At 37.8% G+C, this 63,341-nt stretch overlaps 1 protein-coding gene across 1 annotated transcript; it reads left to right on the top strand.

Annotated features, from left to right (window-relative positions):
* Positions 1 to 2,698: 2,698 nt before the first annotated feature.
* Positions 2,699 to 46,016, top strand: LOC114391601 (pyruvate kinase 1, cytosolic-like). The gene is made up of 16 exons (XM_028352590.1): positions 2,699 to 2,972; positions 4,159 to 4,255; positions 4,617 to 4,714; positions 5,858 to 6,013; positions 19,252 to 19,329; positions 19,805 to 19,936; positions 27,853 to 27,933; positions 28,570 to 28,641; positions 28,762 to 28,851; positions 30,849 to 30,993; positions 43,304 to 43,392; positions 43,512 to 43,607; positions 43,748 to 43,815; positions 44,028 to 44,127; positions 45,072 to 45,131; positions 45,639 to 46,016. Exons 1-16 carry the CDS (start codon positions 2,904 to 2,906, stop codon positions 45,789 to 45,791), a joined length of 1,584 nt encoding a protein of 527 aa, XP_028208391.1. The 5' UTR covers positions 2,699 to 2,903; the 3' UTR covers positions 45,792 to 46,016.
* The last annotated feature ends 17,325 nt before the right edge of the window (positions 46,017 to 63,341 follow it).

Raw genomic sequence — 63,341 nt, 5'->3', positions numbered from 1 at the left:
AACCAAACAACATCTACCTCCATCCCCCATTCATATGGATAGGTTCAAAAGATATGTGAAACATAAGGTACCCTTAACGAGTGCTCAGAGGTTTCCTTTGGCACTCATTAAAGGTAGCCCTCAATCTTCATCTCCTTTTTTTGAAGATGTTCAAGGAGAACCTATTTCTGGAGAGTCTATTTTAGTACAAGCACCAGAATGGACGAGGCATGACTATATGCATACACCATTTGAAGCCTTCACAACTCTTTCATCATATGCCATAGTTCATTTAGAGCCTCCTCACTTATGTTTCTACTTACTAGTCAAAATTTTAGGGTGTCACAAATGGTAGAGAACGACTGTTTGCATAATTTTTACCCTGTTAGAAACATGTTTTTGTTAACTTTAAACTGTAAAAAGTAGCACTCAAATGAGTTTTGGGAAGAAGGAGAAATTTACACATTTTTGAACTATGCCAAAACTAGCAAACACTCTGTTTTGTTGCCTAGTGAGATTTGTAGGATTTTTTTTGTAGATTTTTGCTAATGGATTAGGATGCCTTGTTAGAAAATTGTGAAAACTATCTTCAAGTGTATGTAAAAAAAATTTGTGTGTAAAATTGTTTGCTAAATTTCACAAAGCCTTGAACTTGCCCTATTTTTTAGGATTAGGGTTTTTATGCTTGTTACATTGTTGTGTTAAATTGCCTATTTTTTTTACTAACTATTGGATTGCTAGAATTAATTGTTGTTATGAGTAATTATGATATGTTTGAAATTGTTTGGAAGACTTAGGAAATATGAGTCCTAGACCATTATTATTCTCATGTACTCTATTTTAATTGAAGACCAAGAGGTGTGACCTCGAGCATTACAATGCATGTGGTAATTATGTGTGACACAATTGATTTACCACCATAGTCTATAATTCTATGTGATGGATATTGTTGTGTGGTAGTTACAGGGGCGCGAGCACGAGTCCAGGTGTTGACTAGAACCACATTTTAGTAGGTATTGTATGTCTTGAAAGACATGCCATTTGTGTGATAGTTCACAAGGACTCACACATAAGTACCAGTGTGACAAGAAATTATATTATAGTACAAAAAGTGTGCATGAGAGACGTGTAAGAAGATGTGAATACAGGGTGGAATATGAAAAGTTCAACAAAAAGATAGTCGCATGGGGCGTCATGCTAGGAAGTTTTTTTAATGATCATAAGATGGTGGTCAATTGGCAATTTTTTGCACTGTGGGGTTTAGGAGGATGGTGTCCTCAGTTGTTTATGTGACTTGTTGAAGCCGAGAATAGATCTCTAGCTCATGCGCCAATTGATGTTGTTTAGTACCATGTGCCACAAAACCCTACAATGATGAAGAACATCAAATCCTAGTGAGATATAAATATGTTGAGATAGTAAAAAGTAACATTTTAGGGTATGTGTGAGATTCGGTAGAGAACCACATCATTGTGGTTGTTAGTTTGAGTGTGTGACTTGTTTAAGCCTTTCTATGTTTGGTTGACGAAGCAGGAAGACTCACCCATTACATTTTTGTCTAGGACTACATGGCAGGTGTCATACCCTAATTTTGTCTAGGGACTATCGTTCATTGATCTTTTGATCCTTGCTAGTCGACTTACGATGTTGAACGCTAGTTATAGTGCGAAACAGATGATCATTTAGTGTTTTGATCAAGAATGTGGAAAATACCAAAAAAGAGGTCACTGTCATGTTTGTTTGGTTTTTGGGTGTGCATTTTGTAGTTGGAGTTGGTTGTGTTTCTATAGGTGAAGAAAAGGGAAAGGGCGTGATTTGCGACGTTGGCAAGAAGGTCGTGGGCATTGCTAGTGACCCCAATGTTAGTGGCGAGTGGATAGTGCGGAGGGTGTCGTCAACAAGTGGATCGTTGTCCTCTTCTTTCTCCAATGAATCCAACACCCAGAAGCCCTTCTTTCCTCTTCCTCTTTGCTACATCTTCGACACCTATCACCCACCAGTGTTAGCGCTAGCGAGAGGGTTTAAGAAGAAGAGTATCAAATCTATCTCACTCCTTCACCGAATAAAGTTTTCTTGAGGATTCAAGGATCCAGAGGGGGTTGTCCTAGATCACGGCGTGGCGGAGGGTGGCCGGGTTTGGGGTTTACTAGGTGGTCGTCGTTAGGGTCTGATACCACGTAGTAGCGCCCGTCGCGGCCACCGATGGCATTGCGGCCTAAGCCGATGCTGTAGTTGGCTAGGCGCTTGTGGCGGGTGTACCACCGCTTGTCGCACTGCCATCAGTCGTCGATTGGGTTCCCGATCCCGCATGAGAAGAAGTTCAGGTTCCTTCGAGCTGTGTCCAAGGTTGTTGAGGATTCAAGTTAGCTTCTTTCGTGGTCCAAGATTCAGTTTTGAAGGTGTCTCTCAAACGTTGACATGTGTTAGTCAACATCACTTGTTAACGATCAACGTTCAATTATGGTCTGAGCGACCAACTTTGCTTGATTTTAATAAATACGAGGACAAAATTTGTGAATTAATTTACAGGAAGACAAAATTTAAAATTGGAAATAAAATGAGAGACTGAATTTGTAATTTTGCTTTTTTTTTTAAAACGAAACCAAATCAAGCAGTTTTTTACTTTATTTTTGCTGAGCCTTTTGTTCTATTGAAAAAAAGAAAGTCTTAGTCTCATTTTCTGTAAAAATAGAAAAACAAGGGATAGGTCCCACACAAGCACGTACAGGATCTGCTGGCCTTAGTTTCATGGCTGGTCTCTTTCCTTTTCTAATCCGTCATATCATCTTGATATGATACATTCCCTCTGTCTCTCTCTCTTTCACTCACTCAAACTCACTATATAAGATTCCCTTCTCGGCCCATTCTTCTTCTTCTGCTACACCATTCATTCGAGCATTCGGTTTTGAATCTTTTGAGCGAAAATGCAGTCGAGTCCTTTGCTTCTGGAGGAACCCATAAGGATGGCCTCCATCCTCGAGCCATCCAAGCCTGTCAGAATTTCTCTCTTCTCTCTCTCAATTTTTATGGTTTGGTGTTCTTTTCTGTGATGAAAGAAAAAAAACTAATTACCGTTTGTTTTTTTGTTGATGCTGCGTTTGCTTGCTAGTAGTGATTGATTTAGCAGATCGGAAACCAGTTCTTCCGTTTTTTTCCGGTGTATAAACCGAAACTGGTTTTCTTAGTCTTTTTGAATTTAAAAAGTCTTTGGTAAGACAATTCTAAACTGATGAACAATCGATTTCTAGTTTAAAATTTGTTTTGAAATAGTGTTTTGTAAACTAGAAATGAAGATGCACGCATAAAATCATTTACAGAGTGTTTCTGTTATGTGCATCTTCATTAATCCGGCTTTAAAATTTGGCAGATCGGAAAAGAGTTTTTTATGATAGGAGTGAACTGTGATTTGGAGCTCTTGCGACGGTGTCGTTTGGGGAGTTCACTTATAACCCCTTTTTAATTGGCAACCTTGTATGGTGCTAGGATAGCTCTTGAATATTTCGGGAAGGTGTGTAAAATTTCACAAAATTGAAAAATAGAATAAAATTCAGTGTATGTCTTGTGCTTCTTCCATTGAAGTCATTGACACTTGATATACTTGATTTTTTTTTTTCATATTTTGATTTTCTTTTGGAATAAAAATAAGAAAAAAATTAAGAGTAGTAGCCGTAGGTAGAAGCGGCAGGTACTAAGGAAGCATGTAATAATAGGGGGGAATTGTAATAATAGAAATAAAGGAATTAAAAGAATAAATAAGATTAAGTCTGTTAGTTGTTATTTTTGTTCTGTTAGTTGTTATTGATGTTTAGAAAGAAGTTGTTTGGATTTTGATATTATAAATAGGAACGATTGTATAGAAATTGGGGGATGAATAATACAATCGGATTATCGTGTATCCTTTATAATTCTCTTGTGAGGTTGAGAGTGAGTGTGTTGGAGGTGTGAGTTCCACCTTTGACAAAGCACTAAGAATTTAAGATTTTGAATTATTTTCGCTTTCTTTTTGCACTCCAGGTTTGAGGTTTGAAGAGGGTGTTTTTTTTTTCGTTTTTTTAGATATGTTTATTTTGTTTTCGTGTTAAACTGTGGAACTAAAACACATTTTAGTCTATTCTTGAGAATTTGTACTACTTGACAATTTGGATTTTGACTGAAGTGGTTGTTGAAATGCTCTTGCAGAGTTTCTTTCCAGCGATGACAAAGATTGTTGGCACACTTGGCCCAAAGTCACGATCGGTTGACGTGATTTCCCAATGTCTTGAGGCAGGAATGTCTGGTATTTTTCCATTGCAACCTTTGATTGTTTGTGATCTTTGTTTAACAAACGACTGTAAACGTTAGTTTGTGTGATAGATAGGGGACTATATATTTCGTTATTTTGTTTTTCTAATTATTGTTAGAAAACATGAAACTAGTGTAGCTCTGTCTAATAAAATCAACTATTTTAGAATTAGTAGGCCTTGTATTTTCAAATACTTATAACTATGCCATGGGAAAGAAACACCTTCATCTAGTAGTATTCTTTTTGTTTCTTTATAGTTTGCAGCTTTCCTTTTCGTTCTACTGTGACTGTTGATAAGCTTGAGTTTTCAATTGGTAACAACTCATCTTATTCTTCTTTTCTTACGATGTGCCAGTGGCAAGGTTTGATTTTTCATGGGGTGATCCTGAATACCACCAAGAGACGTTGGAAAATTTAAGGGCTGCTATCAAAAGTACCAAGAAACTTTGTGCGGTAAAATAGTCATATTTTTTGTGTTTGTATATTTGATTTTTTTTTAAACACTCAGGCTCTAATGGCCTATCTTCCTGTTCCTGCCTATCTTCTAATGTGAGGTCTGCTAACACACTTAAATACAAAAGAGAACACTACAACACCTGAAAATAATTAATCCAAGCCCAATAAGCCCAAAAGCTAATAAAAAGTTGTCAAAAATATTCTTAGATGCCCCTAAGTGTAGAACTGTGAAATTAAGCTAAATTAACAACTTACTAACATTACTATAACCTAAATTATAGGATTAGTCGATGAGAAAGGTTATTATATTATACAATGGTCACAAATAAAAAACAAACCAAAGCACTGATGTTTGTTCTTTAACTCTTTAAGCTTAAGTTTTCTTGTTGCTTGTGCGTCTAGTGTCACATTCTCATTGCCATAAGGTGTCTTGTTGAAAATAAGCTAAGAGTGTTAAGTAGACATTATGTGTCTTGTGCATACACAAATATCTTATTCATAGTAAGAGTGCATTGTGTACAAAAGATAATCAAAGACTATAATTATTAGCTGAGTAATAACTATAATTGACCAATCTTCTAACAAGTGCCAAATATGCTAATGAATCTAGTATAGCATTCTAACATGTACCGTTATGATACTTAGTGTGTTTGATGCACAGTCCGGGACAATTCATCTTCAAGATGAACTGTACAGATAACTAGTATTTGTATTTTGCTCCTCTGACGTATTCCTCAATATTACTATCCTTATATAGCCTTGAATAATAATATGAAATAGATTAGTTCTATTTGGGTATGTGTTAGTGTTTGTATAAGCTACCTTGCATTACACCTACTTTTAATTGTTGTCAACTTGTATGGAATAAAGTTGACTTATGCCATATAGAGTCTGAAGCCTTGTAAATATTCATTCTGTTTATTTATAGGTATCTAATGTAAAAGTTTGGACAAGGAAACTAAGATTTACAGTGATCCTTACTCCTTGCACATGACATACATGTGATGAGTCATGGCATATCATAAAAAATAACTGATATTAATTCATTGAGTTTTATGCTTCAATATGTGCTCAAAATATGAAAATACTATCTGAAGGCCAATTTATGTACAGTAAATATGCATTTTTGTCAAACTCTAGGTTATGCTAGATACCGTGGGTCCAGAACTACAAGTTGTCAACAAAACTGAGCACCCAATTTCCCTTCAGGCTGACACATTGGTTGTCTTAACTCCTGATCAGAACAAAGAAGCTACTTCAAATCTTTTACCTGTAAATTTTAGTGGACTTTCAAAGGTCAGTAATGGTATACCTTTCCCTTTTAGTACATTTTCTTTTGGGGTGGGGGGGGTGGGGGGATATGTTTATGTTGAATAATGAATATATCTTTACATATGTGCATAGTAAATTAGTAATAGTAGTCACATGCAAGTTGTCTAGCTGCACATTTGGATTTATTTTTCATCTGTTTACTTGTGTATCTTGGTGTTTCATCCATATTATATCACGTGAGGGGAAACTTGGTTACTTGGAGAAGCAAGAAGCAGATTGTGGTAGCTAGAAGCATTGCTGAAGCAGAATTTAGGGCTTTGGCCAATGGTATATATGAAGGATTTTGTTGCAATGGATGCTCAAGGAACTAGGAATTTCTTCTAATGTACTAAGAAAGTCTTGTATGACAATAAAGTTTCTGTTATCATTGCTATGCAATGAATCTAATTCATCATGACAACCAAAGCTTTAGAGATTGATGACCACTTTAGAAAAGAAAAAGTTGATGATGGGGAATTATCTGCAGTCCCATTACTATTGCTGGATTCAACCTTCTTGTCAAGAGGTTTTATTCTGTCGACACCTTGGACTCATTTTCATGCAATTTTCAGTTTCCTCACTTCATCTCAGCAATGAATTTTTCCTTTTGGACAAGTCTATTTGGAAATCGATTGCCCCCTCAAGGTCAAATTCTTTGTACGGACTGCTTAATATTAATGATTTACTTCAAATACCTACCTTTAACAGCTTTATCTCTAGATTGTGTAATGTACAGTGTAGAAAGTAATAGGGAAGACTTTCTTATTTTATTCAAGCAGTAAAAGCACTGCTTATATAGAAATATTACAATAAAGTCTGTTCCTTGATTCTAGGAATAATAAAGAAAACAAATAATAGCTAATAATGATAAAGATCTTATTTTAAAACAAAGTAAATCAAATCTCTGATTCATCTAATATAGGAAACTGGAATATATTCTATTAATTCCTACAGCCCCCGTTGGTGCATAGATATCTATCATGCCCAACTTGCTTGTTAAACGCTCAAAAATGGGTCTTGTTAGGCTCTTGGTCAAGATGTCAGCTGTTTGCTGATTGGAAGGCACAAATGGCATGCAAATAATTCCAACATCCAATTTCTCCTTCATAAAGTGGCGATCAATCTCAATGTGCTTCGTTCTATCATGCTGAACAGGATTGTGAGCTATGCTTATTGCAGCCTTGCCGTCACAGTACAACTTCAACGGGAGTTCTATTGTCATCTTGAGTTCTTCTAAGACTCTATAAATCCACAATCCTTCACAAATCCTTGGGTCATTGCTCTAAATTCAGCTTCTGCACTGCTTCTGGCAACAACTCCTTTTTTATTTGCTTCTCCAAGTCCCTAGATTTCCCCACACATAGGTGCAATATCTTGAAGTAGATTTTCTGTCTGTAACAGACCCTGCCCAATCTGCATAAGTGAAAACAGCTACATTCCTTTCACTATTTTTCTTAAAAAACAGACCTTTTTCAAGATTGCTCTTTAAGTACCTCAAAATTCAGTAGATTGCCTCAAGGTGTTCTTCATAAGGAGAGTGCATAAACTGACTTATAACACTCACTGAAAAGCAATGTCAGGTCGGGTATGAGACAAGTAAATCAATTTGCCAACTAACCTTTGGTATCTTCCAACATCAACCGAAACACTTCCTTTTCCCCAAAGTTTCCCATTGGGATCCATGGGGGTATCTGCTGGTCTACAACCGCTCATTCCCGTTTCTTCCAAGAGGTCTAGAATATACTTCTGTTGGAAAACAACAATTCCCCTTTTTGAGTGAGGGACCTCCATGCCAAGAAAGTACCTCAAGGATCCCATGTCCTTGATCTCAAATTCTGCTACCAAGTTCTTTTTTAACCTAGCCAATTCCACTTAATCATCTCTAGTGAGGATGATGTCGTCAACATAGACTATTAGTGCAACAATTTTCCCTTAAGAAGAAAATTTTGTAAATAAAGTATGATCTACTTGGCCTTGAGAATATCCTTGTTTTTTAACTGATTGGGTAAATTTTTTGAACCATGCCCTTGGAGATTGCTTGAGTCTATAAAGAGACTTTTTTTAGTTTACAAACCTTTGTCCCAAATCTGTGTTCGAAGCTAGGAGGACTATCCATGTATACCTCTTCCCAAGTCGCCATTGAGGAATGCATTTTTAACATCTAATTGGTGCAAAGGCCAATCCAAGTTTGGAGCAAGTGATAGGAGAATTCTAACCGTGTTTAACTTTGCGACCTGGGCAAAGGTCTTTGAGTAGTCTATACCATAGGTCTGAGTGAATCCCTTAGCCACCAATTATGCCTTGTATCTTTCCATTGAACCATCATTGATAAGATTACTTGCTAACCTAACGGGCAATGTGCTAAATGAAGTAAATCTTTCATTTGTCGGTAGAGAGAGAATGAGTAGAGAGAGAAACACTGGGTGGGAGAGAGTTAGGACTAGAGGAAAGGCTAAAACGAGTGACAGAGTGAGATTGAGAGAGGATCCCTGTCGGTCCTATGTCGGGAACAGGAATGGACAACAACAGAGTTATAATCGAGCAAATTGGAGGGACCAGAAAGACATAGCATCTTTCTACTTCATCCGATTCCCTGAGGACGCAATCGAGAAGGACTTGTGGTACCACTTCAAAAAGTTGGGCGACGTAAGGGAGATTTTCATCTCCAAACAACGGAACAAGAATGGAAGGAGGTATGGTTTTGCTAGACTCAAAGGGGTGGAGGACGTGCGTAGCTTAGAAAGGAAACTAGACAACATCGTCCTTGGTGGTCTAAAGTTGTATGTCAACATTCCAAAATTTGGGAGAGACACAGTGGAAAAGATAATACTAGAAGCCAAACGAATGGAACACGACGAGCAAAATGAAAATGAGGCACCATGACGAAGACACCCATACCCGAGAATGAATCCAGGCTCCTATGCGGAGGCGGTGGTGAGGAATAATCGGAGCTTAGGCCAAAGGAGAACATCACACAACGAAAACCATACTCGTGAAAGGATCACTGTCATCGGCATATCTTGATGTTCCACTGACTGGGAACAAGTGGCTCAACGATGCTTGGGTGGGGCGACTAAAAAATTTGGCGATGTTCGACAGAGTTGAAGACGACCTACTATGGGACATCGGAGCTGACATATCGCTGAAGTATATGGGGGACGATATGGTTCTGCTACTCGGCCTCACTGACGCCAGAGCACAACAAATGATCTAGGAAGAAAATGAGGGAGGAGCTTCTCTGTTCCACTCCCTGGAGAAATGGAACCTGAGGTTGCGCACAGGGTACATGTTGACTTGGGTCCAATGCTGCGGGTGCGTCGAGGAAGTTCGGAGGGTGGACAGGGCACGGGTGCTCATCAAAACACCGTGGAGGCCCGTAATCCAGCACACTGTTAACGTACACATACAAGGGGAGGTATATCGTGTACATGTAGTGGAGGAATGCAGAAACAGCTCTGATACATGCCAGTGCCGACGCAGGAGCGCTTTCGGGTCATTGGAGGAACTAGAGTCTGACGAAAGCGATGTCGGAACTCCGTTGAACGAAAGGATATGCGGGTTGGAGAAGGAAGATGACTCGCAGTATATGGAGGTGCCGGGAAACCTCGACGCGCCGACAAGAACCACCCCAACCTCAACACTGAGAGTGAAGCTTCACGAGCTCGCGACTTTACCCAGTGGATCAAAAGGAAATGCAAATCCAAATAGTAAAGACAATACCTGTTGGGTACAAGTACCCAAGCAGACACAGGGCAGACCTGATTACACATCGGATACCCATGAGGATCAGACTGCGCGTCATCGCTCGGTGTCAGCTGATCGAGAAGACCATACACAATCTCGGCAGAGAGGAATAAGCTATTGCACGAAAATGGAAACTGTGGAGGTGGAAGGAGTTGTGGTATGTCGGGGAGACAAATTTTGAAATTAAAAGAGGCACGTGACCCGAATGTGACTGAGGGAGATTTTAAAATTGGATTGGGCTTTGCTACCCACACCCCCACTGAAGCAATAGAACAACATTTCTTTAGCCCACAAACCAACAAAGCTGATCCAACTAGTGCCTGGCAAGTATACTCGCGAAAAAGGATTACAAAAAGCAACTTGACATGGACTGTGCAGATGGCGTAAATTCAGACACAGCTACAGCTCTAAGTATAACGAGCCCACAACAGTAGCACAAGGTGTACAAAGATAAACATGGGACTGACCACGGTGAAACTACTGCCCACCTGGAAGGTACATCAGCACAAGATGCAGTTGAGGATGCAAACTCAGACAATAATCAGATGCAAGAGGTAGCAACTCTATGGAACATGGCAAAATAGTTGGGGGTTACTTTCGGGTCAGTGCAGGGGAAATTTATTGAGAAAATAAAGGAAATGGAGGAAAGAGATAAGAAAGAGGCAGAGCAATTGGGAAATAGGAGAAGTACAACATGAACATCATCACATACAATGTCAGAGGGCTAAGGAGGGGGATCAAATGGTCATCAATCAGAAGAATGGTCAAGAAAGAGCACATAGACATGATCTGTATTCAGGAGACAAAGAAGGAGGTAATTGAGAAATCCATGTGTCAGGCATTGTGGGGGGATTCTGAAATTAGTTGGGAAGCGCATCCTGCATCTAACTCAGCATGTGGGATTCTATGTATATGGAGTGAAAAAACATTCAAACTAGAAAGGAAAGTCATTGACAATGGTTTCATAATGTTGGTAGGGCAGTGGCTTAAGGAGGCACAACAAGTTCATGTTATCAGCATCTACTCACCATGTGATATTCAGAATAAGAGAGCCTTATGGGATAGTGTTAAGCAACTGAAAAACCTAAACCCTGGGGGATTATGGTGCATATTGGGTGATTTCAATAACATCAGAATTCCATTAGAAAGAATGGGCGCTTGTCAGAGAGGGGTGGGGGAAAGTAACATCAGGGAGTTCAACGAATGGATTGAAGAGTTGGAGGTAGAGGAAGTGCCATGGGGGAAGAAAATTCACATGGTTTAGACTGAACGGAGCTGCTAGGAGCAAGTTGGACAGATTCTTGGTATCTCTAGAGTGGCTTGTCAAATGGCCTGGAAGTACTCAGCATACATTGGATAGGAACTTCTCTGATCATTGTCCAATTCTGCTAAGATCTAAGTTTATAGACTGGGGTCCTAAACCTTTCAGGATCCTTGACTGTTGTCTCCTGGACAACTCATTCAAGACAATTGTTCAGGAATGCTGGACCTCTAACCAGCAACGGGGTTGAGGAGGTTATGTGCTTAAAAAAAAATAAAAAGACTGAAAGAAAGGTTAAAGATATGGAATAGAGAACACTTTGGTGATACTTTAAAGAAATACAAGAAGATTGAGGATGAGTTAAACAAGCTGGAAGAGGATACAATTGATAGACAATTATCTCCTTAAGAAGTGTTGATCAGGAAGCAGCTTCAGGAAGAATTGTGGGTAACGGCTCAATCACATGAGTCTCTACTAAGGCAGAAGGTGAGATCTAGATGGATTAAAGAAGGCGATTGCACTTCACGATACTTCCATCTGATGATGAATGCGAGCCGCAGAAATAATTCTTTGAAAGGAGTGACGATTGATAGATCCTGGATTGAAGAACTGACAAGAGTAAAAGAGGAAGTCAGATTATTCTTCTTGCAAAGATTTCAAGAATCTGATCAAGATAGACCCCGGTTGGATGGAATCTGCTTTCTGACCATTGGCCAACAACAAAATGATATGCTATTGGGGCGCTTTCAGGAGGATGAGGTAAAAAATGCTGTATGGGACTGTGGGAGTGAGAAAAGTCCAGGCTCAGATGGACTTAACTTAAAATTCATCAAAATTTTTTGGCATATAATCAAACCTGATGTCCTTTGGTATTTGGACGAGTTCTATGTCAACGGAACTTTTCCAAGGGGCTGTAATGCATTTTTTATAGCCTTAATTCCTAAGGTGGCGGATCCACAACTTCTGAATGATTACAGACCTATCTCACTAATAGGTTGTATATACAAGATAGTGGCCAAGCTGCTTTCTAACAGACTGAAGAAGGTCATGCCACTCATAATAGATGAAAGGCAATCTGCATTCATAGGGGGCAGACATTTGTTACACAGTGTGTTGATAGCAAATGAGGTGGTCGAGGAAGCCAAAAGAAGTCAAAAGTCATGCATTGTTTTCAAAGTAGACTACGAGAAGGCATATGATTCTGTCTCCTGGGAATTCTTGATCTACATGTTAAGAAGGATGGGCCTTTGCTCCAAATGGATCCAATGGATAGAGGGATGTTTAAAATCTGCATCTATTTTGGTACTGGTGAATGGTAGCCCCTCGTTTGAGTTCATCCCACAAAGAGGACTTAGGCAAGGGGATCCATTAGCACCCCTTCTCTTTGACATTGTTGCTGAAGCTCTAAATGGGCTGGTGAGAGAAGCCGTGGAGAAAATCCTATTTAGGGGATTCCCAGTGGGCTCAAACAACGTGGAAATCAGTATCCTCCAATATGCGGATGACACAATATTTTTTGGTGAGACATCAATGGAGAATGTCAATACAATCAAAGTAATTCTGAGGACCTTTGAACTTGTATCAGACCTCAAAATTAACTTTGTAAAAAGTTGTTTTGGAGCATTTGGAATGTCGGACCAGTGGAAACTTGATGCAGCAAATTACCTAAATTGTAGCTTGCTATCCATTCCTTTTGTCTACCTAGGCATATCTATCGGGACAAATCCAAGGCGATGTCAGTTGTGGGATCCTATCCTCAACAAGTGTGAGAGAAAATTAGCAAAGTGGAAGCAAAGATACCTTTCTTTCGGGGGGAGAGTGACTCTTATACAGTCGGTCTTAACATCCATTCCTATTTATTTCTTTTCATTTTTCAGGGTCCCTAAAAGGGTGGTGGACAAGTTGGTGAGCTTACAACGAAGATTTCTATGGGGTGGTGGATCTGACCAAAACAAGATAGCCTGGATTAAATGGGACATAGTGTGCCTCCCAAAAGAAAAAGGGGGATTGGGAATCAAGGATATAAACACTTTCAATCTTGCACTGCTTGGCAAATGGAAGTGGAATTTATTTCAGCATCAAGGACAATTGTGGGCTAGGTTACTGGAGTCTAAATATGGTGGTTGGAGGAGCTTGAATGAAGCATCACGAGACAACAACAAATCCATAAGGTGGAGGGACTTAAAGATGGCTTCTCAACATTTGCAACAGGGTGATGCATTTCAAAATAGAACATTGTGGAGGGTCGGGTGTGGTGATAGGATTAAGTTCCGGGAGGACAACTGGATTGGCGGAGAGGGAACATTATTAGCAAAATACCCTAGGTTGTACCTTATCTCTTGTCAGCAAAATCAAGTTATTCAGTAGATGGGAGTCCACAAGGACACATGGTGGGAGTGAGATTTCATATGGAGGAGACCACTGTTTGACAGTGAGATAGCCATGGCTGTTAGATTCCTAAAAGATGTTGAAGGCGAGCCAATCCAGCCACATAGAAGAGATGATTGGGTGTGGACGGCAGATCCAAGCGGCCAATACTCGGCACAAAGTGCTTATAATATGTTGAGGGGGAAAACAATAGAGGGGACTTAGGATGGAGCTTTTGAGAAACTGTGGAAACTAAAGGTCCCAAGCAAAATTTCAGTATTTGCATGGAGATTACTCAGAGATAGACTGCCAACAAAAATAAACCTGCAAAGGCGACAAGTTGAGATCAATGATAGGCACTGTCCATTCTGCAGCAGCATGGAAGAGGATGCAGGCCACTTATTTTTCCATTGTAGCAAAATCCTTCCCATTTGGTGGGAATCTTTGTCTTGAGTTAATATCTTAGGTGCTTTCCCGTAAAACCCAAGACAACATTTCCTCCAACATATATCCGGATTGGCTGATGGAATAAGGGTCAACAAGTGGAAGTGTTGGTGGCTGGCTTTGACATGGTTCATATGGCAGCAGAGGGACAAGATAATCTTTTCCAATGACACCTTCAATGGCAACAAAGTGATGGATGACACAGCTTTCTTACTCTGGACATGACTTAGAAGTTTGGAGAAGGATTTTGCAACTTATTTTAATCAATGGTCTAGTAATCTTAGAGCAGGGTTTGTTTATTAGCTGAGGCTAGCAACATAGACTAACAGTAGAAATTACACTCATGTATGTAGCCAAATATTGGTTCCTATCGAGACTACATTAAGTCTGATAATTGGAACCAAATGTATGGTCTTTCCTAACTTTGTAACCTTTGTACCTCTGGTACTCAAATTTTTATATATATATATATATATATATATATATATATATATTTATCTCTGCTGATAAAAAAAAAATCAGAGTTATACTTGACGGTGAACACCCACTTGCAACCCACTGTATTCTTTCCAGTTGGCAAAGGCATAACACTCCAAGTATGGTTCTTCTCAAGAGCTCTCATCCTTAAGAACAACTTCCTTCCACTTCGGTATTCTTTCCAGTTGGCAAAGGCATATTTTTTTGGAACTTCTACTCAAGACAACCGGGAGGTAAACGCAGCAAAAGATGAAGATAAATTTGAATATGACATAAATTTGGATAGAGGATGCTTAGTACAAGATCTAACTCCTTTTCGAAGAACCATGGCTATATTCATTTTGGAAGGGTTATCTTGATCATTGGAGTTAGAAGAAGAAGGTTTACCTTTACCACTAATTAAATTCTTCCTCGGTTCAGACTCATGGTTATGCTGGAGAGTTTGTGCATCTTCAACTTCCTTGTTTCTCCTCATGTAACCCTTTCCTTTCCAAATTCGGTCACAATCAATGAGCCTGTTTGCTATTTCCTTACAAGGATTATCCTGTTGTGGCATTAAGGTTAATTCTTCTTTATTTCCAGTATCCAAAGATTGTTTGTTACAATTTTGCTTTGAAGATGTAGCCCTGGATTCAGCAAGGACCTCACTCATTATGAGAGTGGGTTCAACTAATGAATCTTGGCCTTTTTGTTTCGGTGCAGCAATGCAAGTTTCAGAATCTTATGAAATAAGGACATCATTTGAAAGAATTATATTTTCAAAATAATCTTCCTTTGATCTCTCCCCTGAAGATGAATGTCATTATAAAAAGGTTGGCTCTCAAAGAAAGTAACATCCATACTTACAATTTTTTATTTTATTTTGGATCAAACATTTATATCCTTTTTGGGTTGGAGAGTAACCAATGAAAACACACTTTATAGCACATGGGTCAAGTTTTTCGATCTGCTTATGTTCATGAACGAAAGCAGTACAACCAAATATTTTTAATGGTAAATCAGCTGAAACGCGTGCCATAGGGAAATACTCTTTAAAAACATGCAAAAGAGTTTGAAATTGTAAAGGTTTGGAAGGCATACAGTTAATTAAATATGCATCAGTCAAAACAGCCTCACCCCATAGATATTTGGGAACTTTAGTAGAAAAGAGTAAAGCCCTAGCCACCTCTAAGAGGTGTTTATTTTTTCTCTTTGCAATCCCATTTTGTTGGGGTGTATTAGCACAAGAACTATGATGGACAATCCCATTTTCAAGAAAAAAATTTCCTAGGATCGTGTTAAAATATTCCCTCCCATTATCACTTCTGAAGACTTGTATGTTAGTTTGAAATTGATTTTGCACCATTTTAAAGAAATTTCTGACAGCTTGTTCAGCTTCAAATTTTTCTTTTAATAAATACACCCAACAAAGTTTAGTGTGGTCATCTATAAAAGTGATGAACCATTTTTTGTTGGAAAGTGTCCATATTTTATTTGGACCCCAAACATCACTGTGAATAATAGCAAATGGTTTTGATGGATTATAAGACTGCACAGGAAAAGAAGAACAATGATGCCTTACAAATTCACAGATTTCACAATGAAGCATTGAAGGGTCTTTATCAAACAACTTGGGAAATAGGTGTTTTAAATATCTAAAACTTGGATGGCCTAACCAAAAATGCCATAACATGATATCCTTATTATTATTTGAAACAAAAACAGATTCAAAACAGGAACTCATTGATTGTGATTGTTGTCTTGAAAGTAATAGGGAATACTTTCTTATTTTATTCAAGCAGTAAAAGTACTGCTTATATAGAAATATTACAATAAAGTCTGTTCCTTGATTCAAGGAATAATAAATGAAACAAATAATAGCTAATAATGATAAAGATCTTATTTTAAAACAAAGTAAATCGAATCTCTGATTCATCTAATATAGGAAACTGCAATATCTTCTATTAATTCCTACATACAGATTCACAGATGTGCTCTTATAGGGGAGACCGGGAGAGGGAGAGAGGGGGAAGGTAGAGAGGATTTGGACTGAGTTTAGGGAGGGTATAGGGTCTCTTGAATACCCTGAGTTGTTTGTGTTCCTTCTTTTCCATCACCTGTTCACACTGAACAGAGGAGAATATACTTAGTTATACACATTCTTTTTGATATCAATTTTTTTCTTGTTCTTGTTACTAGTTTGTACCTAACACTCCCCTTGACATGCCCACACACAACATACATTTTAGCTAAAACACTTCCAAGGCCTAATTATGAAAACCCAAATTGGTAAGATCCAAGCTAAGCATGATTGACGCCTACCATCCAGCTTGGAGGGGGAGTTTTGGATATTGGTTCCAGACTAATAGGAATTACAATTCATAATTCAGAGGAGTAGCTAGGATTTTTAGACCCTTCACTTCATTGTTTGTTTGATTCAACTTATTTTGGAGAAATAATTGCATATTTTTGTGTCAGTTTTCAAAGAGAACTTTTGAAAAATAAGCGATTATTTTCCTAAAATTAATCCCCACCAAATATGCATTAAGTCCTACTAGCCGTAGCTTTATTTGTCTGTTCTTTAAGCAATTTCTTTTATACCATATTACTTCTATTTATTTAGAGGTTTTTTCTCTCCTTTTTTAGGCTCCTAGGTTAGTGTACAATATTTCCTATTTATTCTGTAACTTTGTTATTGTTTCAGTTGAAATAAATGCTTGAGTGTTTTACCACTCAGCTGAACCCTTTTCATTAATATATACGTGAAACAAAGTCAAAAACAAGTACAAGGGCAAAGCAGAGGTGCAGACTGAAGCACCCTGCAATTCGGCTACAGCAGGAAAAGTAAAGAAAATGCAACTTGCTAATAAGACAAAAATATAAAATATATATGCTAATTCAACACTTATAAAAAAAATATAATACAGTTTTCCTCCGAAATCTACATCTATACCTTTATGCATGATGTCTCCAAAATCCATAGTTTCTTGATGGTTGATACATGTTGGGTCCTTGATGGCCACGGGAAAATATTATGATCTAGGTTCAGATATGCTTTAGATTAAATTTGTTGAAAGATTACAAAAAAGGCTGGGCATATGGATATCAAGATTCAGTATGATATTGCTACTGTAGGAAAAGGAAAAGGAAACTCCATTTTAATGGTTGACGTTTCCTCTATAATGTTATATTTTATAAAATTTGTAAGGATTTTTGAAATGAGTCGGAAATTTGCATATTGATTTAAAAAGACTATATAAATTGAAGGAAGTTTTGTGAAACTGTTATTCTCCTGAGATATATCAGATAAAAAACTAATCTATAACTTGAGGGAACTTCTACTGTGGACACAAGTACTGAAATCAAAATATGGAAGCTGGAGGAACCTGGATGAGACAAGAAGAAACCATAAAGAATCAATTTGGTGGTGGGACTTATGCATTGTTTGCAACTCAACGGAGGAGGGAAGCTGGTTCAAAAATCAAGTAACATGGAAAATTGGAAGCGGCAGCAGGGTGAAATTTTGGGAAGATGGATGGAAGGAAGATGGGTCCCATTGCTGGAAAAATATCCTAGATTTTACCGTATTTCAAAGCAGCAACAGCACTATATTCATCAGATGGGATCAGTGTCAAGAGGGGGTGTGGGAATGGCATCTTGAGTGGAGGAGAATGTTAATGGAGGGAGAGATGGATTTGGCAGCAAATTTCTTGGAGGATATTGAGGGGATGGTAGTACAAGTCCAGCATCAAGATTGGTCGTGGGAAGGGGATCCGGGAGGGGAGTACACAGTGGGGACTGCATATCGGGCACTTAATCAGAATATAATTGGAGAAGATGATGATAGGGCATTCTCTATCCTTTTGAAACTAAAAATTCCCAGCAAGGTGTCACATTTTGCTTGGAGATTGATTCGGGATAGATTGCCAACAAGGATGAATCTTAGAAGCTGAAACGTTGTGATGGATGAAGTCTGCTGTCCAATCTGCCTAAACTACGACAATGATGCTGGTCATTTGTTTTTTGGATGCACCAAAATTATGCCGTTGTGGTGGGAGACCTTGTCATGGATAAATACGCTCACTGTTTTTCCAGAAAGGCCAAAAGAACACTTTCTTCAACATTCTCAATGCAATCTGAATGGACTTATTCAACATATATGGAACCATAGGAATAAGATTGTTTTCTCAGGTGACAGCTTTGATGGTAAAAAATTGATGGATGATGCACTATCCTTCTGTTGGACATGGCTCAAAAATCTGGAAAAAGGATTTGACATTCCTTTTCATTTATGGTCCAGCAACATCAGAGCTGAATTTTTCTTACAGGGGGGATTGGACTTTAGAATTTTTTGTAGAAGGGTATCCAAGCATAGAATAGACCTGTTTAGTTGCCTAATATCTGCTTTCAAATGCTAATATTAGGTTACCATAACTCAATGTAGGGTAAACCTGGGATGTACATATCACTGTACCTCTTGTACTGAATTATATATATACTCTTATTTTTGCCGATCAAAAAAGAAAAAATAACTGGAGGGAACTTCTGAACTGATGCCAGCACTTCTTTTGTCTCTTTCTTCATTCCCAGACAGGTTGTTTATGTTTGCCTAAAGATCCCAATAAGAGTGAGGCTGCAAGGTAGATTTGAAATTTAGTGAGATAGGCTGTAAGTCTGTAAATAATGGTTTGTTTTGTGTTACTTTAGGTGTTCAGAAGAGACATGCTGTGTAATATAATATGCTAACCATAATTTTGTATAAGTTAGTAATTAAGGAATTATCACACTTGTATTACCTCTAACCTTGTTCGTTTAAAATGGTTAGATAAATTTTTCTATAATAAAAAATTGTGGCTTTACGTTTTACAAATTTAGCTTCTTATTTCTTTTATTGTACGTCAACTGTCTATTCTGTGTAGGGTTTGCTTAACAGGAATCTATAGTTTTGCAGGCTGTGAAGAATGGTGATACTATTTTTATTGGTCAATACCTGTTTACTGGAAGTGAAACAACCTCAGTGTGGCTAGAGGTAATACAATCTTGGATGGACCAGTTCTATCTTCATGCTTGTGTGAAAAGTTTATGCTGACTACTATTTTTGAAATTATAGGGTTTAGATAGGGAAGGTTGAACGAGAGAAAAGAAGTTTTAAGTAACGTGATCTTGGATGGATTAGTTCTATCATCATGCTTGATTCTAATCTGTTTCCAATTCCCTCCTCTTTGTTAACAAGGGAATCTTCCTTAACTTATTTCCTATTACATTTAGGGGGAGTTTGGTACAAGAGAAACTTTTAGTTTCTCAAGAATCTGAAGTTGGGAAACTTTGTTTCCCATGTTTGGTCTGTTTCTTCTCAGATAAGAGTAGCCATATGCTCACTTATTTGCATGTAGCTTTTGTGAGGAAGCATTTTAAGATTTAGAATGAAGAAAGTAGAATACTGCATATACTCAAAGTCATTAGTTCATCATCATCACTCGATTAATTTTGATTTCATAATGCAGGTCAGCGAAGTGAATGGTGATGATGTCACTTGTGTCATAAAAAATTCTGCTACTCTTGCTGGGTCACTGTATACTTTACATGTCTCTCAAATTCATATCGACCTTCCCACTCTTGACAATAAGGATAAGGAGGTAATTATAAGAAATTTGTGTGCATAAAGTAATGAGATGTGCATTAGATGTTCTTTTTTTCCCACTTTTGTGCTTGCAAATGAATGTTTCAATTTTTTTTATTTATATCCATGAGGAAATTTTAGGGGTGGAATTGGAATTATATTTCTTTGTTGAAATTATAGTTTGATTTTTGCAATGCCTGATACTCAATTTTTTGTCCTATATTAGAGTATTGTACAGATAGCTGCAGTATTCAATTGCACTCTCTGCTAAGTGAGTTAGTTAGTAGGTTAGTTATTGACAGCTATTCACAGATGCCATAACTAACTATCTAAGCCTATGTATACCAAGTTGTAACACAAAGATCAGTGACCAATAATATTTTTCACTTTTCATTTCTAAAGTTTTTCTATCTCAAAATATCTTCTACTAGATTATATTATGATATCTAGAGCTCAGTAAGATCATCAATGGCGGCACAAAACAACGCGTTTCTCACTTCTTCTTTCCCTAATTTGATTGCACATAAGCTTGATGATTTGACCTTTCTGCTATGGCTTCAACAAGTTAAGCCAGTTATCAAATCTCATCGTCTTCAACATTTTCATGGTTACCTCAAGGATATTAGATCTCAGAGATGGAAAATGTGGTGGATATCCTTAACTTGGTGCATTTGGTTTCATAGAAACAAAATAGTTTTCTCAAATGAAACTTTCAATGGTCAAAAGATGATGGACGATGCAATCTTTTTCTATTGGGTTTGGCTCAAAAATCTGGAAAAAGGATTTGATATTTCTTTTCAATCCTGGGCAAGCAAGATTAGGATTGGATTTTGTAATAGGGGGGGGGGGGGTTCTATTTAGGTCAATTTTGTGGAGGGACATTTGGGGTAAAAATCAACTTCACAAAGAGCTGTTTCGGAGTATTTGGGGTAATAGATCAATGGAAGCAATCTGCAGCCAAATACCTGAATTTTAGTTTGCTGGCTTTTCCTTTTGTTTACCTTGACATATCCATAGGGGCCAACCCGAGGCGATGTCAGATGTGGGATTCCATTATCCACAAATGTGAGAGAAAATTAGTAAAGTGGAAACAAAGACACATATCCTTTGGGGGGAGAGTGACACTAATATAGTCAGTGCTAACATCAATTCTTATTTATTTCTTTTCCTTTTTCAGGGTACCTAAATTAGTGGTGGATGAGCTAGTGAAATTACAACGTAGATTTCTGTGGGGAGGTGGACTTGACCAAAACAAAATTGCATGGATTAGGTGGGAGACAGTGTGCTTACCAAAAGAAAAGGGGGGGTCTGGGTCTTAAGGACATTAATAATTTTAATCTTGCACTCCTCGGCAAATGGAAGTGGGATCTTCTGCAGCACCAAAGGGAATTATGGGCTAGAGTATTGGAGTTTGAATATGGTGGATGGAGGAGTCTGGATGAAGCAGGTAGGGTAGGCCCTGAATCAATATGGTGGAGGGACTTAAAAATGGCTCTCCATCATTCACACCAGGGTAGGGTATTCCAAAATGGATTGAAATGGAAGGTAGGAGGTGGGGATAGGATCAAATTTTGGGAGGATAGGTGGATCTGTCAGGAGGAAACATTAGCAGAAAAATATCCTAGATTATACCTGATTTCATCACAGCAGAACCAGCTTATCCGACAACTGGGAACTCACAAGAACACTGGTTGGGAGTGGAATTTTATTTGGAGAAGGCCGCTGTTTGATAATGAAATTGACTCGACTGTTAGTTTCCTAAGAGAGGTTGAAGGGAAGTCCATACAACAACAGGGATCTGATGTTTGGGAGTGGCTAGGGGACCCATTAGGTACATATTCTACACACAGTGCTTATAACATGTTATGGGAGGAGATAGCAGCAGGAAGACAGGAGGACTGTTTTGAGGAGTTATGGAGAATAAAGATTCCAAGCAAAATTGCGGTCTTTGTGTGGAGATTATTTAGGGACAGATTGCCAACAAGAAAAAACTTGCAAAGGAGACAAGTGCAGATCACGGATATGTCATGCCCTTTTTGCAGAAGTGTGGAGGAGGAGACATCCCACTTATTCATTCATTGCATCAAAATCCAACCTATTTGGTGGGAAACCATGTCCTGGATGAATATTAAATGTGCTTTCCCGTTAAATCCAAAACATCATTTTCCTTCAACACACCTATGTTCAGGCTGAAGGCATAAGGGTCAAGAGGTGGCAGTATTGGTGGTTGGCTGTAACATGGTCTACTTGGCAACTCCGAAACAGGATACTGTTCTCCAATGCAACTTTCAATGGTAACAAACTGTTTGAGGATGTAACTTTCCTACTTTGGACTTGGCTTAGAAGCTTGGAGAAAGATTTCACAATTCACTTTAATCAATGGTCAAGTAACCTTCAACAGGGCTTTTTGTACCAGTAGAGGGTAGCATAAATAGGATAATAGCAAATGTACATTTCAAATGTAGCCATAATCTGGTTCCTATTCAGATTGTGTTTGTCTGACTGAGGAACCATTTGTATGGCTTCCCCACCTATGTTATTCAATACCTCTGGTACTTCAAATTATATATATATATATATATATATATATTTTTTTTTTTGCTGATAAAAAAATAATTTTGTGGAGGGATGTCTATACTAGGCCACACCTATGGAAACTTATTCTTGCATTTCAGCTTGTATTGGGATTCCATAGGTTGTAAATCACTTTTGAAACATTGTAATTATATTAGTACCTCTTGTACTTATCTTTTATATTAATATAATTTATCTTTGCTGATAAAAAAAATCTCATCGTCTTCAACATTTTGTTGTAAATCCTCTGATTACCCTACATTTTCTTTTTGAAGAAGATCGTGAAGCACCAATTGAGAATCCTGCGTATGAAGCTTGGTAACTGCAAGATCAGGTGCAGCTTACATGGCTTCAATTGACTCTTTCAATGTCGATCTTGTCTCGAGTGTTAGGATGCACTCATTCCTATGAAGTTTGGGAGCGAATTCCCGATTATTTTCACAAACAAACACAAGCTACAACTCGTTAGTTGCGTATGCAGTTTCAAGCTACGACGCTTGGGGGAAAATCAATGCAAGATTTCTTGTCGCAGATCAAAGCACTTTCAGATGCTCTTGCTTCAGTTAGAAGTCCAATTATGTTTCACGAACACATTGACTCCATTCTTGAAGGCCTTCTGTCGGATTATCACTCCATTAATGCGATCATTGAGAGCAAGTTTGAACCTATCCCAATCGAGCAAGTCGAAGCTCTTCTTCTTGCTCATGAAGCGTGTTTGAACAAATTCACCAAACAGAAACTATCTGATTCACCTTTGATCAACTATCGCAAGCTCTTCTTCTTTCTTCCTCTTATTTGTTCTCTCTCATCTTGATTTATTTCTACTCTCTCTTTTCCTTTTTATTTTCTTTCCATAACTTGAGAGAACTCAACTCATCTAAGATTCTAGATAGAGAGTCCTTATGACTAGTACCCTCACCATTAACACTAGATGAATGATGACTCATGTTGGTTCTTAAGTTGTGGTTCTTTCTTGTTGGGGTTTGTAAAAGGTAAAAACTAGGATTCAAAAGAACTTAAGATAAGCGTGATAAACAAGAATAAAGTATTATGTAATTACAAGATAAACTAGGCGTGACTAGTAAAGAAAATAAGATATGAAAATATGCAAGAAATGTAAACTAGGCGAATCCTAAGAGTGTTTGGATGACCACATTTAAGGTTTCCAACAAAACACTCACTCTCCTAAGGAAAAATTGCCTAAAATTATTACACACAAATGGAAGTTTGGTAACCTATTGGAGACTCCCAACACACTTCCAATGAAAGATCTTTTTGTTACAAAATTTGAAAGCAATGAAGGTAAGTAAATTGTCAATTACAAAATTACAAAACAGTCCTCAATTTTGGTGGTTGTGCTCTCTTTGGTGATTCAGTCAATTTGGAGTGCTTCTTAGTCTAATAACTCGTGCTTCTTAGATCTAAAGGTTCAACACAAGAAGATTATGACTAAAAAATGGTAGAACCTAAAATCAACACAAAAACATGATTTAAGAGTAGATCTATAAAATTTGAACCATAGAAGTGCAAGAACAAGTATAGATCTAAGATTTAATCGGTTTATTTTTTTGAATCTACTCTAAACAACACCAAACTACAAGACAATGGAGGATATACATGGAAAATAAGATGAAGAACAAGGAATTAAAGTGAATTGACGGAACGAAAAGATAGAGGAAGCAAAAGAACATCACCTAGATGAGATGCTCTTGATACCACATGATGTAGCTCCATGTGGAGCTTGTAGGCCTTGGATCTTCTTCATAAATGGAGTCCTTTGTTTCTTGAAGATTAATGACAATGAAATAGAGAAGGAAGAAAGATGATTGGAGACACTACTTTAAGGAGAAGATTAGTCAAGGACAAGCTCACTACCATAGGAAGTCATGAATTTTTTTTGATCAACAAAGATAATATTATATTTATGTAAAATGAAGTACCAGGGATATTGATATTACATAGATAAGGTATACCATACTATTGGTTCCACAATCAAACAAACATAGTCTAAAGGAGAACCAAAGTAAGGTTATAATTGAAATTTACATGTGTTACTTTCCAAACTGTTCTATCCTCTACTGATACAAAAAACCTTGTCTAATACTACTTGACCATTGATTAAAATGGATTGTGAGTGTCAGCAGAGGGGCTGCACAGTCCAAGAATAGCTCATCCTTTGGAAAACTCAACCAGTAGAAGATGCAACTTCGGAGACCCTCCGCACCAAATTTCCTTCCTTTGGCTTTGAGGTCAAGGCCAATTTTGCAGCGGGCGAAATTGATAGGGACCGGGCTACTATGTGGGATAAACCCTTCAGGGTGTATCAGTGCAGGCCCAAAACCAATAAGTGAATAGCTTGTATTCTCACTAGTGATAGGAAGGGTAGAAAGGGAATTAGCTTGGCTGTTAGTTGTGGAATGCGTGAGTCTATTCTGTTATAAGAAAGAGCTGTACTGATTGTGGGGGGAGGGAAGGGGATCATAGTGGAATATTGGGGCAGAGAGAGTTTCTCTCTCTTGCTTGGGAGAGTGTTGACTCTCAGTATCAATTCTCTTCTTCTTCCTCTCTCTATTTCTATTTCTGCTTCTCACCTCTGTTTTGTAGGCACCATTGATACGAATTGTATCACTGTCATACCCTCTCCTTCTGAATCATCAAACACTAATACCACAGAATCTTCATCTTCAAACACTCCTCCTTCTACACCTAGAGCACCCAATCATCACCCTATGCAAACCAGGTCCAAATCTGGTATTCACCTACCAAGAATTAATCCTTCACTTCTTCTAACTCATTGTGCACAATCCAAATTGGCTTTCAGCCATGCAACTAGATTATGAGGCTTTGATGAAGAATCACACTTGGTATTTAGTGCATCTTCAATCAAACAGAAAAGCTATTGGTTGTAAATGGGATTTTAGGGTTAAGGAAAATGCAGATGGCTCTATCAATAAGTTTAAGGCTAGACTGGTTGCCAAAGGTTTTACTCAAGTTCAAGGTTTTGATTTTTCAGAAACCTTTTCTCCAGTAGTGAAACCTGTCACTATTCGGATTATTTTAACTCTAGCAATCACAAATCAGTGGATTCTTGCTCAACTAGATGTGAATAATGGCTTGCTTAATGAGACTGTCTACATGTCTCAATCCCTTGTTTTCCAAAAATCAAATCCCTCTATGGTCTGCAAACTGAATAAAGCCTTGTATGGGCTCAAACACGCCCCAAGGCAGTGGTTTGAGAGGCTGCAATCTACTCTAATTCAGTTTGGTTTTGTTGCTAGTAAGTGTGATCCCTCTCTTTTTGTTTACAAGACTGCATCTCACACTGTGTATCTTTTATTTTATGTCGATGATATCATCCTTATTGGCAGTTCCACTCAGCTGATTCAGCACCTAACATCTCAGCTTGATTCTAAATTTTCTCTCAAACAACTTGGTTTGCTAGACTACTTTCTGGGAATTGAAGTTAAGATTCTTCCTGACAAGTCATTACTCCTCACTCAGAATAAATATATCAGAGATTTGTTGCAGAAAACAAATATGGCTGAGGCTCAACCTACTTTATACAGGTCTGTAGTGGTTGCTTTACAATATTTGACTATCACTAGGCCTGAGATAAGCTGCTCATGAAAAAAGTTTGCCAATTTATGGCCAACCCTTTAGATTCTCACTGGATTGCAGTGAAAAGAATCCTAAGATACTTGAAAGGTACAGTGCTGCATGGTCTTCATCTTGAACCTGCTGTTTTGGGCAACCATACACTCTTGGTGCCCTCTGCGATGCAGATTGGGCTTCTGATATTGAAGACAGAATATCTACTTCTGGTGCAGCTATCTACTTTGGTCCTAATCTCATATCATGGTGGTCCTGAAAGCAGCAAGTTGTTGCAAGATCCAGTTCAGAGGCAAAATATTGAAGTTTAGCCTAGACTGCTGTAGAAATATCTTGGATTCAGACCCTTTTGACTGAATTGAAAGTTCCCTTTCAGCACACCCATTGTGTTATGTGATAATCAGAGTGCAGTTGCTATAGCTCATAATCTGTCCTTCATGCACAAACCAAGCATATGGAAAATGATGTCTTCTTTGTTAGGGAAAAAGTTCTGACCAAGCAGCTAGTTGTTCATCATATTCCTGCTCTTGATCAGTGGGCAGATGCACTCACCAAGCCACTCTCTCCCAGCAGATTCATGTTTCTAAGAGCCAAACTCAATGTGCTTGAGACTTCCTCAAAGTCTCACCCACCTTGAGTTTGAGGGGGGGGGGAGGGGGAGATTAGAGTATTATACAGAGAGAGTTGCAGTAATTATTAGTGTATCAAGGTAAGTTTTACTTTGTGATTCAGTTAGGGAAGCTGTTAGAACAGTTATGATTCAGTTAGGACAGCTGTGGTTTTGTTATTTCTATTATTTTGTTAAAAGCTGTTATTTCTGTTAGAGCGGTAACTAACATTGGTTAGTTAACTGCCTTAGTTAGGTTATGTGTAATCATATCTGTTCTCTCTATAAATAGAGAAACAGAATCAGTTTGTAACCAACCTTTCATTCTGAATCAATAATAATATCTTTCAGCTTTCTTCTTCTTTTTCTCTCTCAAACTCTATGAGTAATCAACTGCACTCTCAGCTAAGTGAGTTAGTTAGTAGGTTAGTTATTGACAGCTGTCATAACTAACTATCTAAGCCTATATATACCAAGTTGTAACACAAAGATCTGTGGTGCCACTAATATTTTTCACTTCTTATTTCTAAAGTTTTTTCTCTCAAAATATCTTCTACTAGAATTCTATTATCCTAAAAAAGATGCGTTTCTGAATATGGAAATAGTTTTACTTATTTTGGAAATTCAAAAGAATTAGGGTTAGTTTTGTTTAGGTTTTGGTAGAATTGATCTTGAAATAATTATTTTTTGAAAAATTTGATTCTAAAAGAAATGATTTGCATTTGGGAATGATATTCTAATAGTGAGTTTAAAAGAATTGATTTTGCTTGGATGGTAAAGTAGAATCACCTTAGAAGTGATAATATAGGTATGCTTTTTAAAAATTGTCAGTTCCTTGCCTTGAATCAATCATCTTCAATTTGGAAGTTAAAAAAATTCACATTTTTGAAAATCAATTCTATATTCCACAGAATTGATTTTCTTCACCTTGTAAAGGAACCAAATAGCTTTATACTGTTGAATCAATTTTTTATATGTAAAACAAACAGACTTTTAATGTGTAAACTTGTGATGAATTATTTTGTTTGCACCAACCACAAGACTATCTTGATTTAGTTTACTACATTTATGAATGTAGAAATACATTATTGTTAGTTTCTTATAGTTGTGTTATTCTGTTGTCATTTCACTCAATAACTCAGGTAATAAGCACTTGGGGTGCTCAAAACAATATAGACTTCCTTTCATTATCATACACCAGGCACGCTGAAGATGTTCGCCATGTAAGGGTTATTGCTGATGTGTTTAATCTTATTGCTTATGTATTTTGAGTTTCCCTGCTTATATTTTGTGTTTATTACAAGGAGTTCCCTTCTATTATGAAAGCATGTGCAAATCTTGTATTAATGGACAATGTTGCAACTATATCAGTAACTCCAAAAGCATCTGACAAATTCTAGTGGTGCTTATGATGTGTTCTTATCAATTGTTATTCCTAGCTTTCTCTAGACTCAGAAAGCTGAATTGAATGTTCATTTTAATTTCCAAACAATTGAATTGAAGATTCAACTACACAAAATATACTCTTCCCCTTTCTCAACATATGTAAAGGCTAAAGTAATTGATCTGAATGACATTTAACTGCTGAATATTATATAACCAGCCATTTTTTAACAAATTTGTCAGCATAGTAACAGATTAGATTTTAGTTATGGACTTATTGTGTTTTTTTTTTCATAAAGGGTTTTTTGGCTGTTTTCAAAAGAATAGGGGTCTGTATATTGTATAGTAAACGTAAAGTACAGAGGAAGGGAGAGTAATTTACTAATTTGTACAATATTGCTGATTAAGTAAATTGTTTTCTTTATTTTAGTTTTCCTCGAAGCATTTTAAAAAAGTCAGTATTTGTTATCTGGCAGGCTCGTGAGTTTCTCTCTAAACTAGGTAACCTCAAACAGACCCAGATATTTGCAAAGATTGAAAACATAGAGGTGAGAAACTTCAAAATCCTTTTGAACAATATTACAGATAAAAGCTGTAGTTCAAGACTGTTTGGTGTGTATGCTTTATAGTGATTTTGAAATGCATCTTTTTTCTCTAAATTCTCATAGGGGTTGACACATTTTGATGAGATATTGCGAGAAGCGGATGGTATCATCCTCTCACGTGGAAATTTGGGGATAGATCTTCCACCCGAGAAGGTTTTTTGCTTTTAATTCTGGACAGAAGAATCCAATGATATATGATTCATTTACAAGGAGATAATAGTTATTATGGCATTTTTCTGTTTGGCTGTTGTTTTCAGTATGTGTCTGCATATGGCATTTACATCATCCTTTTTTTCTTTTTCCAACATAATATCGAATTTGTTGACTACTCTCCCTGATGGGATCACACATTCTAATTTATTAACAATGGTGGGTGACCCTTTGGATTAATCTTGAATAAGCTTTGATACCATCTTAGAATCTTAGAATGCGAGTTTAGGCCTAACTCAACCCCAAAAGCTAGCTCAAGGGGTGAGGGTTGCCCCTCACTTATATAACAAGTTTACTGTTATCAGTGGGCATGCTTTATTAGCTATGATTTTCTCTCCAAATATTGTCTGTAAACTTTTTCTTTCTAACATGCCAAGAGTAAGTGAAAATTACTTTATGATTAGTGTATAGTTCCAAATAATATGATGTTTTTAATAGTAATGAAAGTATACATAAATTTCCTCTGGTTGATAGGTTAATGAATATAGTTTGTTTTCTTTCTATGTGGTTGATGTACACATGAGGTTATAATAGCAATGTCATGGTATTTGTCATTATAAATTTGTATTTGGGTTAGCTAACTAAGCATTTTTTTTAATGTTTATTTGTGAAGAATCTCCGTATATTGATAGGCTTGCACCAAAGGACAACCTTGAATCCTTAATTCCTTATATTTTTTCCTTGGTTTTGGATGTCCATGCAGTTGACAACATATCTAGGGGCCAATGCCCTGATGCATTCTTTCTGTAGATGATTTATTACTAAAAGGGAATAAATGTTAAATTATAGAGTGGCATTGTGAAGTTTTGTAATGGTATGGTTTTCATTTGGGTGGAAGTAAAATCTAGAATATAGAATGCAAGTTTAACATGACGTGCAGTAGCACTAGATGAATGGTGAAAATTGTGGATCATCATATCTTACCAAAAGTCACCCAGTTTACATATCATGGATCTATCATTCAAAGTGATTGAGAAATAGAGGAAGATTTAAGCCAGAATTCCAGTTTGGTGAATGAAATGGGCGAATGCTTGTGTATGAAAGGTGCCTTCTAAGATAAAAGTAAAACTTTACTGCATGACCATGAGACCTATGATGGTTTTTAGTACTGAATTTTAGGTGGTAAAGTGCTAACAAGAGCATAACTTGGTGTTGCAAATAAGAGAATATTGTGTTGGACAAGTAGTTATACAAGAAAATATTTGGAAAGAATGTATTTGAGATAAGTAGGAGTGGCACAAGTTGAGGAAAAGGCTTAGGAATAGTGCCTAATATTAAGATGGTCTATCTATGTGAGAAGAAAACTATAGAAGCCCAGTAAGAGTGAACCAAATGGATGAGAACCTAATAATTAGAGGAAGAAGACTAAAATACTTTGTGAATTCATTAAAAAAGACTTAGATCTTGTTCTAGTTTCAGAGAACTTTGCAGTAAGGGAAAGACCAGAGTTATCAAGAAAGTTTAGAGAGCGAGAAAGAGAGGAGAGAATTTGAATTTTTTTTTATTGATCAATAATAATCCATAGAAGAGTTTGAGTCTATTTATAGACTCTGAGAAAATCAGAATCAGTTGCATAGCTAGCTGTGTTCTAACTACCTAATGGATTCTAACTGAATCTGTTAAGTAATGCACACAACTCTACATAACTAACTAGAAGTAAACACCTAGAGAGCTGACACATCAAGAGCCACTCGAGTTGAGAAGAATATACACTGACAGATCTAAATTGTTTTTTAGAAGAGTTGGTAATTGATTGAAAAAAAGACGTTTGATTTTACTCAGTGGGAAAATGGATTTGGTGGTTCTTACACTATATCAGGCTTTCATACCATTTCATGGATTAGCTCAAGCTTAAGATCCCAAATGGTGTTAAATCTAATAGTCTTTATTCAATACAATAATTCACTTGAATCATGCATATATCTATATGGATTTGGCAGGTGTTTTTATTTCAAAAAGCAGCTATTTACAAATGTAACATGGCTGGGAAACCTGCTGTTGTCACACGTGTTGTGGATACTATGACCGATAACCTAAGACCTACTCGTGCTGAAGCAACTGATGTTGCCAATGCAGTGTTGGATGGTATGTTTTATTTTCCAGATATATTTTCTTTTTATTATATTGGGTGAGTCTTGTTTTGATTTTGATGGATATTAGAGTAGATGAGTAGAATTACTCCATATTCTGTTGTAATTACAGTTAGCTATGCTAGTTGTGTAAGTTAACTTCAACTAACGTTAGGTTACTTGACTGTTACTATTGTTAGCTGTTATAACTGTTTAGCTCTAGTATAAATACTAGAGATGTAACTGTTTTCAGTTGAGTTGGTTGATATGAAAACTCCATTTTCTGAAATCCGAGATGTTCTCTCTTTCATTTTCTGAAATTCTTTTATGGTATCATAGAGCTTCTGGTTCAATCCTGAGTTTTAATGGCTTCCATAAACAATTCTCAACCTCCTCCTCCCCCTCCACCACCAGATTCCTTAGCTCCAGTGACAAAATCTTCTATTCCGATGCTTGTTCGGACGGTGTCAGTGATTCCGCAGTCGACTTCTTCAATTCAGATGCCAATTCTGACGGTGTTTCCTTCTTCTACTCCAATATTGTTTCCTTCTTCTACTCTGACGGTGATGTCAGTTCCACCAGTTCCACTGTTCACAGCTCCGTTCACAGTGGAATTCATGTCGACGGCCGTTCCTTCGTTGTCTTCGATGGCAGATCCACCGATCTCTTTGATGATGACTCCAGTGGTTGCGACACCACTTCTGTCGTTCCCTGCTTCAACTGCGATTCCGGAAGCTGTGTCATCTTCAGCTTTGCAGCCTTCCTCCTTCGTTGTCTTCGATGGCAGATCCACCGATCTCTTTGATGATGACTCCAGTGGTTGCGACACCACTTCAGTCGTTCCCTGCTTCAACTGCGATTCCGGAAGCTGTGTCATCTTCTGCTTTGAAGCCTTCCTCCTTCTCGCATGCAATCTTTGCGAAACTTGTGAACTTGAACTACTTGCTGTGGTGTCAGCAAGTTGAACCTGTGCTAAACGGTCACCGTCTTTATCATTTTTAGGTGAATCCTGTAATTCCTCCGCAATTCAGAACCCTTGCGGATCAAGATCTTGGAATTTTCTTTCCAGAGTACCTTGCTTGGGAGTCACAGGATCAGCTCTTTTCCTGTCTTCAATCAACGATTTCTCCAGAGGTACTTCCTAGGCTTCTCGGATGTCGCACCTCGTGGCATCTTTGGGATAGACTTCATTCTCATTTCTGTTCCTTGATTCATGCAAAAACTTGTCAATTAAGAACAGAGCTTTGAAGCATGCAATTGCAAAATAAGTCAGTGTCTGAATACTTGCTTCGAATTCAGACCATTGTTGATGCTCTCGGTTCAATTGGAGTCACCATTTTATTTGATGAGCAACTTGATGTTATTATTGAGGGGTTACCAAGGGATTATGACTCTGTTATGTCACTGATTTGCAGTAAGTTTGAACCTCTTTCCATTGATGAGGTTGAAACTTTACGGTTAGTCCATGAAGCTATGCTTGATCGGTTTCAGAAACGTGATTCTCAAATCAGTGTTAATTTGACTCAAGGAGCATCTACTAGCTCTACTGTTAATTTCTCTCAAGGAGCTTCCACTTCCAACAGCAATGCCTATGTTCAAGCAGTTCAAGTACTGCAAAATGTGCCAAGTTCCTCCTGTAGCAGTTCCAGCACTCAGTCTTTTGATGCACAAGCTCACCTCACTCAAGGGAATTATAATCTTAGATTTTTAGAATGTGAGTTTAGGCCTAACTCAACCTCAAAAGCTAGCTCAAGGGGTGAGGGTTGCCCCTCACTTATATACTCTTACTTGGTTAACTTGGGTTTTTCCTAATACACCACCTCACGTCCAACACTTCTTGGGTTTGGTGCGTGGATAACAATGGTGGGTGACCCTTTTGTATAATATTGGATATGCTCTGATACCTTCTTAGATCTTAGAATGTGAGTTTATGCCTAACTCAACCCCAAAAACTAGCTCAAGGGATGAGGGTTGTCCCTCACTTATATACTCTAACTTGGCTTTATTTTTAGCCGATGTGTAACTTGGGTTTTTCCCAATATATAATAATTCCAATAATTCAAACAGTGGGAACAATGCAAATAATGGCAACAGATTTTTTAATTCTGGCCAAGGTGGTCGTAGCTATGGAGGCCGCAATGGAGGAAGAGGCAATGCTGGTAGAGAAGATGGCTGTGGTCGTGGTAGATTTGCAATAGTTCAGTGTCAAGTTTGCCACAAATATGGCCATGAAGCTTCCTATTGTTATTATCGCTATGAATAAAACTATGTCCTTACACAGCCTATGGACTGTGGAAATACACAATTAGTTTCTTCAACACAGCAAGCTGTTAATCAACAATCTTCTGTGCCACAAACTGTAACTCAGACTCAGCAGCCTCCTTCTGCTCAGCAGTGCATGCCTATAATGGCTCCTTTTCCTTGATACTATCCTCAAATGCCATATGTTCACAATGCTGGAATTCAAGCCACTATTTCTCCTCAAGCTCCCCCTCAAGCCAATTTAGCTACTGCTAGTTCAGCACCCTCAAACAGCTGGTATCCAGATTCTGGTGCATCTCATCATGTTATCAATGTTTCCCAAAATATACAGCAGTTGACTCCCTTTAAAGGGCCTGACCAGATAACAATTGGTAATGGGCAGGGCCTTGATATTAACTCCACAGGTCTAACTTCATTTCAATCTCCTTTAAATCCTGTGTTTCCTCTAATTCTTTCCAATTTGCTATTTGTTCCTTCCATTACTAAAAATCTGATTAGTGTGAGTCAGTTTTTTAAGGATAATCTAGTCTATTTTGAATTTCACCCTACCTTCTGTTTGGTGAAATCACAGGTTTCTAAAGAGGTTCTCCTCAAGGGCTTGGTGGGACTAGATGGTCTTTACCAATTTCCTAACTTGCTTCAACTTCCCAAGTCAAAGTCCTCTGTTAATACCATTGTTTGCTCTACTTCTAGTTCTGAAACTGTAACTAGTTCCACAAATAATACTTCTGTTGGCAGTTCTGCCCCTTGTGCAGTTTCTTCTTTTGCCACTTGCAATGCTAGACTAGGTCATTCTAATGCAGATGTTATGAAAATTGTATCAAACATTTGTAAAATTCCATCAATCAATAAAACTATTTCAGAATTCTGTTCTCATTGCTGTGTTGGCAAGTCACATAGACTGCCTTCTTCTCCTTCATTACCTGTCTATTCTACTCCTTTTGAACTTGTTTTCACAGATCTGTGGGGTCATGCACCTTTTTTATCCAATTCTGATTATAGTTATTATGTTATATTTGTTGATGCTAATACAAGATTTACATGGATCTACTTATTGAAAAATAAATCTGAAACACTGGATGTGTTTAAGCATTTCAAATCTATGGTAAATACTCAGTTCAACTTTCCCATAAAGGCTGTACAATCTGACTAGGGTGGAGAGTTTAGACCTTTTACAAAGTTTTTGAATGAAGAGGGTATTCAACACAGGTTAATCTGTTCTCACACTCATCATCAGAATGGTGTGATAGAAAGGAAGCCCAGACACATAGTTGATTTGGGTTTAACCTTGCTGTCCAAGGCTGCTATGCCTCTCCATTAATGGGATCATGCTTTTCTCACACTGGAGTGTACTTAATTAACTGGCTTCCATCTAAATCCATCCAGAATGACTTTCCAGAAGCTGTTTCACACTTTCACAAAACTCCAGCTTACGCCTTTCTCAGAATCTTTGGCTGTGCTTGCTTTCCTCTCCTAAGACCCTGCAACTCTCATAAGTTTCAATACAGTGTGTCTTTTTGGGCTACTTTTACCCGCATATGGGCTATAAATGTTTAGCTTCAGATGGCAGAATTTACATAAGGATGCTTTGTTTAATGAGTCAAAGTATCTCTACCCTACTCTTTTCCCTTCAAAACCTACTACTATTCCCCTAACTGTTTACCCACTGTTCCAGCTGCTGTTGCTGACTCACCATCTTTAGTATCTACTCCTATTTTACAACTGTACTCTTCTTATCATCCCACACCAGAACCTACAATTGACACTTCTGCTTCTGTTTCACAGCTGCAGTTTCCTGCACCTGAGCCTATACCTGAGCCTGTTAGTCCCTCCACCATTAATACCAACTCTCAAATTTCCCCACCCTCACCTTGCTATGATATTTTATCACCCACTGTCCCACTTCAAGCCTCTGCTGTCCCATCTCAAACTTCTTTGTCTACCAGAAAACATACACTCTATGTGTACAAAGGCCAAATCTGGAATTGTAAAACCCAGACTTAACCCTACATTTCCTTTGACTCATGCTGAACCTAAGTCTGTTAAATCTGCCATCTCAAACCCTACCTGGTATGAAGCAATGAAATCTGAATATGATGCTTTAATCAAGCTTTGTACTTGGACTCTAGTTGAATTACCTTCTCACAAAATGGCCATTGGCTGCAAGTGGGTCTTTAGACTAAAACAATCCAGATGGATCTGTCAAAAAATATAAGGCAATGGTGGTTGCAAAGGGTTTTCGTCAAAGACTTGGACATGACTATAATGAAACATTTTTCCCAGTTCTTAAGCCTGTCGCTGTAAGGATTCTTCTTACCCTTGCTATTTTAAATAACTGGCCTCTCCAACAGCTAGATGTCAACAATGCTTTCCTCAATGGGCTGCTGGAAGAGGAAGTTTACATGCAGCAACCATCTGGTTTTGAACAATCTAGCAAACAACTGGTTTGCAGATTGAACAAGGCAATTTACGGGCTTAAACAAACACCTAGGGCCTGGTATGATAAACTTAAGCATACCTTGCTGCTGTTTCACTTCACCCCTAGCAAGTGAGATCCCTCCTTATTTGTTTACTCTAAGGCAGCTTCTAGGCTGTACATCTTAATTTATGTGGATGATATTATAATCAAAGGAAATGATTCTAAACTGATTCAGCTAAACACTGTATTTTCCTTAAAGGATCTTGGAGATCTTGATTACTTTCTAGGGATTGAGGTCTCTCATCATCTTGATGGGTCTGTTACTCTCACTCAATCCAAGTATCTTCGGGATCTTCTAGCAAAGACAAGGATGGATGAGGCTAATCCTATTGCTTCTCCTATGGTTGCAGGTTGCAAACTCTCTAAATCTGGTTCAGAAAGATTTTCAGATCTTACTCTTTACAAATCTTTTTTTTTTTTTTTTTATCAGCAAAGATAAATTATATATATAAATAATCAAGTACCAGAGGTACAATGAATACAAGTAGTTAAATTTCCAGACAGATGGTTCCAGAATCAGACTATAATCAATCTCGACAGGAACCAATAGCTGGGTGGATACATTGTTAAAGTGCTACCCCTTTCTGAACTTACTACCCCATCCTAATAAACAAAAGCCGCTGGCATGTTATACGACCAATGGCTGTAGGGGAGAGCGAAATCCTTCAACCACGTCCATAGTGTAAATATAGCATCGTCCATCACCTTGTTGCCATCAAAAGTTTGGTTTGAAAAGATTATATTGTTCCTGTGTTGCCACACTGCCCATGTAAGGGCCAGCCACCAACACCTCCATTTGATATCCCTAATACCCTTGGCCAAACAATTCACATGTTGGGAGAAATGCTGCCTAGGGTTCTGTCGCAGAGGAAAAATAAGTGTGCTTCATTTTCCTCTGAGTTCCTGCAAAAGGGACATAATGTATCAATGATTGTCACCTGCCTCCTAATCAAATTCTTTTTTGATGGCAATCTTTCTTTAAGTAATCTCCATGCAAAAACCGCAAATTTAGGTGGGATCCTTAGCTTCCATAACTCTTCAAACACCTTCACATCGTCCCCTTCGAAGTCCTCTCCTCTCAACACATCATAGGCACTTCTAACTGAATACTGTCCACTCGGGTGTGGCTTCCAAATCCAAGCATCCCTTCTGTGAGGTTGAATAATGTCTCCATTCACATCATTAAGGAAACAATCAGCCATGACAAGCTCACTCTCGAACAAATTTCTTCTCCATTCGAATTTCCACTCCCAACCATTAACCTCCTGGACTCCCATCTCCTGAATTGTCTGATTGTGTTGGCATGAAATTAGATACAACCTAGGATATTTTGTAAATAGTGTTGTGTCACCATCAAGTCACCTGTCCTCCCAAAATCTTGTCACCACTCCCCACCTTCCATACTATTCCTCCCTGTAAAGTGGTCTCATATTGCGGATTGTGGATAGCCAATTTTAGATCTCTCCACCATAACGAAGCATGACTATCATTTGATGTTTCATCAAGGCCCCTCCATCCTCCATACTTTGATTCCAAAACCCTTGCCCATTGCTCTCCACCATGATTGAATAGGTTCAACTTTCATTTGGTAAGCAATGCAAGATTGAAACTGTTGATGTCCTTGATTCCTAGCCCTTCTTTGTCTTTAGGGAGGCACACTGTCTCCCACTTGACCCAAGCAATCTTGTGTTGGTCGGCTTCTCCCCCCCCAAAGAAATCTCCTTTGTATGCATACCAACTTGTCCACCACCCTTCTAGGAGCCCTGAAAAATGATAAAAAATAAATTTGAATAGAGGTTAGGATTGAATGAATAAGAGTGACTCTCCCCCCAAAAGATATGTCTCTGTTTCCATTTTGCTAGTTTTCTCTCACACTTATGGATGATTGGATCCCACAACTGACTTCTCCTTGGGTTTGCCCCAATGGGAATCCCCAAATATACAAAAGGAATGGCCAACAAACTACAATTCAAGTAATTTGCTGCGTTTTGCTTCCACGATTCCGGCATGCCAATTGCACCAAAGCTGCTTTTTGCAAAGTTGATTTTAAGGCCTGACACCATTTCAAATGTCCTTAAGATGGCTTTGATTGCTACAATATTCTCCATTGACGCCTCACCGAAAAAGATGGTATCATCCGCATACTGTAGGATGGAAACACTTTGTCTCTCCCAACTGCAAAGCCTGTATATAGTTTCTTATTGATAGCTTCCCTCATCAATCTGCTTAGACCTTCAGCTACAATATTGAAAAGAAAAGGTGCCAGTGGATCTCCTTGCCTTAGCCCTCTTTGGGGGTGAACTCTGCCGATGGACTTCAGTTCATCAGAATCAAAATGGGCGCAGATGATAAGCAGCCTTCAATCCATTCGATCCATCTAGGACAAAAACCCATCCTTCTCATCATATAGAATAAAAAATTCCATGAAACTGAGTCATATGCCTTCTCATAGTCTACTTTGAAAACAAGGCATGGCATCTGCTTTCTCTTAGCCTCCTCCACCACCTCATTCGCTACTAGCACTCCATGTAATAAGTGTCCACCTTCTATGAACGCTGATTGTCTTCCATCTATAATAGACGGCATCACCATCTTTAATCTTTTGGCCAACAACTTGCTGACGATCTTGTATGCACAACCTATTAATGAAATAGGTCTGTAATCTGATAGTCCTTGCGGATCAGATACCTTTGGGATTAAGGCTATGAACGACGCATTACAGCCCTTCGGGAAGATCCCATTCACATAGAACTCATCTAGGAAACGAAGGATGTCAGACTTGAGGGTATGCCAGAACTTCTTAATGAACTTGAAGTTGAGACCATCTGGACCCGGACTTTTCTCACTTCTGCACTCCCAAACCGACTCTTTTACCTCCTCCTCCTTAAATCTTGCTACCAATGACTCATTCTGATAATGGTTAATTTCCTAGAACCGTACTCCATCAAGTGTTGGTCTGAAAGGCTTTGGCTCTTGAAATCTTTGTAGAAAGAACACTCTAACTGCCTCTTTCACCTTATGGGGTTCGTCAACCCAAGATCCTTCAATCATTATTCCCTTCAGTTGACTGCTTCTATAAGACACATTATTGATCATGAGGTGAAAATACCTCGAGTTACAATCCCCCTCCTTAATCCATCTTGTTCTTGCTTTTTGCCTTAGAAAGGACTCATGTGAGTGGGCAGCCACCCACAGTTTTTCCTGTAGCTGCTTTCTGAAGATTACCTCCTGGGGTGATAATTGCCTATCCATTGTCAGCCCTTCAAGATTGCTTAACTCATTCTGGATCTGCTTTACCTTCTTATATGTGTCCCCATAATTCTCCTTATTCCATATCTTCAATCTGTTTTTGAGTCGTTTTATTTTTTCTTTGAGAACATAGCCCCCCCATCCACTTTGTTGGGTAGATGACTAACAATCATGCACAGCTCTTGTAAAGGAACTGTCTAGAAGCCAAGAATCCAGAACCCTAAAAGGTTTGGGTCCCCAATCAATAACTTTCGACCTAAGGATAATCGGACAATGATCTGAGAAGTTTCTGTCCAAGGTGCATTGCGTGGTTGCAGGCCATTTGGTGATCCACTCAGGTGACACTAGAAATCTATCAAGCTTGCTTTTGGCTGACCCATCCGGTCTATACCAAGTGAACTTCCTTCCCATTCATGGTGCATCCTCTACCTCCAAATCTTCAATCCACTCGTTAAACTCCTTTATGCTATTATCTGCCTCTCCTCTTTGACATCTGCCGATCCTTTCTGAAGGGTTTCTAACATTGTTGAAATCCCCCAAAATGCACCATAGTCCTCCATTATGAGAATTTTTCAACTGCTTTATGTTCTCCCATAGACTTCTCTTGCTCTGAACATCACAAGGTGAATAAATGTTTACAATATGCACCTGTTGAGCCTCCTTAAGCCATTGACCTACCAATAAGATGAAGCCACTGCCTATGACTTTGCTGTGCACTTTGAAATCTTCTTCACTCCATAAACACAATAACCCGCCTGCTATGTTTGCTGCGGGCTGCAATTCCCATCCTACCTCCGAGTCCCCCCACAAAGCTTGGCACACACTCTTGTCAATGTTTTCTGTTTTAGTCTCTTGAATACACAACAAATCGATTTTTTCTTTCCGGACCATTCTCCTAATTGCAGCCCATTTTACCCCTCTCCCTAAGTCCCTTACATTGTTGAAAATAATATTCATGGGTCTTGTATTCTTGCACCCAATCTCTCTGCCTCCTTCAAATCCTTTTCCTCCATTTCCTCAATTCTGTTGATTAGCCTCTGTTGGTCTATTTCACATGTCATCCCCATCACTTTAGCCATGTTTCCGATAGCTTCTGCTTCCATTAACTGAGAAGTGAAAAGTTTGGCTTTTTGTGTGTCCTGCGTAACTGGTGTATCTATTTTTTGGCCTAAGTTCCCACTGTTCGGAGAAGCTCCTTTATCATTCTCTGCCATTTGTTGCTGTAGTGTGTTGATGGGAATGTTTTTTTCTTTTAGACAGCCTTCTAAAATTTGCCTTTGATGCCACCTTGTTCGTGAATAAAATTAAAAATTGTTGCTGGGGGCGAAATCTATTTTTTGTGGGCTGTTTCCGCACATGGGCTTATTAGCAGTGGGGGTGTCGATAGAAACTCCAAGCCCATTACATCCCACTTCAGTTTCCAGCTGGCATTCACGTGCCACTTTTCCCATTGAAATGAAACTCCCTTCCACGGCACCTACACTGTTAATTTCTGGATTTCCCCTTTTGTGCTCCTTTGCTTCCTCCTCAGGTTTGTCAAAAACTCCCACCTGCTCCCCATCCTTCTTTTGGTTTCGTTCAACTTGCGAGTGTTGCCCTCCTTCCAATAGCTCATGTCGTTCCACGTGGCAGACATTGATGGCAGCACAGGTATCCGTTATGCGTAGTGTCGGGCAGAGAGGCTTTGTCTGTTGGACTAAGGGAATGTCTAGTGGTCCGTTGTCGTCAGGTTGACCGTTGGTTAAAGCGACATTGTGGGCCTTCGTCGCCGACAGATTCAGTCCGTCGCAGGTCCCTATTGTGTCGGCACTTGGTGGCCGTCGTAGCTCAATCGCTTTCCCGTGACCGCTCGTTCCTTGCGTCTCGTCATCGGTGAAAGCGCCCCCGGTGTCCTTTATCGGCGTTCCCAAACAGTTGTCGTCGGAGTCTATTTCCTCCGACAACCACATCTCCCTCTGTCGCCAGCAGTTACACTTTTCAGGGCCTCAACTAAGTTCCTCCACTACCTGCACTTGGTATGCTTCCCCCCCAATGTCGACACTTACAGTGTGATGGATGGCGGGGCTCCACGGCGTACGGATGAGCACCCTAGCACGGTCCACCCTTCTAACGTCCTCTATATTGTCATCAACATCCAGCAGGTCCCCTATTGCGGTCACAATCTGCTGGATGTACTTCTTATCCCAGGCTACAAGTGGAATGCCCCAGCACTGTACCCAAGTTAATCTATGCCCCGTTCTTAGGCTCGGGTGCCATTTTTCCAGCGAGTAGAACATGGAGTCTTCTTCCTCCATTATCTCGTTCACCATGCATTTAGCTGTATCGTCCGTAAGCCCGAGTAGAAGCACCATGTTGTCCCCCATGTACTTTGGGGTTATTTCTACACCAAAGCCCCACCGTGGGTCTTCTTCAAGTCTATCGTACCAGCTCAAGTCTTTCAGTCGCCCAACCCATGCTTGTCTAAACCACTGCTTGTCATGCAGAGGAATATTGAGGAGTAACGATGATCGTGACTCGACTCGCTTGGTAGCCTCCTTGTGTAAAACCTTCGGTTGACCAGCATTGTACTTGTCTCTCGCTACTACCGCCGCATACAAGGTCAAGCCCCTTGTTGCTTGATGCTGTCCTCGATGTGGTGCTTCTTTTGGCTGCTTCCCCTCATGCCCGAATGGTATTGATGGTGTCACTGTCTTCATTGCCGTGTCTCTCCCATATTTAGGTATGTTCACGTACAACTTCAAGCCTCCGATGACAATCTGGTCCAGTTGCCTCGCTAACTTATGCGCATCGTTCACTCCCTTGAATCTAGCGAAACCATATCTCCTACCATTCCTGTTTTTCTTCTTTGAGATAAAGATCTCCCTCAAATCACCCCACTTCCTGAAACTTTGCCACATGTCCTGTTCTGTGATGTCGACTGGAAATCTTGTGAAGTAGAAGGACGAAACATCCTTCTTGTCCCTCCAATTTTCCCGTTTGTAGTTTTGTTGTTGACCATCCCTGCTGCCGGAGTATGTCCGTCGAGGATCCACATGTAAGCTCACTCTATCTCTCACTGTTGTCCTACCTCTGATCCTAACTCTCTCCCACCCCGTGTTTCTCTCTCTACTCATTCTCTCTCTTTTTCTGTCATTAGAACAAGTACTCTTTACAGATCTGTAGTTGGGGCCCTGCAGTATGCCACTATAATACGACCAGAAATCTGTTTCTCTGTAAATAAGGTGTGCCAATATGTCTAACCCTTCAGAGCAGTATTGGCAAGCTGTCAAGAGAATCCTCAGATATTTGAATGCGACTCTAACTCTGGGATTAAGGTTGCAGCCTTCTAAATCTTCCAATTTTTCTGTCCAAGCATACTGTGATGCTGAGGGCTTCAGACCCAGATGACAGGCGATCAACTTCAGGAGCAGCAATATTTTTGGGACCTAATCTAGTGTCTTGGTAGTCTAAAAAGCAGAAAGTTGTGGCTAGATCTAGTATAGAAGCCTGGCTCTTGCTTCTGCTGAAGTGACTTGGATTTAGACTTTGTTGTCTGAATTACAATTCAGACACACACCAGTGGTCTTTTGTGATAACATGAGCACAGCGGCTTTGGCTCACAACCCAGTTCTACACTCCAGAACCAAGCATATGGAACTGGACTTGTTTTTTGTTAGAGAAAAGGTTATGGAGAAGAGTCTTCAAGTTATTCATGTCCCTACTGATGACCAATATGCTGACATCCTCACCAAATCTCTGTCTCCTTCCAACTTTACTGTTTTCAGAGACAAGCTCAGAGTTGTTGACAGAACTTTGGTCAACCCCTCATGAGCTTGCCACAGGGGGGGTAATTAGAGTAGATGAGTAGAATTACTCCCTATTTTGTTGTAATTACAGTTTAGCTATGTTAGTTGTGTGAGTTAACTTCAACTAACCTTAGGTTAGTTGACAGTTACTATTATTGGCTGTTATAACTGTTTAAATACTAGAGATGTTTGTGTTTTCAGTTGAGTTAGTTGATATGAAAACTCCATTTTATGAAATCTGAGATTTTCTCTCTTTCATTTTCTGAAATCCTTTTAATGGATTTATGCATTATCTTGACACTTGCATTGGATGCACTCCACGTTTCTATTTATTAATACTCCTTCAATTTTATGGTGTTTATCCAAGGTTGCATCATCTCTAATTTTTATTTTTTTTCCATTTTTGATGGATTTATGCATTATCTAGACAATAGCTTTGAATCACTACATGTTTCTATTTATTTATCAATACTCCTTTTTTTATGGTGTTTATCCATCGTTGTATCATCTCTAATTTCTTTTTTCTTCTTATTTTCATTTTGTTGGTTTAGGCAGTGATGCAATTGTTCTTGGGGCAGAAACTTTGCGGGGGTTATACCCTGTAGAGACTATTTCCACTGTTGGAAAAATTTGTGCTGAGGTAGGAAGTAGAATGTATTTTTTTTAACCAATCACTACGTTTGGCCACAAACACATTGAATGTGTGAATGCTTTCTAGGGTACTAGGCAGACATTTTCATAACCAGATGCTCTTTACAGGCAGAGAAAGTTTATAATCAAGATTTGTATTTCAAGAAGGCTGTCAAATTTGTTGGAGAGCCGATGACTCATTTGGAATCAATAGCTTCCTCTGCGGTAATGTTGTCTTTTCCACTAAATTTTAGTTGGGGTTGTTTAAATTTTTTCCCACAGCCATTACACTATTCACTCGCTTATAGAAATTTGTGCTTAGTAAAACACATATTTGGGAATAATTTCCTTGTGTCAACATGTAGGTACGGGCAGCCATCAAGGTTAAGGCTTCTGTTATTATTTGCTTTACTTCATCTGGCAGGGCTGCAAGGTTTCATTTCTCCTTTTATTATTTTGAGAATTTTCTAATGCTTTGGTCATCAATGCAAATGTTTATGCATATCTTGTTTATTAATAATTAAGCTATTATGTTAATACCTTCTCAGTTCATGTTGGGTTGAGTTGACAGTTGCATTTTATTTTGTTGCACTTTTAATGTCTTCCTAACAAATCATTTGAGTTATCTGTTGTGTAAATGTGTAGGTTGATTGCTAAGTACCGTCCAACCATGCCTGTGATATCCGTTGTCATTCCTCAACTAAAGACAAATCAACTTCGATGGACTTTCACTGGAGCTTTTGAGGTATTTAATGAACAACTTGACTTGAGTTGTTTCAGGAATATTCTGATTGAGCCCAACTCATAGATCAACAAATTAGGATTCTGTTATCATAGCTTATCTTTAGAATTTATCTTTTTTATTCATTTTTTTTAATCTTTTAGGGAGTTAGTTGAGGGAGAGAATAATAAATATAAGGACAGTTTGTGAGGGAGAGGCACTTTTGGTGATTTTCTCTTGAATGTTGCCAAGCTTGTGCTCCGGGAGAAGGGGACAGTAGATTAATATGCCAATCTCTTTTCTATTTGAAATAATAATACCCAATCATTCTCGGGCACCCATCATATTCAAATGAATCCTGAGGCTGGTCTGTTTTAAGTCAGAGTCAGCATGATTAGGTTCCTTGAGTCAGCCCAGTCTTTTTTGGCACCAGAATAATTTATTGAAACTGTGCTTTTTATATATTATTCTGTAATGGAGCTTGATAATTAAGCCTGACTGAATTAGCTCCTCTTAGACTACTGACTAAAATTATTCGAATTTTTTCCCAATTGTGTCAGCTTCTTGTACCATTGATAACTTTAGTTTTAGATACAGTAGAATAATGATTTTATGACCAAGCTATCAATTCTTATGTGTTCTATGTTAACTTAGACTTTTGTACATTGGTTAATTTCTCTTTGAAGCACTACGGTGAACCTTCCTTTTGGTTTATCCTCTAATCATACAAGCAATGCCTCGAAACCTTGTCGATAATCCTTAGCACATAAAACTTTGCTCGTTAGCCATTATATAAATGTAATTAAACTTGATTTGATAGGGAAAATGGAGGAAAAATGCTATTAATCTGTGATTATAAACTTTCTTTAACCTGACTGTTAGTTTTTATTCTTTTCTTCACTTGTATTATAACATTTTTAATTGAAACTAATGTGTTCTTGCTGTTTTCTTTTATGATTCTATGACAGGCAAGGCAATCACTTATTGTGAGAGGTCTTTTCCCTATGCTTGCAGATCCACGACATCCAGTAAGAATTATTTGACGTCAATTGATTTAGTTATGTAAAATGGGGAATGGGAAGAAATGGAAGATCTCAAAACCTCAAATTCTTATTCTACATATCTAATATTTAAATATTAAAACTGAATGTGCCTTACATAATGCAAAACAATTAAAAGATTCTACTATCAAACTTAACAAAGTCCAATTTCAGAATAACAAGTAAAATACAAGTCTAGTTGAAAGTAGGATATTCCAAGGCCTAAACATCTAATTGCTAATTTCGAAACTAACACCGTTTACACCCTAAATCTGAATTATGATTAGCTGTTATTTCCAGATTGAAAGTTATCTGTCTTTTTATTTCCCTCATCACAAGCAATTCTAGAATTATGATCTAGGGGTGTCACTTTCGTTTGGATTTGAATATTCCTTTATTCCATGCATTTTGGGGTCAGCCACTACAAAACTATAAAAGTGAAGTTTATTTGCGGTCATGCTCTTGTTAACATGTAAGCATGTCTTTTTGGTGCAGGCTGAGTCTAAAAGTGCAACAAATGAATCAATTTTGAAGGTTGCTTTAGACCATGGCAAGGCTTTTGGTATCATAAAGGCACATGATCGAGTTGTTGTATGCCAGAAAGTTGGTGACTCCTCAGTTGTGAAGATTATTGAGCTTGACGAATAGAACTTGATTCATTTTCAAGTTTGCGTTATAATATGTCTTCTTTGTATTAGTATTTTCTGTTGTATGCTTTAATAATAAAAACACTTCAAAATAATGTGTATCACATTGGAAGAAATGCTTTTGGGGAATGGATATCATTCATTGCCAGCATGCCAACTGTTGTTTATAATATAACACCATTGAATCCTTTTATCAATACATATGCAAGTTAATTTCCAGTGGATACATATGTAGTATAGATTGTTCGACTGAAGTATCTATCTACTTCCACTTAAAATGTTTATCGCTGTCTTGCCACTATAATTTCATAAGAAATCATACCTGAAGATTTTAAAATTTGCAAAGAACTAGTTATCCACGATAGATTTACATGAAAATCCACATGCAAATCTCCATATAATGACATTTCTAGTAGTGGAGCCAAACATCTCTTGGTGACACAATCAACTTCCCTCACCTATCATGTTCAATGTTTGGGAGTTGTAGACTAACCCAACCAAGTAACATTTGAGTATCGAGTAATTCGAAGATGAGGAGTTGGTTTGCCCCCTTTTCTCCCTATACCATCATCTTGTGTTAGATATTAATCTAGTGTAGGCCAACCTAGATCCCTTACTTGGGACTAGAGCCATCAAAATGGCCCTAGGCTCTAGGGTAAGTCCATTTGACCCTCCATAATGGCCCTAGCAGGCCTTAGCCCCCTAATGAGGGGTTCTATAGGGCCCTAACCCATACAACTCCGCTTAATATGAGGATAAGGTTATGGTTAGCTCATTGGTCATGCTATTTTAAAGTGATTTTTTTCAATTGTCCAAAAAATTATTTTTAAATTAGTTGGTTAGGGTTAATTTTGGCCCACCTTGTCCAAGGTTATTTTTAGTTGACTTCGACCTAGGCTATCTTCGGATAACCTCAATGGGAAATTTTTGGATCTATCTTGCCTAAGGTTATTTTCGGTTGACCTCAGTTGAGGTATTTTTGACTGACCTTCATCAAGGCATTTTGGTTGACCTCAGTAGGACTATTTTTTTACCAACCTATGGTAGGGTTATTTTCAGTCGACCTCGACCAAGGTTGTTTTTGGTCAACCTTAAGCAAGGGTTATTTTTTACCAACCAAGGCCAAGATTTTTTTATGTTGACACAAGCCAAGGCTATTTACGACCAACCTTGACCAAACCTGTTTTTGGTAGACCTTGGCGCCCCTCTTTTCAGGTAACCTCGACTATGGTTGTTCTTGGTTTTTCTCCGCCAAGGTTAATTTTGGCCAACCTCGATGACGCTCTTTTTGATTGACCTCATGTAAGGTTAATTTTCAGTTGATCTCAATTAGGGTTAATTTTATCTGATCTCGGCCAAACTAAATTCAATCGACCTTAACTAGGGTTAATTTTTGGCCTGCCTTGGTAGGTTTAATTTACGGTCGATCTCGGCCAAGCTTAATTTTTGTCGACCTTGACCAAATTTATTTTTGTTCATCCTCGGCCAGAGTTATTTTCGGCTGACCTCGACCAGGGCTATTTTTGGATGACATTGGTCAGAGCAGTTTTTGGTCGACCTTGGGCAAAGCTGTTTTCACCCAACCTCAGCCAAGACTGTTTTTGGCTGACATCGGTTAGGATTGTTTTTGATTGACCTCTGCCAGACTGTTTTTGTCAACCTTGACAAGGGTTAATTTTTAGTTGATCTCGGCTAGGGTTAATTTCAATCGACCTCGGTCACATATTTTTGGTCGAACTCGAGTAAGGTTAATTTTCGACCAACCTTGGGTAGGGTTAACTTTTGGCCGACGTTGACTAGGGATGTTTTCGGTTGAACTCGACTAGGGCTATTTTCTGTCGACCTCAGTTAGGGTTATTTTTTTGCCAACCTCGACAATGATTGTTTTCGACCTAACTTGGTCGGCTTGTGTTTTGGCTGATCTTGACTAGGTTATTTTCAACCGACCTCAGTTAATGTTAATTTCAGCCAACCTTAGTTGGAGTTCTTTTTGACCAACCTTGACCAAGATTGTTTTAGGCTGATGTTAGTTAAGGTTGTATTTAGTCGATCTCGACTGGGGCTATTTTAGGCCAATGTAACACCCCATTTTTTGTAAAATAAATAACAAGAGTTTTATTTTAAAATTAATAGGATTTTTAGAAACTAAATAAATGAGAGGAAAGGGTTTGTTAGACAAGTGGCCTCAAATATCTTAAGAAAGGGGGGGGGGGTTGAATTAAGATATCCCAAATTACTTTCCCCAATTAAAAATTTATTTCACTTTCTTTTCAAGTTATAGATTCCCTTAACAATAAACTTCTTAAATATTAATTCAAATAAAACAATTTGAATATGAATGTAAAGCAATAATAAACAAAGGAGATTAAGGGAAGAGAAAGTGTAAACTCAGATTTATACTGGTTCGGCCACACCCTTGTGCCTACGTCCAGTCCCCAAGCAACCCTCTTGAGAGTTCCACTATCTTGTAAATTCTTTTTACAAGTTCTAAACACACAAGGACAATCCTTCCTTTGTGTTTAGAATTCCTTTACAACAAGAGACCCACAGTCTCTTAATTCCTTAGAGAATGAGTAGAAGAAGAAGAATGAATCTCTCTAGAAAGAGATAGATTTTTACAGATTGAGCGCTCAAATAATTCCTTAATGAATTGCAATTGAATTGGCCAAGGAATTCTTAAGAGGATAAAATGAATTTTGCTCTCTGAGAGGATAAACACTTTTTGTTCTGAAAAACTCTGTCAAAACCGTGTCTCAAGTCACACATATATAGACCTTATGAAAGCCATTCAATAACCACATGAAAGGATGTGACTGATGAGAATGTTTTCTGAAAAACTCCTCTGGTAATCGATTACAATAAGTGTGTAATCGATTACACTCTTTAAAATTTGAATTAAAACGTTCAGAAACTGCTGGTAATCGATTACCATATATGTGTAATCGATTACACAGTGCAAATTTTGAATTCAAATTTTAATAGCTGTTGTAAATCAGTTTTGGCCACTGGTAATCGATTACATCCTCTTGGTAATCGATTACCAGAGTAAATTTGTTGAAAAACACTTTTTAGCTTAAAATTCTTGGCCAAACCTTTTGCTAATCCAATTGGATTTCCCTTCCATTTTAATATCCTTTCTAAGACTCTATAGACTGTCTTGATCATCCATCTTGATTAACTCTAATTGCTTTGTCTTGAGTAAATCTTTGAGAAGCATATGATTCATGTAATCCTTTGGCATCATCAAAACTTTCAGCTTGATCCTTTGTCTACAATCTCCCCCTTTTTGATGATGACAATACCTGAAATCAAGACAAGCTATATACAAGATGATAGCACGTTCACACAACCCTTACTCCCCCTATCTTTTGGCATGTATGCCTATTTTTTTTTTTTAACGATAAATTTCTAAATTTCTAATTGATTTCTAATTAATTTCTAACCCATGTTCTCTCCCAAGTTCTCTCCCCCTTTGGCAACATCAAAAAGAACTAGAGCAAGGCAATCAATAGCCAAACATTAACCCAAAGAATATCCAAACAAAGCCAACCATTAAACCAAAATAAATCCATACATAGTCATAATCAACAAAAGCAATGTCTAGAAATATAATTATAGTGCTAGATTACGATAACTAGAGCAATAAAAAGCCAAATACACAGCGTTAAAACAAAGTACTAATAATAATACTTAACCACTAATAATACTTAGTCGTAATAAGAACATATAAGCTAAGAGGATGATGGAGGCGGTGGTGGTGGATCAAAGCAAGTACCGATGAAGGAGACATCTTCTTCAACTTTGGTGATCCTTGATTCCATGGCATCAAACCGCATGTCGACTTGCAATTCCATATTATCAAACTTGTCACCAACAAAAGATTGAAGACCATCGAACTTTTCCAAAAGCTTTCGAAGAAGAGAGGAATTATCTTCAACTGGTTGGTTGCCTTCATCATCAGTGGGTGGAGCACCCTTTTTGACCCAAGAGCCATCATGCTCTTTGCGGTAACCAAAAGAAGCAATCACAGCAGCACCAATTAAAAAGGATCTCTTGATTGGAACGTAAGGTTCAGAATCAAGAGGAATTTGAAAATGGCGGAAAAAGAGAGTGACAAGCTGTGGATATGGTAGTGGAGCATTTAATCGCAATGCCTTATGCATGCGATATCTGACTAAGTGTGCCCAGTCAAGTTGACGCCCTGTATGAAAGGCCCACATGATAATTAGATCTTCCTCAGAAACCTGGGCAAGGTTGGAAGACCGTGGAAGCAAAATGCGCACAATTAAATAGTGAAGGATGCGGCTTTCAAAAGCCAATGACCCGACAAGAAGACGTCCGGTCATATCCGCATTGTTGGTGCAAACCAACTGGCGGGCATCATGGGCAGAGAAATCAAATTTCCAGTCGTCATTCAGTGTGCCTTCAAATGGTACACCGTCACTGGGTAATTTGGTTAAGTCATAGAAAAGGGATTGGTCAATGACCATTTTTATCCCAAAAATTTCAGAAATCAGAGTGCTGTCCTGAATTTCAAGATTACAATAAAAAGATTTAACCAATTCAGGATAAATAGGCAATTGTAATGACATAAATGGTAGAAGACCTAAGTTCTGAAAGGCTTGAATGCAATCAAAGGTTTCAGTAGAAAAGAATTCCATATCAATAAACTTAGGATCGATAATGGAACGAGATGAGAAAAGATTGGAGTACCGTTTCTGCTGTTCGTCGGAAGAAAACACTAGGGAAGAGGACAATGAGGGTGGAATTGGTGCTGTGGATGCGCTAGTGGCTCTGGAACGATGAGCTCTTGAAGCCGAAGCGGAGGCGGAAGAACCCTTTCGTTTCTTTGACGATTCTGCCATTTGAAGGAGTTTTTGTAGATTTTAATCGGTGAAATCAAAAGAGAAATGAAAAAGAAGAAGATCGCAATTTACGGGAGTTGATTTGATGGAGAAATGAGTGAGATACGAAGGTTTGGAGGTTTAGGAATGGAGGAACGTCGTAAGAGAAAGGGGGCTGCGCAGGGATTTCTGGAAAATGTGATATTTATAGAGTAGGACGCGTGGTAATCGATTACAAGTAATGGTAATCGATTACAAGTAATGGTAATCGATTATAGGAGAAGGCAGCCTACTGGTAATCGATAACATGAATACTGTAATCGATTACAGGCTATCTGTTCTAGTGTAATCGATTACAGTATTCATGTAATCGATTACCAGAACAAAAAAATAGCCTTTTTCTAAAAGAAAACTTATTTCTAAGTCTAAAAACTTATACTATCTTAATAATTAATTATACTAACAAAAAGTAAAGTAAATTAAACAACACAAGTGTTATTCTTAATCAAAACACAATCAATCATTCATAAAAACAAGAATTCAAACAAGATTAAACAAACAAAATAATCTACAATCAATAAGTAAGAGTAAATCAACCAATCAATCAATCAATCATCCAATCAATTCCTATTTTTCTAAATCTCTTACGTCTAAGAGACCTAACTCTCTTCTAATAGAGAAGAACACTTCCTTGGGGAGAGGTTTTGTGAAAATATCAGCAAGTTGATTCTTAGTATCAACAAACTCTAATACACAATCTCCCTTTAGGACATGATCTCTAAGAAAGTGGTGTCTAATCTCTATATGTTTAGTTCTAGAGTGTTGAACTGGGTTTTTGGATAGATTTATGGCACTAGTATTATCACAATTAATAGGTATACGATCAAGAATGATGCCATAGTCAGATAATTGTTGCTTCATCCATAAAATCTGTGCACAACAACTACCGGCAGAGATATACTCCGCTTCAGCAGTAGATAAAGCAACACTGTTTTGTTTCTTACTATGCCATGAGACAAGAGCCAATCCAATAAATTGACAAGTTCCACTTGTACTTTTTCTATCAGTTTTAGATCCGGCAAAATCAGAATCAAAATATCCTATTAAGTTACATGTTGAATTCTTAGGATACCATAATCCTAAATTGATTGTTCCTAATAGATATCTCATGATTCTCTTTACTGCACTTAAATGTGATTGTTTGGGGTTGGACTGAAACCTGACACACATGCATACACTAAACATAATATCAGGTCTATTAGCAGATAAATAAAGAAGAGATCCGATCATACCTCGATATTGTTTTATGTCTATAGACTGACCAGATTCATCTTTATCTAAGTAACAATTAGTGCTCATCGGTGTAGACATGTGTTTTGCACTATCCATCCCAAATCTTTTGATCAATTCCTTGCAGTACTTGGATTGATTGATGAATATACCTTCTTGAGTTTGCTTGATTTGTAATCCCAGAAAGTACTTTAGTTCTCCCATCATTGACATTTCAAATTCACTTTGCATATCAAGGGAAAACTCCTTGCACAATGAGTCGTTAGTGGATCCAAAAATTATATCATCGACATATATTTGAACCAATAAAATATCATTATGCTTTCTCTTTATGAACAATGTGGTATCCACTTTTCCTCTAGAGAAATCTTTTTCTAGAAGAAAATTGCTTAAGGGTTCATACCACGCCCTAGGGGCTTGTTTCAAACCATAAAGAGCCTTTTGTAATTTATAAACATGGTTTGGTTTATCAGGAATTTCAAAACCAGGGGGTTGTTCAACATATACCTCTTCTTGAATTAAGCCATTTAGAAAGGCACTCTTAACATCCATTTGATAAAGTTTAAAATCCATTATGGATGCATACGCCAATAGCATTCTAATGGCTTCTAATCTTGCAACAGGAGCATATGTTTCTTCATAGTCTATTCCTTCTTCTTGATTATATCCTTTTGCCACTAACCTGGCTTTATTTCTAATAATTATACCATGTTCATCTAATTTATTTCTAAAAACCCATTTTGTTCCTATGATAGGATAATTTTTAGGTTTTTCTACTAATTTCCACACATTATTTCTTTCAAATTGGTTTAGTTCTTCTTGCATGGCAATGATCCAGTTATCATCTACTATGGCTTCTTTTATATTTTTAGGTTCAATTATAGATACAAAAGCCATATTATTGCATAAATCTTTAAGAGAATGTCTAGTTGTTACCCCTTTTGAGATATCACCAATAATGCTGTCGAGGGGATGATCTCTTGAAGCTTTCCATTCTCTTGGGAGTTCATCATTGGATTTGACTTCTTCTGGAGGATCTTCATTGTTTCCTTTGTCATTTCCTTTGGAATCTTGTTCATGAATGTTCATATGTTCTAAAGAATCTGCAATGTCATCTAGCATATTCTTTCTTGACAATATAGCATTAGATTCATCAAAGGTAACATGAATGGATTCCTCGATATTCATAGTTCTTTTATTATATATCCTATATGCTTTGCTTTGTAATGAATATCCAAGAAAAATACCTTCATCAGATTTTGCATCAAATTTTCCTAGATTATCTTTACCATTATTAAGCACAAAGCACTTGCAACCAAAAACATGTAGATGAGAAATATTAGGTTTTCTACCATTATACAACTCATATGGGGTTTTCTTTAAAATGGGTCTTATCAAGGCCCTATTCATGATGTAACATGCAGTATTGACAACTTCAGCCCAAAAATACTTTGGAAGAGAAGTATCATTTAATAAGGTTCTTGCAATTTCTTCCAATGATCTATTTTTCTTCTCAACAACTCCATTTTGTTGAGGGGTTCTAGGTGCAGAAAAATTATGTTCAATACCATGTTCATCACAGAATAATTCAAAATCTTTATTTTCAAATTCACCCCCATGATCACTTCTAATGGATGCAATCTTGAGATTTTTCTTGTTTTGTATGACTTTAGCAAGTTTTCTAAATGCTTGGAATGAATCACTTTTATGTGTAATAAATAATGTCCAAGTATATCTAGAGAAATCATCAACTATAACTAGAGCATAGTAATTTCCTCCAAAACTCATGGTTCTAGATGAACCAAATAAATCCATATGCAATAACTGTAAAGGTTGAGTGGTTGAAACAACATTTTTAGGTTTGAATGAGACTCTTGTTTGTTTGCTCTTTTGACATGCATCGCATAGTTTATCTTTTTCAAATTTGAATTTAGGCAAACCAATTACTAAATCTTTTGAAATTAATTTATTTAAGTGATCCATGTTTATGTGAGCAATTCTTTTATGCCATAACCATGGATCATCATCTTTACTAAGAAAGCAATGATTGTTTTCTTGTTTTATGTTTAAGTCTATCATGTAAACATTTTATATTAATGTCATGCTTATGTTCTATAAGACATTTCTGAGAATCAAATGATACTAGATAGCCTTTGTCAGATAGTTGACTAACGCTAAGCAGGCTATGGTTAAGTCCTTCAACAAGTAGAACATTTTCAATAGAGTTTGAAGAATTTGTACCTATTTTACCCACTCCAAGGATTCTACCTTTGTTGTTGTCACCATATGTTACATGCCCGCTTTTCTTTGGAGAGATATGTGTAAAATTTGATGCATCTCCAGTCATATGTTTTGAGCATCCACTATCTATGTACCACTTCTTTCTCAAAGATACTTGCATAATTAAGTTTTTGACTTAGGTACCCAAATTTTATTGGGTCCTTGCATGTTAGTATAAACTGAGGATCCTTTTGGGACCCATATCATTTTAATGTTACTGTAATTTTTCTTGAAGTAGCAAGTTGATATGCCATGTCCTCTTCTTCCACAGTAAAAACAAGTGATAGAATTAGAATTACATTTTTGTGTGGAAGAGGAAAAGTTTTTATGAAACTTTTGTTGTTTATCAGATTTATACCCTATTCCATTTTTATTAGACACATATCTTTGTTTACTTAATATAACATCTAAATTATTTTTACTATATGAAAATTTTGAAAGTGAATTCTTCAACTCTTTAATTTCTTTTACATATTTATCACAACAACTACAAGAATCTGATATTTTCTTGTCAGAAATAGTGGAGATATTAACTTTTTCATTTGTTTTAGAAATTGAGACTTCATTTCTAAGAAGATCTAATTCTTTGTTTAATTTCAAAATCTCATTTTCTAAATTTGAAATTGTTTTCTTTGAAGATGAAACTAATTTTGCAAGTTTAATTGACTCTTTATGCAGATCAGCAAATGCATCTTGCAATTCATCAAAAGATATAGATAAGTTATTCGAAGATGTTACCTCTTCATCACTTTCGTAACTTTTAGCCATAAGGCAGAGATTTATCTCTTCATGTTCAGAATCTTCAGAGGATTCCATATCATTTTCATCCCATGTAATGTATGCTTTCTTCAGTTTCTTTTCACTATGATTTTTCATTTCAGATTTTTCCACCTTTTTCTTGAAGATGGGACAATCAACCCTCAGATGTCCAGGTTGATTGCATTCAAAGCATTTTAAAGTAGAGGATGAATTTTCTATCCTTCTCTTTGATTTAAAATTTGGTCGTCTCTGATTTCCTCTTACTTTAAGAAACTTGTTGAATCTTCTTACAAAAAGACTTAGATCATCATCATCATCTGGATCATTATCCTGATCACTTTCTTCTTGAATTGAGGATGATGTTTTAAGAGCAATTCCTTTCTTTTTCTTGTCATTTTCTTCATTTTGGTGCAATCTCAATAGTTCCATCTCGTGTTCCTGCAACTTTCCAAATAAAGTGGCAAGAGACATGTTAGACAAATCTCTTGATTCATAAATGGCAGTTACTTTGGGTTGCCATTCTCTTCTTAAACATCTTAACACCTTGTTTATAAGATCCTCATTTTGAAATTCTTTGCCTAAGGCTGCTAGATGATTTACTATATGTGTAAATCTCTTTTGCATACTTTGAATATTTTCATTTGCATTCATTCTAAATAATTCATACTCATGAGTTAGTGCATTTATCCTAGATCTTTTAACATCTGTAGTTCCTTCATGTGTTAATTGAAGAGTGTCCCACATTTCCTTAGCACTCTTACAATTTGAAACCCTGAAATATTCATCCATTCCTAGGGCAGATGTTATTATGTTTTTGGCTTTTAAGTTGTATTGTACTCATTTTCTATCTTCTTCAGACCATCTATCTCTAGGTTTTTCTATGGTTATGCTTTCACTTGATGAACTACCATCTATTGAAACTCTTTCTATTGTGGTGGGTATATAAGGCCCTATTTCTATGGCTTCCCAGATATTTAGATCTATTGCCTCGATAAAAATTTGCATTCGGGTTTTCCAGTAGTGGTAACCCTCTCCATTAAAGATTGGAGGTCTATTGATAGAATTCCCTTCTGGAAATAAGGAATTTGCTGAGGCCATCTTTTTCTTGAAGCTTCTAAACTTTATACAAGAATGAAGCTTTGATACCACTTGTTAGACAAGTGGCCTCAAATATCTTAAGAAGGGGGGCGGGTTGAATTAAGATATCCCAAATTACTTTCCCCAATTAAAAATTTATTTCACTTTCTTTTCAAGTTATAGATTCCCTTAACAATAAACTTCTTAAATATTAATTCAAAAGCAACAATTTGAATATGAATGTAAAGCAATAATAAACAAAGGAGATTAAGGGAAGAGAAAGTGTAAACTCAGATTTATACTGGTTCGGCCACACCCTTGTGCCTACGTCCAGTCCCCAAGCAACCCTCTTGAGAGTTCCACTATCTTGTAAATTCTTTTTACAAGTTCTAAACACACAAGGACAATCCTTCCTTTGTGTTTAGAATTCCTTTATAACAAGAGACCCACAGTCTCTTAATTCCTTAGAGAATGAGTAGAAGAAGAAGAATGAATCTCTCTAGAAAGAGATAGATTTTTACAGATTGAGCGCTCAAATAATTCCTTAATGAATTGCAATTGAATTGGCCAAGGAATTCTTAAGAGGATAAAATGAATTTTGCTCTCTGAGAGGATAAACACTTTTTGTTCTGAAAAACTCTGTCAAAACCGTGTCTCAAGTCACACATATATAGGCCTTATGAAAGCCATTCAATAACCACATGAAAGGATGTGACTGATGAGAATGTTTCCTGAAAAACTCCTCTGGTAATCGATTACAATAAGTGTGTAATCGATTACACTCTTTAAAATTTGAATTAAAACGTTCAGAAACTGCTGGTAATCGATTACCATATATGTGTAATCGATTACACAGTGCAAATTTTGAATTCAAATTTTAATAGCTGTTGTAAATCAGTTTTTACCACTGGTAATCGATTACATCCTCTTGGTAATCGATTACCAGAGAGTAAATTTGTTGAAAAACACTTTTTAGCTTAAAATTCTTGGCCAAACCTTTTGCTAATCCAATTGGAATTCCCTTCCATTTTAATATCCTTTCTAAGACTCTATAGACTGTCTTGATCATCCATCTTGATTAACTCTAATTGCTTTGTCTTGAGTAAATCTTTGAGAAGCATATGATTCATGTAATCCTTTGGCATCATCAAAACTTTCAGCTTGATCCTTTGTCTACAGGGTTTTTGTTAATTAAAATAAGGTTTTTGTCCAATAAATAAGGGCTTTTGTTAATTAAAATCTTAGGGGTCACCTTTTGTACTAGGCGTCTTAGTACGCGTTTTAGTTAGATGATGATAGCCCTTAGAGTATGCTATGTCTAGATGAGAGGTAGCTATAAATCCTTCTTAAGTAGAAGTTGCTCTAGTATAAGAGGAAACCTAACGCCCCTAAGTAGCAGTCAAACCAGGAAGGTGTCCCAAAAGTTCCTTGAGTTAACCTTAACCCTTGATAGAGATGACTTGAGTGAGTTGAAGCATTTGTGAGGTCCTTGTAGGGAGTAAACTCTGAGTTTCATAGAGAAGTCAATCATCGTAACCAGTTGAGTGATATCATAGCTGAGTAGGTCTTTGTTGGAGTAGTAAAATATCCGAAGTAAGTTTTAAGTTTAGAGGAGTGCTTGTAGGAGGCCAAGTAGCGACCTATGTTCTTCCACAGCTCAAGACTCATTCATGTTTTAGAGGCATGATCTAGAGTTGGTAGCCATGGTGTGCGCCTTCATGTTTTAGAGGCATTACTGTTAGTTCTAAGATGATGTGAGAACTTTAGAAGTGGGAATCTGAGGTAGACGAGATGGGTAGAATTCTTAAGAATCTTGTTGTGAGTCTAACTTCATCTGTTAGAGCTAGCTTAGTAGTTGATGCTTGACTAGGAAAATCCTTGATGTAATCAATTTCTCAGTTAGGGAGTTAGAAATCATGAGTATCAGTTGAACCCTTAACCTGAAGTGTGAAGTTACCGTAATGGTGCAAGTATGGGTGTGTTGAGATTACCTTTAAGCGTTAGTGAGTTCAGGGAAGTGAAGAGTTTATCTGTTTTGCTTAGCCAGCTAGAAATCGTGGTTATGTATCGGATGTGAATCTTAGAATGAAACCGTTAGAATCCCATGCACCTAAGTGGGGGCTATTAACTGAGTATACCAAAGTGAGGAAGGCGAGGTTGAAGGGAGAAACCTAAATCTGAGGATAGGTGAATCATGCATTCTCGAAAGTCATTTGTGGACTAGGATTGGCAAAAGCGTTAGAATCTCAAAAGCTTATATCTCTTTTCTTGAATCATTTCATGTTTGAAAAGAAAGTCGGTTGTGTGACCTGTCGTGTTACCTTATATTTGTTCATTCGAATCCTTAATAGTGTCTATGATATTACCCAACTTCAAATAGTATGTCCTTCACATTTTATTATTGTTGAAACGTCACCCTCGTGATAGAACTTGACTTACGAAATGCTATCTTTGAGGAAGCGAGAATCATCGGGCTTAGTCGCGATCGAAGAGTGCTTCAAGTGGGTAAAAAGCCTGGTATCATGAACCAGGTGTGTAATCTCTTTCTTCTCATTCTTTTTGCGAAGTTTTGGGGACAAAACTTCCTTTAAGGGGGGTGAAGTTGTAACACTCCATTTTTCATAAAATAAATAAAAGTTTCATTTAAAAATTAATAAGGTTTTTAGAAACTAAATAAATGAGAGGAAAGGGTTTTTGTTAATTAAAATAAGGATTTCATAGTATTAGAAAATAAATAGAGTAAAGTAATGTTTTAGAAAATAAAGGGATGTTTTAATTTGTTATTTATTTAATAAAAGAGTAAAATAGAGTTTCTTTTCATAAAATAATCAAACAAAGAAAAATAGAGTAAATAGTAGACTCGAAACTCTAGCTATAAATAGAGACATATTAGGTTAGGTTTTACAATTACAATACGTCTGTACATTCTTTCTTCCTCCCAAATCCGTTCTCCTTTCTTCTCCCAAAACCATTTTTTTTCTCGCATGCACTCAAACATGTCCTAGTAAAACTACATTCCCAAATTCGTTAACCGTTGGATTAATATGAAATTTGGACACCACTTTTGAAACTCATTTTAGCACATTCTCACCGTAGGGATTTGATAATTAATGTCTTTGGAGGGAGAAATGGTCCTCTCACGGAGACAATGAAATTGAGGCTCTAATCCCTTCTCATTCTCTCTAACGCTTGAGAACCCTAACAGAGCAACTAGAGGAAAAACTTGAATAATCTTATGGAACTACTAGATATACCGCTATTTCTGTTGGACTACACACTTGAGCTCTCTTAGAGGTAAGGGATGAGTTTATCGCAATTGGGGTTAGAGTGAACATGTATAGGGTTTCTTAGAGGATCAAATTGGGGTTAACTTTGGGGTGTTTTATGTGTTTAAATTTTTCTTGTACAATGATAACTACGAATTGATCATGTTTGATAGGTCAATTGATGCCTTGATGTGAAGTGAATGATTTAATTGAGTGTTTTGCTTTAAATATTAGAAACCTAGAAATTTAGGAATTCTTGATTCTTGCATGTGTTCTTGAAATTGACTGTGGGGTTTAATCATATGAACATAACATATTAATATTATTATTGTGTGACATGTATGTGATGCATGAAGCGTGATAATGTGTTGTCTTGAGATTATGAAAGTGTGATGAACTGTGCGTAAGTGACAAGTTGAGTGTGTGTTAAATTGTGAGATCGCACATGTATTGAGATGTTGTGTGCATTGAGTTATGAGCGGCGAACTGTACAATCACACAATTGTAAGATCCTTTAAGGGTGACGAGTTAATGCGCAACAAGTTCTATGATAGGCTCCACTGTGGGAAACCGATGAGTATAATCAGTTTGAGGCACAACAAGTTAAAATGATTTTGCAAACAATTTAGTTGGGTGTATTGCATAGTTCATAGGTAAAGTTTGTGGTTGTGCCATGCATATATTAATATTGTGTGATGTGTATATGATTCATGAGGTGAGATAACATGTTGCTTTGGGATTATAACATTGTGATTGAGATTGGGTGTATGTGATAAATTCAGTATGTGTTGAATTGTAAGATACATGTGTATTGAGATATTATACGTATTAAGTTGTGAGCTATGAATTGTGATAGGTTTCACTGTGAGAACCCGACGAGTTTAATCACTTTGAGGCGTGACAAGTTAAAATTATTTTGAGAACAATTAAGGAGTTGTGTGTGTTGTATTGTTCATAGATAGAGTCTGCGTGTTAAAATGTTTTCTGGGTTGGACTTGAATTATGAGGGAGAAGTCCTGACCTACTCTTTGAAGTGCAGGCCTTGGGGATAAATACACTCGGTTTGAATGTTCCTTCAAGCCTATTGTCATACCCTAATTTCGTCCGGGGACCTTTGCTCGATGACGTGTGACCATTCTTTGGTCCTCGTGAGGTGCTTGGCACCCATCATTAGGCAATTTGTGAAATTTCAGGACATGCCGGAAAATATAAAAAATATTGATGCACAATCCGTAAGTTTCCGTGACACACCGGAAATCAAATGGAAGCATCGTTGCATAATTAAGTGAGGTTCCGTAACATTCCGTAAGTCAAAAAGGGGATGATTATGTAATCCGCAAGGTTCCGTAACATTACGGAAAGAAAACAAGTATCGTTACGAAATTCGTAAGTTTCCGTAACTTTACGAAAAAAGAGTCACAAAAAAAAAAACAGCAGAGGGGGTGTACTTAGTAAAAATGGGGGTGCAAATAGCACCCAGGCCCACTTGGGCCCTCCAGAATATTCCTCCAGAAGGCGGTTGCTTCTGGAGGAAGCAACCCTGCTCGCCTGGGCGAGCTGGGCGGCAACCACCTCCCCTATTTTGCTATAAATAGGGGAGGAAGGGAAGAAGAAGGGGTTCAGCCCTTAGGCACTTCTCTCTCTTTCGAATTTGCTTGGAAAAATTGTTTCCGTGAAGGAAATCTAAGCCGAGGCGCTTCCGAAACGTTTCCGTAACGTTTTCCGTGAGGAATTTCGCAAAGATTTCAACCGTTCTTCGACGTTCTTCATTCGTTCTTCATCGTTCTTCGATCTTCAACGGGTAAGTACCTCGAACCAAGCTTTTCGATTCATTCTATGTGCCCGTAGTGGTCCACATTGTGTTTCGTGCATTTTTATTCTCGTTTTGTTTACTTTTTATACCCCCTGTTGACGTGCTTAAGCCATTTTACTTAAGTCATTTCTCGCTTAACTTAAAAATAAAATAAATTTCCACCGAACGTTTGAATTGTATTATCCATTAACTTCGGTTAAAATAAATTCCGACCGTTCGATCGTGCCGTAACCACGTTGGAAATCAAAAAGAGGTAAAAAATAATATAATAATCAAAAAGACATCTTTTAGTAGAATAAAGCGGAAAATCAATCGGACGTTTTCTCTTTGGGATTTCTCATTCTTAATCGAATTGATTAATAACTAAAGTGAAACTAAAGGCTAAAATCAATTCGCCTAGTCAAGCTCGTCCATAAAAATAGGCTTTTGAAGTTTGTCATTTCATTTTCTCACTAAGTAAAATGGATCATTTTTAAGGTCCAACGCCTTAAAATAATCACCTCTTAAAGTAAAAAAGAATCACTTGATAAAAAAGAACTACGTAGGTCTGATTTTCTCATCCCAAATTGAGGAATACGTAGGAGCAAAGGGAAACACCCTTGTCGACCACAAAAAAGAAAAATATAAAAAAGGGTATAAAGGATATAAGAACATAAAAGGGAACATAAAAATCAAAGTCATGTTTGCACATTCGATTAAAGGCTGCCGTCCCTTGAGACGGGCGTGTGGGGTGCTAATACCTTCCCCGTGCGTAAATACAACTCCCGAACCTTTCACTAAAAAGTTCGTAGATCGCGTCTTTTCCGGTTTTTTCCGACGTTTTCCTCAAATAAACATTAGTGGCGACTCCGCGCGTATTCCTTTCGTGGAACACGCATCCCGCGAGTCACGCGTCGCCCTCCCGCCGAAGGGTAGGTTGCGACAGTTGGCGACTCCACTGGGGACTGTTTTTAGAGAGTTAGGCCATTTAATTTTGTGCAATGTTTTACCGTGACTTACCCCTTTGTTGGCTTCCTTTCATTATGTTCTTGTGTATATAAACTCTTTGTTGCTTTTAGTGCGTTTTAAATGTATGCATTTATTCATTTGATGCACACAAACACCAACACTATTTGCACACACTGTGAGTGAAAAAGGGCCCTATACCCGGGTTCATGGGAGCATAAGGAGTGGAGGTGAATCTGTGATCATGCTAGGTCTCCGACTTGCTTGATTACAGTGAACCCTCATCTAGAGCTTTTCTCTTTGAAAACCTATTGTTGCTAGTAGTCCCTACTGCTACAATATGTTCTTCAAAGGGGATGATACCTCTAGAAACCATCAAGAGAGATATAACTACCTTGGGGTTTATTGCTAAAAGCCTAGTTAGTTCTCTCCCTTATAGGTCCCTTAAATAGGGGCACGAAGCAAACACGCTGCGTGCCATTTTTCACACTGCCATGCATGAGTGTCATATACCCTTTTGCTTATGTTCAGTAAATATTGTCATACTGTGTACATTCCCGCATTGTGTCTTTTGCATAGGCATTGCATATGGGTTCTGTCTTGATCCCTACTGTAAACAAACCAACGGAGGGTCCGTGTCGCCTTCTTAAAAACGTGCGTTGGGGCATTTCGCTACCCCTAGACGTCGTATCTAAGAAGGGGACAAATTCCCCGGACCCCCGCATTCCAAGATTGCATCTGTGTCATATGCATTCCATCATGCATTCATCCATTCCACCCATGAGATATCGGAGTTTTGATTTGCACCAGCTTTTATCTCACTTTAGTAAGCATGGGAACAAATCAAACCGGCAAGAGGTGCTACCAAGTCAAGGTCAAAAGCCCAGATACCACCAGCATCAAGGAATTAGGGCGGTTGATGGAACCCCTCCAAATGCAAGCCTTCCGCAAGACTTACGGAAAGATCTTAGAGTTGACCATAGCAGAGGTGTCCATAGAAGCCATTGCATCACTTACCCAATACTACGACCAGCCTTTGAGATGCTTCACATTCGGGGACTTCCAATTAGTACCAACCATTGAAGAATTTGAGGAAATTCTAGGATGTCCTCTCGGGGGAAGAAAGCCATATCTTTCCTCCGGGTGTCTCCCCTCTTTGAGCAGAATTGCAACTGTGGTCAAGGATTCAGCAAGAGGTTTGGACCGCATAAAACAAACTCGGAACGGCATAGCGGGCCTACCACAGAAGTACCTAGAAGACAAGGCGAGGGGTATGG

The sequence above is a fragment of the Glycine soja genome, chromosome 2, assembly GCF_004193775.1.
Source record: "Glycine soja cultivar W05 chromosome 2, ASM419377v2, whole genome shotgun sequence".
NCBI classification, from domain to species: Eukaryota; Viridiplantae; Streptophyta; class Magnoliopsida; order Fabales; family Fabaceae; genus Glycine; species Glycine soja.
This window is presented reverse-complemented; position numbering and strand designations above follow the sequence as displayed.

Excerpts from the sequence above, each read along its gene's own strand:
- LOC114391601 (XM_028352590.1), top strand. The coding sequence starts at position 2,904 with ATGCAGTCGAGTCCTTTGCTTCTGGAGGAACCCATAAGGATGGCCTCC. Across the intron at positions 6,014-19,251 it reads ATTTTAGTGGACTTTCAAAG|GCTGTGAAGAATGGTGATAC; the intron begins GTCAGTAATGGT and ends ATAGTTTTGCAG. Across the intron at positions 44,128-45,071 it reads CTTTCACTGGAGCTTTTGAG|GCAAGGCAATCACTTATTGT; the intron begins GTATTTAATGAA and ends ATTCTATGACAG.